We start from the raw sequence: 71,874 nt of genomic DNA, 5'->3' as shown, positions 1-71,874 counted from the left end.
CCAAACCTAAATGAGGTAAGAAATACACTAGAGAGAATGGGCAACTACAAACAGTAGTGTTGAGACAAAATGTGTTCCAGTAATAGTTGGGGCAGATTTGGTGGTAATTTCTGTATCAGTGATATAGTCTGCATTTTGTGATTAGCATAAATTTTGATTAAGTGGGCATAAATAAGGTTAGAATCAGATGAAGTGTTTGTGCTCATATGGGGGACCAGTATGAATATTTTTATCTAACTTTCTAAAATTAATAACTAACTTCCTGAATTTAGAGACTATCTTTTTCCTATTTTCCCAGGACATAGTTTAGTGCTTGACACGTCAGAGGCACTCAGCGAATTCCTTTTTTTAACTTGAATAATTTTTTTTTAAAAGATTTTATTTATTTATTTGACAGAGAGACAGTGAGAGAGGGAACACAAGCAGGGGGAGTAGGAGAAGAAGCAGGCTTCCCGCTGAGCAGGGAGCCCGATGCGGGGCTCGATCCCAGGACTCGGGGATCATGACCTGAGCCAAAGGCAGACACTTAACGACTGAGCCACCCGGGCGCCCCACTAACTGAATAAATTTTTGAAAAGCAACAGTGCATTATATTTTAGAATATGTGGAGTTTTTTGGAAAAGTGATGGTTCGATCTGGAAATAAACACATAATTTGCAGATAAACTGTTGAATGAGATAACTGATCCAGTAAGAGAATGGAAGTGAAAGCATTTTGGAAAAGTCTAGGAATGTAGGGTGGTGCTTCAAACTATTATTGAAATATTTATTAATATGTATTTGGGAACTTTTCCTTTCTCCAAATATCTTTTTTTTTTTAAAGATTTTATTTATTTATTTGACAGAGAGCACAAGTAGGCAGAGAGGCAGGCAGAGGGAGAGGGAGAAGCAGACTCTCCACTGAGCAGGGAGCCCCACGTGGGGCTTGATCCCAGGACCCTGAGATCATGACCTGAGCCGAAGGCAGCCGCTTAACTGACTGAGCCACCTTGGCGCGTCTCTCCAAACATCTTTTTGACTTAACTTAGAATTATGTGAAGATATTTCTTTTTTTTTTTTTTAAGATTTTATTTATTTGAGAGAGAGAATGAGATAGAGAGAGAGCATGAGAGGGGGGAGGGTCAGAGGGAGAAGCTGACTCCCTGCTGAGCAGGAAGCCCGATGCGGGACTCCATCCCAGGACTCCAGGATCAGGACCTGAGCCGAAGGCAGTCGCTTAACCAACTGAGCCACCCAGGCGCCCTGTGAAGATATTTCTAACACAAATAAAATAACAGTATTGGGTTCATATGTATCTCACTCTTAGTTATTTGTACACAGTAATTATACTAGTTGGATATTTACTTACTAAAACAAAGTTATGCAAGAAGGAAAGTGTGAAACGGGTCTATTATAAGAATTATGTTAAAGACGGTCCAATAAAATCTTTAGAATGGCTTTGGGAATAGTGCCCCCTTATGGTTTAGAAAATACAGAGCCTATATTTGTTTTTACCACTAAAAAATGATAAAAGTTATAAATGTTAACATTTTTAAAAAGGCTTCTGAAAAAAAAACTTAGAAGTTTATTCTTTTTGGTCTGAGAAATTGGAAAAAATTAAGAAACTTAAAGGAAAAAGAAAAAGGGTACACCTGAATTGATGTGTAGGCAGCCAGTAGTGTTCTCATAGCTGTGCATACATTATGATTTATGCCACTGGGAGAACAAGGAAGTAATCAAGAATTGGGTTAATTTCAGTCCTTTTAGAGTTCTGGGAGAGGAAAGCGTGGAGCCAGAACTCAATTTGTTCAAGTAAAGAGGTGGAACTAGTTTGGGAATAGCTTTAGTAACAGCTGGAACCTGTATTTTGTCCACGTGCAGAATTTTGGTCTAATGAAGGTTCATACATAAAATAACTTAAGGATTTTATTAGACTACAAAAAGCAAAAAAAGAAAATATATAATTAAATTCTAAACCTTTTCTTAAGGTATGGTTTGCCTCAATCACTGAATAAAGTATTACAGCACCATGCTAGGCAGAAAAAAGAATGACTAGGAAAAATATAAAATTACTTTTTTAAAAAAAGATTTTATTTATTTATTTGACAGAGAGAGAGAGAGAGCACAAATGGGGGAGCAGCAGGCGAAGGGGAGGGAGAAGCAGGCTCCCCACTGAGCAGAGAGCCCAATTCAGGGCTCACTCCCAGGACCCCAGGATCATGACCTGGGGATCATGACCTGAGCCTGTTTAAGCTTAACTGAGCCTCAGGCGCCCAGTTTTATAGGGGGTGGAGGGTGGAGGGTGGCTCCAACTATTTCTAGATTTAGAAGTGCGTCACAGAAATATGTACATAAAGACTAAATGCAGGCACCCTAGGGCAGGAATTTATCTTCTGGTTTCTGAATCTAGAATGTGGTAGATGTTTAATAAAGGTTTGAATAACTGAATGAAAAGTCTTCCTAGCCCTATAAAGTTACCAGTGATTTTCGAGGAGAAAACCCGGTTTAGTTTCAAAGCAAGGCAGCATTTTGTTTTTATTTATGGTATTGAAATTATTTTGAGATTTCAAATAGCACTAAAAGTGCATATTTTGTTTATGTTGTGGGGACAAGGAATACAAAAATTTAGGAAACTCACTAAAGACCATTTTGGTAACACTAGGACTTTTATTCCATATTAAAAAGTTTTTTTTGGTGTGATTATGAAAGCAGTATAGGCCCATTGTAGTAAATCCTAAACAAGTGCAAAGAAGAAAACAAAATTTCGTAATTCATAATTGCAACATAGAGTGATAATTCCTTTACATACATAATGCTTTGTAAATCTGCAAAAGCACCTGCCCAGTACACAGGTGTTATTAATACAGGACCAGTTGTTGAAATAATATTTTCGAACCAATTTTAAGGCAGTTCACTTGGAGCAAGGTTTTTCAAATTGCAGTTTTTCACTCATGCAGCCTTTTTCATCCGGGCTTCCGGGAGAGGAGAATTAAGCCCTCCAGAAAATGATCTGAGTGATGGTTTCATCAGTTCTTCCAAAGATGGTATATAGTACCGTTCTAAATGCTTTGGAGTGAAGTTGATTCGTTGCATACAATGGATGCCTTGGGGCATTTGGGCTTGTCTCTTGAGAACCCCAGTTGAGAAGGGCCACGAGGGTTATGAAATCAATTTAGTGGGTTACCAGCATTCAAATAAAATGAAATAGAGTAAAATAAAAAATAGACTACATTGCACTTAATAAAATTAATCTACATTTTGATATTGTCAATATATTTTAATTGAAAATCAAAATAATCTGAGATCATCATTTTTTAGAAAGCATATATGCTGAAATGGGATAGAAAAGCAAAACCTTAGATTTATACAGATATTTTAGTGAAAAGATGTATGTGATATGGAGATTGCTAAGTTATTGTAATACTAAATGGATTGGACACTGTAGAATTCCAGTATAAAAAATTTTATTTTTAGGGGCACCTGACTGGCTCAGTTGGAAGAGCATTGTGACTCTTGATCTCAGGGTTGTGGGTTTCAGCCCCACATTTGGTGTAGAGATTACTTAAATAAATAAATAAATAAACTTTAAAAATTATTTTTAAAAGTACCAGGAATTTATTAACAGGACTTTTTACCAGTTTGCTCCTTTTTCCTTCACATTGTAAAGGGAGTGATACTATACTACTGACTTCGCATGGTTTTGTTTCCATAAAGGATTTAAGATAATAGTTGCACATTATAAAAATGTGAGCCTTTGGGGCGCCTGGGTGGCTCAGTCATTAAGTGTGTGCCTTCGGCTCAGGTCATGATCCCGGGGTCCTGGGATCGAGTCCCACATCAGGCTCCCTGCTCTGCGGGAAGCCTGCTTCTCCCTCTCCCACTCTCCCTGCTTGTGTTCCCTCTCGCTGTCTCTCTCTCAGTCTGTTAATAAATAAAATCTTAAAAAAAAATGTGAGCCTTTGCTTTTCCTGTGGACATTTTTAAACACGTTAAACTTAAAATTGGCTTTGTGAGGTAGGTGGTATCTTTCAGTGCCAGGGAGCAGCGGACATTGCTCTAATTCCTGAAGATCTGTGTTTGGGCAGTTAGTGCCTATATTGTTTCAGTTTTCATTGGGTTGATTAATTCTAATAATTACAAGGAAACAAGGCACAAGACTAAGCCTTAAAATCTCTTTAAGTAGCTATTTGCTACCTTGTAACACTATTCCTGTTTCATTTGTTGAAACACTCATTCACAACATGTTTGAAGTATAGAGGAAACTTGATCCTTTAGTGAGAGATTCAGTTTCTTTCAGTAAGAGTTGTTGGCAGCTGTGTGGTAGGGTGTCTTTGTGTCCTTCTGAAATCATTTATTGGCCACTTGAATGTCTTAGTATTATAATAACACAGTAAAAAGACCCTGACAGGTATATTCACTTTATATCTAAGGAACTATTGCTTAGTCATGTGTTTTGTAAGGTTGCTAATGATTTATGTTGGGCTTGTACAAAGTAATGATTATTTAATATGCATTATATTTTACTTCTTATGTAAGCACATCATTAGGATAACCTGTTAAATTTACCAATCTGCTAGTTCTTTGTATGCTTACTGTCTCATGAACACCACAATGTAAAAATCTATATCTTTTATAGCTCTTTATAAATTCTGTTTTTAAAATTTTTTCCACATATTTAAAAAAATTTAATTCTGATTTTTGGTGAGATTTTGGAAGTCCCACCAATATCTTGAGGTATTGCCTTGATTTCTTTAGTTCATTAATATTTGTCATTCATTAAAGATAATATTAATCTGATATTGTAATTAAAAACTAGAGTGCCACATAAAAGCAAAGTTTATTATTGGAGATAAGTCTAGGAATTGTAAAGGGTTTTGATTTATTTATTTATTCCAGTACAAATTGGAATGTTTATATATGAATAGTGCTGAGTGGGTGGGATTGTTTTGTATCTAGAAAGTGGCAACTAAAGTATTGTGTTTTTTTTTTGTAAATGAAATCAAGTTCTCTAAACTATTTGTCATTGTAAGACTAATAAGCATTGTACTATCAAAATACAATAGTTCTTTATTAGGAAATCTGATTATGAAAGGATCATGTGTACATAACACAGTAAGTTGAAATTTAGAGAAACTCAAAACATTTCTTAATTTTTATTTATTTAAGATGAATTCTTCTCTACCTTTTTGGGATTATTTAAATTTTGCTTTCATAGACATTATTTGTTGTTTTATGACTTAGAGAAAGAACCGTTGAAGTGAAATAATATGTCTGAAAATTTTCCTATGTGTTTCAGATGAGGATGCCATCTGTTCATTTTGTGATAGATAATGGTGGGGAAGTTGGGCAATAAAAGCATTTTAAAATGTTTAAGACTCCAACTTAAGATACTAAGTGATCTATTTCTCTCCTTTGCCAAGTAATGTAATGTATTCTGTTTTAATTTTTAAATACACAAAGTGAATAAATTTTTCCTACATTGAAAGGTAAGATAAGAGACAGTAGATGCTCATATCTTGGTATCTAATTTTTATTCCTGATCAGTAGTAGCATTACTGCTGTGCCATTTAATTATATTGTTCTTTTTTTGAAGACCTAATTTGTATGTTGACACAATTGCAGAATAAATGAGAAAATCTGGCATGCCTTTGAATGTTCTGTTGTATAATATGTGCTTTTCTTAATTGTTTTTAACACACAGTTAGGATAAGTTGTTATAGATGTGTTTATGGCTTACCACATGTTGGATAAAATTAAATCCCATCATTTTATCATGGTTAGTGTTGTACATTTCCCCATCATTTATATTATTTAATTTGTAGATCTAATTTCTAAAAATATGCCCCAGAGACTGTTGGGCTTCTTTGGTACTTCCTGGAGTAGAAGGATATTGAGTGTGAAAGAGACTGTCTTCTCAGTTTCAGGGTAGCAGAGTAACCTGATAAAAGGCCACTCTGGGAATTAATGAGCTAAGATGTCATTCAGAATTCATTCAGCAAGTATTTATTAGTATTAGGAATACTTTATGCCAGGTGCTGGGTACTGAAAATACAAAAGTAAGGAAGTTGGTCCTTGACCTCAAGCTGCTCTGTTGAAGCAGAGGCTGGACAGCCTCTGGTTAGGGATTTTGAATGGGGAATTCAGACATTGGCTAGGAGATTGCACTAAGTGATCTTTAAGGAAGGTTTCTTTAAAATCTCTAGACTGTGATTTTGTTAGTAGGATGGTGTGATATTAGAAAATAAAGGACAGAAATTAGAGAGGGATGGGTGTTTAACATGCTAGCAATTATTTACGGTGGCATCTGAAGTTTAGAGACCTGGAAATAAAGATACGCTGAGTTTGGATCATGAATAAAAGTAAAACAAATCAAGCTGTAGAGTTTTGAAATGAATGTGATCAAAATTGAGTCACTTTTTTTTTTCTTTAAACTGAGTCAGTTCGAGTGAAGATCTTCGGGTGAAGAAGTTTAGAACTTGCTATTTTGAAGATTTGAGATTCCAGATATAATAGAAAAAACTTCTGAATATATGTCAATTTTAGTAATTTGAATTTTAAAAAATCTGGAAACAGTTGACATTTTGGGCAGTACATCCAGAATTTGTTGGATATAAAACTCATTTAAAGTGGAGCTTTATTTTCTAAACAATGAGTTTAACAAATGACTTCTAGAAAAGAAATTCTCATTTAATTCAAGCTGATGTTATATTTCACTGATTTGTTAGAGAGAGCTTATCCATGCTTATTAACACCTCTTGTCATACAGTGTTGTGGTGAAGAATGTTCTGCCTAAGTGAGTTTTCTGGATGATGAAGCTACTCTTTTCAGCAGAGTGTTTTTTAAATCTAACCTTTTTCATGAATTCTAAAATGTCTTAGTTTTCAATCTTTCTAAGTGGTAGGTATATAGTTATGGTATATATGTATATAGTATGCTATTTATACCTGGCATAAATATAGAATATAATTCAACCATGTCATGTTAACTCAGGACTTCTTAAACATCAGTTACTGTATGTGTTGTGATGAAGGTAGGGGACAATTGAGATATATTAAATTATTTGCCCTGGTCTATGATAAAGCCCTCAGATTGTCTTGCTTTTTGAATCAGGTTTTGGGTTTGCATCTTGTCATTCTCCTCTCTTTAGGCTATCAGCTGTCACCTGGCATCTGTCATTTAGTGTTGCCATTGCCAGCAATACCCTTTCTAATTTACTTGTAGAATTGAGCTATAGGTTGAGAAACTGTGGGAACAAGTGATTGGTTTATTTTATAAATAAGCATTTGATTTTGCCTCAGATTCTGAACTTCTTTAGAATATTTGATCTAGATTGTGTTTTTTTTTTTAAAGATTGTATTTATTTGAGAGAGAGCTCATGGGCACAGGGTTGGGGGAGGGGGCTGGATGAGTGGGTTGGATGAGGGGGTTGGGGGGGAGGGTTCTGGAAAGGGCAGAGGAGGGAGAAGCGGACTCCCCACTGAGCAAAAAGCCCAGTGGGGTGGGGGTTGGGGGGGAGGTATGATCCCAAGACCCTGGGATCCTGACCTCAGCCCAAGGCAGACGATTAACCAACTGAGCCACTCCCCCCTCCCCACACCTTGAGTTTGTTTTTTTAATTGTATAGAGCCTAGAGGCCCCCACTGAATACTCTTAAATCCTTTGAAAATATCATTATTTTCCCTAATCTTGTGATCTCATTAGTTTTTCAAATTCCTTGTTCATTCTTAACCAAAATGTTGATTTCTCACCAATAGAAGTTACCATATTTTTATGTTTGGCTTTTCATTGGTCTTAAATCTTCTCCTGATTGATCAGGGTTGTGTAATGTTTGCTCCAGAAGCAGTTTCCTTTTAATTTTCAACTCATTTTGTTGGGGCCGTGGGTTATCAGACTTCTCCTGAGTTTCTTCATTCTAATTGTTTTCCTCCATTAGCAGGATCCCCCCAATCAAACCATGGACACTTTACGAATTGATTTTGCTTTAATCACAACTGCTTAGCATCTGGAGATCTGTTTCTATTCCATTTTATGTAGTTTCTTGGTTCTGAACTGGAATATTGGGACATCAGGCAAAATAGTTTTCCTAATTTCTTAGTATTTAGTGGCTGTCCCCTGAGTGCTGTGTTTATGAATTACTGGATGAGGATGTCATTTCCCACACACCTTACCTAGTTGCAGAAGAGAGTGGAGACATTCAGAGGAATATCCAGCTCTCATTTTTGTCTCATCTTTCCTTTATCTCAATCTCAATTCCATCCTCTCTTACTCCACTGGGGGTTGTCCATTAACCTCCTCCTGTCTTTATTGCTCACCCAAACCTTACCTCTTTTCAGCTCCCTCCTCTACCATGTGAGTCTTATTCCCTCTGTAAGATACTCTTTTCCCAAAAGAGCAAGGTAATTACTGTGATTTGAAATGTGTGTGTGCAAAGTGGCGCTGGTTGTTGGTGATAGTGGGGAGACCATATAAAACAAACGAAAATAAGGGAGAAGTTCGTGGTCACAGGTTATTCTTTTCTTTCTCAGTTTCTGAACCTCAGTTTTTTAATCTGTAAAATGGAGGTCATAACACCTACTTAATGAAGTACTTGTTAGAATTAAGTAGGGTTTATAAAGTACTTATCAGGTATATAGATGTTCATTAAGTAGGGGCGCCTGGGTGGCTCAGATGGTTGAGTGTCTGCCTTCAACTCAGGTCATGATCTCCAGTTCCTGGGATCGAGCCCCAGGTGAGGCTCCCAGCTCAGCAGGGAGTCTGCTTTTCCTCTCCCTCTGCCTCTCTCCCGCTTGTACTCTCTCTCAAATGTATAAATAAAATCTTAAAAAAAATGTTCATTAAGTACCCAGTTACCTTCTTTTCCTTTATTCACATGTATAGTTTATGAGGAAATATGGTTTACTGATAAGTGTTAGCAAGCAAAGTAGTTTCAAGGTTAGCCTGGTGAAGGTTTTGTTTTGTTTTGTTTTGTTTTTTTGGTGTGTAAGATGTTTGTTAAGGATCAATCACCTGTTAAAGGAAGGGAGTGGAGGCGAGACTGTAGAGGGAAGGTAAAAATGTGCAATGCAGTCCCATCAGTGTTTCAGCCAAGTTAGCAGAGAGCTGTGGAGTGAATAATGCCCATTTGAGTTTACCATGTTAGGATAAAATGGCTGCTCCTTTGGACTCCTACCTCCCTCATATCACTCACCATATCAGCTGCCCACAGAAAAGCATGACTCAGCTTTGAGGCGTTTCCTCACGAGCATGTGCTGCTCAGGTACTGTGCTGAATCCTTGAGGTGGATCCTCCACAGATCTGTAGCGTTCTCTCTGGGCAGCTTCCTCTGACCTGCAGACTTGATTTGCCTTGGTCTTTCTGGATGTTCTGTCCTGTCTCCTCCACTCACGTTACTCTGTGAGGCTCTGACTGGGTTCCCTTGTCTTTCTAAGTTTTGTTTTTTCTTTTCTTTTTTTAAACACTTCACCATACTTCTTTTATTATAAATCTATCTATTCATCTGTCTGTCCACCTTTTTTCCGCTCCAGTCTTGTTGAGAAGTAATCGACATATATCACTGTATAAGTGTAAGGCATACAGCATGATAGTTTGATTTACATATATTGTGAAGTGATTACCACAGTAGGTTCAGTTAACATCCATCCTTGTAATGCAGTCTGTCTTGGTCTCTGAGGTGCAGTGGGGTGCTTCAGCCTCACCACCTCCACACTCCCATGTTAAAGGATTCTCTCAGTGGTGTCTTGTTCTTGAATAGATGTTAGTTGTTTTTCTTGTGAGGGGGTGTGAAGTCAAGAACAACCTGTGTTGCCATCTTAGTGACATCTCTCCCCTGGCAAAGTATTTATTGCTATAGAATGTTATCTAATCCACTAACAAATACCGTAGGGAAGGGGTTTATTCTAGCCGATTGTAGCAGCAAGAAGAATCCAAACTTACCAATGTTGTATATTTGCAAGGTACTATTTAAAATGGATTTTATTTTTTATTTAAAAAAGATTTTATTTATTTATGGGAGAGAGACTGAGTGAGAGCGAGTGCACAAACGGGATGAGGGGCAGAGGGAGAGGGAGAAGCAGACTCCCCACTGAGCAGGGAGCCAGATGCAGCGGGCGCTCGACTCCAGGACCCTGGGATCATGACCTGATCTGAAAGCAGACACTTAACTGACTGAACCACCCAGGCGCCCTTAAAATGGATTTTAAAAATAGATTACTTAGTATGAAATTTTATGAAATCATTTCTGGTAATCCATGTTAATATGCATACTGAAACGGTTTCTGTGATAGGATAGGTTACATAGTTGTGAGTGACTAGATTTGGTACTTTAAGGGAAAGCTGCCTTGTTACAAGAGGACTCTCAAATAATGTAACTCTTATTAGTCAGGGTTCTTCAGAGGCATACACTGGCCCTGCCAAGTTGACACATAAAATTAACCATCACATCTTCCCTCGATGAACTTTTTCCCTTCTACATTTTTCTACAGATAGATACACCATCAGGAATGGAATTACAGTCATGGTACCCTGTTATAAAGCAGGAAGGTGACCATGTTTCTCAGACACATTCATTTTTACACCCCAGGTGAGTGGGTATTGACTCATTTGTTTCTTCATTCATTCATTTGTTCATTCATTCATTCATTTATTCATCCAACATCTATATGTCAGGTACTGTTCTAGTTCCTGGGAATTCATTATTTAGTTTTAGGCTTGTTAATGAAATGAACTGTAAATTGTGTTGAATATTTGAGATAACCTTTTCTTGGTGTTTCTTTGTTCTTTCTAGGAATTCGTCATTTCCTTTTCACCCTAATTAAAAGTTGGAAGTTTTCCTTTAATTTCCTTTCTTCCCTGTAAGAGGTAAACCAACTCTTTAAATAAGAGTTTGGTATGCAACTTTGGTATTTTACAAAGAAATTTTTTGAAACTTAGAAGCTTTCATAGTAACCACGTCCTTCAAAATCCAGTTTCCTATTTTTAATAAAAATGCACCTTAGATGATAAACTTTTTATTGATTCCTAGGTTTTTATTGCTGTAGATATATATTCCCCTCAAACATGGTGATGAAGAATCTCAGTCTTATTTACATTTGCACAGTTCCCATCATTCCTGTTGTGTTTGAAGTAAATCTTTGAGCATTATTAAACCTGTCAGTTTTTTTAGCAGAATACTTTTTATTCTCAGAATTCATGTAATTAGTAAAGAGGAACAATACAGATTATTGTATAAAGAAAATAAGATGTAAGAGGAGATCATTTAGAGTTTAGGGAATGAAGTAGTACATCAGTTAAATGGTTGCATTTTTTGGCTAAAGGTTATGCAGATTATAGTTAATAATACGGTGCTTCAGTGTTTAGCTCAGATGTGTTCCGTGGGTCTTTCAGATAATTTGCTGAACAATTTTATGTGAGCTTTGAGCAAAATTGGTAGTTATCCCTTCAATCTTAGTTTTGTGCAACTTACTATTGAAATTTTATCAAATTAGGAAGTACTAAAGTATTTTAGGAAAATTGCTCTGTGGGGTTTGAAACAAGTAGGACTGACTGCCCAGTAGCAGTAGCTGGGCGGTATTCAGAGTGCTATGTAAGAAGGGCCTTGGGAGCTCCTCATTGGGCCTGTGGTAAATCAGGCCATAGCCTTGTGGTGTGGGACTGAATCAGCCTCTATAACAAAGAGTGAGGATTCCTTGCTTTCACGGAGTGGGGGGGCGTGGGGGTGGGGTGGGGTGGGGGTGGGGGCAAAAAAATAGTTCTCCAAGTAGCATATGGTCTGTGTCCTTTCTGGCATAAACCTTACCTATTCAGACTATTAAACAGCACTGAAGTGCTTCATGCTTTTAGTTCTCAGGTGGTTTTGAGGGAAGGAGATGACACTGTAGTTTTCTTTCCCAGTGAGTATCTCTTTAGTGCCTAGAAATTACTTTTTGCAAAGTAACAAAAATTACTCATAATTTTGCACTTACTGTCTAAAGTACTGAAGTTTTTTTTAAATTTTTTTATTATGTTAACCACCATACATTACATCATTAGTTTTTGATGTAGTGTTCCATGATTCGTTGTTTGTGCATAACATCCAGTGCTCCATGCAGAATGTGCCCTCTTTAGTACCCATCACCAGGCTAACCCATCCCCCCACCCCCTCCCCTCTAGAATCCTCAGTTTGTTTTTCAGAGTCCATCATCTCTCATGGTTCGTCTCCCCCTCCGACTTACTCCCCTTCATTCTTCCCCTCCTGCTATCTTCTTCTTTTTCTTTTTTCTTAACATATGTTGCATTATTTGTTTCAGAGGTACAGATCTGTGATTCAACAGTCTTGCACAATTCACAGCGCTCACCGTAGCACATACCCTACCCAATGTCTATCACCCAGCCACCCCATCCCTCCCACACCCCACCACTCCAGCAACCCTCAGTTTGTTTCCTGAGATTAAGAATTCCTCATATCAGTGAGGTCATATGATACATGTCTTTCTCTGATTGATAAATTACTGAAGTTTTAAAGAATTCTTTTCTATGATCCTTCTTTTCTTTTTTATTATTAACATATAATGTATTATTTGTTTCAGGGGTACAGGTCTGTGATTCATCAGTCTTACACAATGCACAGCGCTCCCCACAACACATACCCTTATGATCCTTATTTTCTGAGGTGTTAGGTTGTCTGTTTCGGTATAAAATTTTTTAACCATAGAAATAGATTTAACATATTTTACTTTTTACCCAAATGTAATATATGTATTATTTTGCCTTTCTTTGCTTTTAGCTACTACTTATACATGTGTGATAAAGTGGTTGCCCCAAATGTGTCGATTACTTCTGCTGTATCCCAGTCTAAAGAGGTCACAAAGACAGAGGCAAGTAGATCTATACCAAGACAGTCAGAGAAGCCTCATAGTAGTGGGAAACATCAAAAAATGGTGTCTTACCCAGATGTCTCACTGGAGGAACAGGAGAAAATGGATTTAAAAACAAGTAGAGAATTATGTAGCCGTTTAGGTAAGTATTTAGAAATTATTTTTTTAAAATCATACACTTAATAAACATGTTTATTCAGCATTTTCGTTTTTTTTTCTTTCTTTCTTTTCTTTCTTTCTTTTTCTTTCTCTCTCTTCCTCCCTCCCTCCCTCTCTTTCTTTCTTTCTCTTTCTTTCTTTCTTTCTTTCTTTCTTTCTTTCTTTCTTTCTTTCTTTCTTTCTTTCTTTCTTTCTTTCTTTTTCTTTCTTTCTTTCTCTTTTTCTTTCTTTCCTTTCTTTCCTTTCTTTCCTTTTCTTTCCTTTTCTTTCCTTTTCTTTTCTTTTCGATTTTATTTGTTTATTTGACAGAGAAAGAGAACACAAGCAGGGGGAGTGGGAGAGGGAGGGACAGGCTCTCCACTGAGCTGGAATCATAGCCTGAGCTGAAGGCAGACACTTAACCGACTGAGCCACCCAGGAGCCCTTAGTCGGCATTTTTAAAGAGGATTTTTGTTTAAGAGAGTGTTCCAGATAATTGAAGCTTTTATCTTAAAAAAATGCACCTTTCAAAACTCTGAGTGACTACTTAGAACTTCAGTTCCTATACTTTTTTTTAGAACAGTTACAGCTATAAAGGTTAATGATGTAGTTATGTAGTCTACATGGTTTCATACTGCAAGTGATTTTTGCGTGATTTTTTTTCCTTTCCTGCCCTTTTTTTGCTGTCAGTTTTCTTCAGAAGGTCCTTTCTAATTTGCTGCGAATTGAGAAACCATTTTATAATGCTAAGAAGTATGTAATGGGGTGCCTGGCTGGCTCAGTCATAGAGCATGTGACTCTTGGTCTCAGGGTTGTGAGTTTGAGCCCCACGTTGGGTATAGAAATTACTCAAAAAAAGAAAGAATGAAAGTCTTAGAAAAAAATAATGCTAAGAAGTATGTAAGAGTTGTTAGGTACAGGACTCAGGGAAACTTAGCCATGTGATAAGCAAGGATTGAAAACTCATAGCTATGGGAGCCAGGCAGATGGCATAAAAAGCAGAATGCTGGCTGGACATCTTTAAAAAAAAAACTGCCCAGTTACAATGTTTTTTAAAATACTGTGGACCAGAGGAGACATGTCTGCTCAAATGCTGCCTGTTTTATCCTGTACATAGCAGCAGAACTTTGCTTACAGCTTAAGCAAGTGTGACAATTATTTCAGCTATCTTGGAGTAGGTGAAGTGTCCATTAGTCATTTAACTGTTTTCATAGATAACTGAGATTCTTTGGGGGGTTTCTGTACTTTAATTTTGAGATTTTTAAAATTCAGCTTTCTTTGGATTCATATAAATATGGTGAACACTAATTAGTAACATACTGTTATGTCATATTGGTGTTATATTTTTTCCCCAAATTAATTCTAGTGACTTTTAAAAAATTGTTGATATAGTTCATATATTACAAAATGTACCCTTAAAGGTGTATACTTTAGTGACTTTCAGTAAATTCACAAGGTTGTTCAACAATCACAGCTATTTAATTTCAGGACATTTTCATCATCCCAAAAAGAAACCCTGTAATCCATTAGAAGTTACTCTTTATTTTCCTCTTTCCCCAGCCTCTATTTATTTTTTGTTTTTATAGATTTGCCTATTCTGGACATGTTATATAAAAGAGATCATATAATATGTGACCTTTTATTGTCTGGCTTTTCACTTGGATAATATTTTTTCAGTCCATGTTGTAGCATATTTTAATACTTGTTTTCTTTATATGGTTTAATATTCTGTTATTGTATAGATAAATATACCACATTTTGTTTATCCACTTACCAGTTGATGGACATTAAATTGTGTCCACTTTTTTTTAAAGTAGGCTCCATGCCAAATGTGGGAATTGAACTCATGACCCCAAGATTAGAAAGATTAAGAGTCACATGCCCTACTAAGTGAACCAGATGGGTGCCCCAAATTGTGTCCGCTTTTTGGCTGTGATGAATAATGCTGCTATGAACACTTATGCACAATTTTTAACATAGACATGTTTTCATTTCTCTTGGGTATATATTTAGGAGTGAAATTACTGGGTCATGTTTAATATCTCAAGGGACTGCCAGACTGTTTTTCAAAGCAGCCGTACCATTTTCCTTTCTACCAGCAGCTTATGAGGGTTCCAATTTCTGCAATCTTTGTCAACATTTGTTATTGTCTTTCTTCTGATTATAGCCATCCTAATGGTTGTAAAGTGGTATCTCATGGTTTTGATTTGCAGTTCTCCAATGACTAATGATATTGAGTGCCTTTCCATGTTTTATTGGATCTATTCAGATCCTTTGCCTATTTTTAAATTGGGTTCTCTCTTTACTATTGAGTTATAAGTGTTCTTTATATCTTCTGGATAGTAGACCCATATCAGATATATGATTTGCCATTCTATCAGTTGTCTTTTCATTTTATTGTTGGTGTTTTTTGAAGCACAAAAGTTTTATTTATTTTTTATTTTTATTTTTTAGAGAGAGCGCAAGTGGGGTGGGGAGGGGGAGAGGAAGGGAGAGAGAGAATCTTAAGTAGGCTTCACGTTCAGCACAGAGCCCAAAGTGGGGCTCAGTCTCATAACCTTGAGATCATGACCTGAGCCAAAATCAAGAGTCAGACGCTTAACAGACTGAGCCACGCAGGCATCCCAAAGCACAAAAATTTTAAATTCTGATGAAGTCCAATTTATTTTTTCTTTGATTGCTTATGTAGATGTTATGTCTAAGAAACCATTGCCTAAACCAAGGTCACAAAGATTTACATATAAGAGTTGTAGCTCTTACATTTAGGTCTCTTCAATCCATTTTGAATTAATTTTTATATACAATGTGAGGTTCAGTCTCACTCTTTGTATGTGATTACAGTTGTCCCAACACTATTTGTTGAAAAGACCATTCTCTCCTGATTGAGTTGTTTGGTACCCTTGTTAAATACCAGTTGCCCATAAAAGTATGGGTTTATTTCTGGACAAATGTTTATGACAGTGCTACACACAGCCTTGATTTCTGTAGCTTTGTAATAAGCTTTGAAATTAGGCATTGTGAGTCCTAAAAGTTTATTATTCTTTTTTAATATTATGTTTTGGCTATTTTGGATTCCTTGTGTTTTCATATGAATTTCTGCATCAGCTTGTCAATTTCTGCCACAAAGCCAGCTGGAATTTCAATAGGAATTGAAAAAAAAGATCGGTTTGGGGAATATTTATCATCTATCTTAGTCTGTTGAGGCTGCTATAACAAAAATACCCTAGACTGGGTGGCTTACACTACAAACATTTATTTTTTACAGTTCTGGAGGCTGGGAAGTCCAAAATCAAGGCACCAGCAGATTTGGTGTCTGGTAGGGGCCTGCTTCCTGGTTCATAAAGGTCTGTGTTCTCTTCAGACACATGGTGGAAGTCCTCACATGGTGAAAAAGGCAGGAGAGCTTTCTGGAGTCTCTTTTATAAGGGTATAGATCCTATCATGGAGGCTCCACCCTTATGACCTAATTATGTCCCAAAGGCCCCACCTCCTAACACCGTCACATGGGGCATTAGGATTTTAATATATGAATTTTGGGGTCACTAACATTCAATTCATGACACCATCTTAACAATATTAAATCTTCCAATCCATGAACATGGGATGCCCTTCCATTTATTTAGGTCTTTAATTTTTTTCAATGATGTTTTGTAGTATTCATTGTATAGGTCTTGTTCTACCTTTCTTAAATTTATTCTTAACTATTTCATTATTTTTTATTTCATTTGTAAATGGAATTTTTTTTTCATTTTGTTTGTGGGTTCTAGTGACTTTTTAACAGTGATGTTCATTTTTTGTTACTTCATTTTTGCCTCTCAAAGATCCATCAATCTCAAATAATTCTACAAGTAAAAAGAAACCCGAGTCTACCACTTGCAGTTTCATCAGAGACACAAGCAAGGCAGGAATGGACCATGATGCTGCAGCTTCATCTCCACTTCTTGTCAAAGATATCATCTGTGAGGATGATAAGGGAAAGATCATGGAAGAAGTAATGAGAACTTATGTAAAACAACAGGAAAAACTGAACTCAATTTTGCAGAAGAAGCAACAACTTCAGATGGTAAAATTGTTATTTAAATGATAGTCTATTATGAAAAGATACTTTTGCATATTCTCAAGAAAAGTCAAGAGAGATACTATAAATGTGTTTAAGATTTAGGGTTCTATACTTATAAGCAATTTTCTTTCAAATTTTTAGAGAAAATAGTTTTTCAAGATAATTACTTACATATAAAACTGACGTGACAGCTGAATTTCAGATGTTTTCTGTCCTATTTTTTCCTGTATAGAAGTTTTTAGCATGATGGAAACAAAATAAAAATTGTATTGTTGTTCTTCATATTACAGGAAGTTGAAATGTTGAGTAGTTCAAAAGCTATGAAGGAACTCACTGAAGAACAGCAAAATTTACAGAAAGAGCTTGAATCTTTGCAGAATGAACATGCTCATAGAATGGAAGAATTTTATATTGAACAGAAAGACTTAGAGAAAAAATTAGAGCAGGTAATGAAGCAAAAATGTACCTGTGATTCAAATTTAGAAAAAGACAAAGAGGCTGAATATGCAGCACAGGTAAGAATTACTCAGTTTGTATAATGTTGCCCTTTCAATGTGGAAATTGAAGCTGTTACCTTCTCTATTAAAATTACTTTTTGTCAAGCTCATTTCATTGGGCAAGATTTCAAAATAGATAATTCTGTTAAACACAAGTTTATGGTATATCATCCAACATGATTTTTTTAAAAAGATTTTATTTATTTATTTGACAGAGAGCACAAGCAGGGGGAGTGGTAGACAGAGGGAGAAGGAGAAGCAGGTTCCCCGCTGAGCAGGGAGCCCGATGTGGGGCTCAGTCCCAGGACCCCGGGATCATGACCTGAGCCAAAGGCAGATGCTTAACAGACTGAGCCTCCCAGGTGCCCCCCACGATGATTTTTTTTTATTTTGATTGCTTTAATAAACTTTCATTAGGTTTCTGTATTTTAGTTGCCCAAATTGCTAATCTCTAGCTCTCTGAATATCAAATGTTGTATTATCTTAATGTAGTTTATGCGCCTTCAGATCACCAAATTAACAGACATGAATTGTTGCCCACTATGTTCAAAAGCACTTGAGCAAAAATGAATAGTAGCTCGCAACTTGGGGAAGATGAACAAATAACGCGAGTAGGCTGTGTGAGAGGTATACTAAACCGTAGGGCGTAATGAAAGTGCTCTAGGTGTTAGTTCTCTTGACCCTTTTCCCCCTCTCAGTTCAATATTAAGTCAAAACTGGATGAATATTATTAGATACTCAAGAGATTGTAGTATGCATGAATTTACAAATTAGTTTATTTTGTAAAAAGTAATTTGAAAGTAGGTCTTTGCTATGATGTGAAGATTAAATGGAAAAACAAAACTGAATGAAAACTGACAGTCTTTTAAATCTCACAGTTGGCAGAACTGAGACAGAGATTGGACCATGCTGAGGCTGATAGGCAAGAACTCCAAGATGAACTTCGACAGGAACGGGAGGCAAGACAGAAGTTAGAGATGATGATAAAAGAGCTAAAGCTGCAAATTTTGAAATCATCTAAGACTGTTAAAGAATAGAAACCTTTAAAGCGATTCATCTGTGTATTCCCAACAGGGTTTATTTTTGTTTGCTTTGGTTATTGAATTCTGAGTAACTTGTCTGCATGAAGATAACTAGGCATCCTGTCCATTTGTAGATCAGAGAAAGTAAAGAGATTATATATTAGTACATAAATTTTTACATTTTCCAAATGAATGAAAATGTATGCTTCTTTGTACTTTTTTTTTCAACCAGCTTAAAAACAGTACTATATGATTTGAACTATTAGATAATCTGCCTATATTTCTAATGCAAATTTAGCAGTTGTATACTTTTTAAAAGCTGCATTGTGTGATGGATAGTTGTGGTCAGTTTTGTTAACTATATTTCAGACTCAACTTTACATACAATGGTGGCTTCATATTTCAAATATACAGAGCTACTGAAGGAGTTGAATCTCCATTTTTTTCGTTAACAGTCTCCTTTCTAAATTGATACAGTATACTCATTATTATACATAAAATTTGCTTTTATTTTGTTCATATTATAGAATGAATTTCCACCAATTCTCTTTTTTTTAGTGTCTCCTAAGAGACATTTTGTCAAAAGAGGAATTTCATTGATGAGGTTATAGCACACCCAATAGGCATAATGAGGAAGGATAACATACTTTATTATACACTGCTATTAAATACAAAAAGCAGTAGTAATTTGTTTTTTGGTTTAAATGTGGTTATATTTAGAAGTTTTTTTTATGCAACAACTTCAGAAGAGGGAATAAAATGTAATTTTTGAACTTTATGTTGTCAATAGAGGTGTGAAAATATTAATGTTCTTGAGAAAAACTGATACCATTGACGTACATCAGTTTGTATACGATTCATAATCCTCCTGTACAGTTTTTATATGTAGTTATGGGTCTCACTGAAATTTATATAATGGATTTGTTTTCCTTAATGGGTTTGTTTTTCCTTAAATTGTAAAATATTAAATACCTTGAAGGTTATTTTGGATTTTTGTATGTTTAAATGTTAAGTCTTATCAATATTTGCACGAATGGACCATTTTCAATTACTACTTAATATCAAAATCAGGAATTTACAGTCAACTGGTAGTGTATGGTAGGTTAATATAGGGAAGTTTAGTTACCTGCTACTAAAAGGTTTTTAGATAATTTTTAGAAGACAGGAATTCCATAGTTTGGGGGAGGGGCAAATCTTCTGCACTTTTTTTTGCACAGAAAAGCCTGTCATTCTTTAATGGCAAATTTCATTTTTGTTAATTATTGGCTTACAAGATATTAGGTAAAATTCTTAGTATGCATTTTTTAAAGGAAGTTTCCTGAAGCTACCATTAATTGACATTATTATTTCAGGAATTATATGTTTATGTTCTCGTGAAGGGTACTGTATGAAATTACTTGAGAGCTAAATTTATTTTTAAAATAAATCAGCTAGAGTTATGTTGTATACTATTTCCAGTGTAGACAATAGATGCTCTACTGATATAGAACTTCAGAAATCAGTAGGTTATCATTTAGCCAGTTATTTTCGTATTTCACTTAATGGTACTTACATATCCTAAAAGAATTTTTGTACTTCTCAAAGTATAGTTTCTTTACTAGAGTGTGATGTAAATGTGTATTTTCTATTTTCCATTAAATTTTACTATATTACCCTGCAATTTAATTTGTTGATTCTTGGTTTCCTCAAGGAGGTATAAATGTTAAAAATGATAGACCCTCCTAATACCTTTTATTTAGATCTGGAGAAAGAAGAATCAAAAAGACATTTTATGATAAAGTTCATTTTAGTTGTGTCACAGTTAAGCTTTTTGGGAGATAAACTCAAGCCCCTATAATTTTGTTTTTCTAATTTACTAAAAAATCATTGTGCTTATGTTACTTTGTAAATGACAAGTTTCAACCCAAAACTTCTAAAATAAATTGCTTAATCTTTAAAATATTTTATTTTAAAATTCTAAACAGTGCTTAAACCTCTTTAAATTATCATAAACTCTTGTTAGAATTGAGTAAAGAAATATTTTTTCTAGTCCTTCGCATAAGGAAAACTTGACACATAAAATTGTATAGTCTTCATTTTCCAGAAGATCCATTGATGTGCCATAGGTTTCTAACTTCCTTGAAAATAGAGCTTTTTAGTCAATTGTAAATATTATACCTATTCTAGTTAAAAGTAATTTTAAGTTAAACTGCACCACATAGGTTGAAAATAGATTTTGTAATACTTTAAAAGTGGCCTCTGCTGAAATATCCATATAAACTTATTCTTCTATTCTTTGCATGCTCATTTTGTGTGTTGGTTGCTAGCTTAAAGTTTGTTTTGGTGTTAATTTTTGTGTGCCAATTTATTAGGCAAGCAGATTTTTCCTCAGACTTTGTAATATTCTTTTTAGGAAAAATATAAAAATATTTACTTTAAAAAGCTGCATTAAAGGAACGGCCTATCAAAAGTGCTAGAGCATCTTAAGAAGGAAGAAAAGATAGAATATTAGCTTACTGGGTGATGGTGATGTTTAATTTTGATGATGATAGTTTCTGTACTTTATTTGTTGTGAGTAAAAGGTACCAAATCTATAAAGGTAGTAAATGTAAAATCTGCTGTCATTGAGGAAGCTCTAAACCAGCCTGATTTCACAAATGCAACTTGTAACACTATAAAAAGATTTGACCAACAATGTAAGTTTGGCTTGTGCTTTAGTTTTGTAGAGCATATTCTTTTGCTTGAATTTCTGTGTCCATGAGAGTCATGATGTTTTATGCTTCTTGAGCTAATTTTATAACATATTTAATATATTACCAGTTGAGATATAAAATCATTTGTACATACTGAATTAAAAACCAGTTACTAAAATAGGTGAAATAGACGAGTACAATGATATTTGCAGGTTATTGATAGGTTTTAGAAGTCATGACAGAATGACCAATTTATTTGCACATCTGTGGCTTCTGTTTGAAGGAAACTAGAATGAGAAGGAAACTCCAGTAATAGGAAACACGTTCAAGGTATTTCCCTAAAATTAATTGAAGGTTTTTGATCAGCTTCTAAAATTTTCTTCTCAGTGACTTATGTTTTGATTGCTTTGGGGAAAATCCTCATTTTCATTTGCTCTTACGCATTTAATCTGCACGACAGGACATTAAAAATCAATGTAATAAGTTGTGCTCATACTGTACATCTATTTCTGTGCTTAGAACTACTTGTTAATTTTTATTGAAGCTGTCAGCAATAAGGGACACATTACTGCTGTATTAATACATTGTGGGATTGACTAAACAGCTTAAATTTTTTTCTAGTATAGGATACTGAAGCATATCCATTATTGGAAGAAATTTGTATGGGTATTCTATATTACATCTTGTTTAAAGGACAGTTTTTTGTTTGTTTTGTTTTGTTTTTGTAAAATCTTTCCATTTTAGATGGCTTCTGAAACTGTAATGCAATCTGGAGCTTGTTTCTTTAGTAATAGAATTAAATGTCTTATATAGTGCTACTGTTTTTGAATTAGAAAGTGATCAAATGTAAAAACTGAAATTTAAAAATTAAGCCCAGAAAACAAAATAGTATATTAAGTTAGTTGAATGTAAAAGAAATTTATGATTTTTTTCTTCAATATAGATACCTCACTTGAAAATAAAGCACAGCATACTTAAAGTAGTTCTAGTAAAAAAGTCCTGCTAAAAGAGTTGCTTAATCTAGGACAACTTTGGGGGAATTATAGTTTGGGAGAAATAAAATATACTTGCTTTTAACCATCCTGTTAGAAGTATTTGCTTATCCTGATAATTTTAAGCCAACACAGTAGTCTTTTAAATTATTTCTGAATTTCTAACCTGTGAAGGCAGTGAAATATCTGTTCTGCAACTGTTGAAACAAGTTGTTGACTACATTGACCATAATTCAATTTAAAATTTTGCCAATGATGTACAGTTTTATGGTTAAAATTGCTGTGGTTGGTTGCATCACATGACACACAAAACTGTCCTCTACCTCACGTGAAATAAATATTTTATATGGTTTTACTATAAAACAAGACTCATCTATCTGGTCACTTAGTTTACAAATTTTGAATTATATTTATTGAAACATGACATACTGTGCTCTCAGCTTATACCTCAATCGTATTTTGTGCTGTTTTCCATTTTCATGCCTTGTAAATAACTTGTATAGATTGTGGATTAAATTCAGAATAAAAACTTTTAATGCCAATGAAACTCATTTGAAGCCCTTTTAGTATCCTGTGTGAACTCAAGTTTCTTGTCCCTTAAGAATGACATTTTCTCCTTTTGTTCCTTTAAAGTCTCTTAGTCATTACGCACTAAATGATTAACTTGAGGAATCTTTTTTTAAATGACAAAATAAGAAATTTCATGCAATATTTCAGGTACAGAACATACCAGCATTTTGTGATTATTTTCTTTCATGATATATGGTCTCTTGCTTTCACTTTTTTGTTTTTTTTAAGACTTTATTTATTTGAGAGAGAGCACATGAAAGGAGGGAGGGTCAGAGGGAGAAGCAGACTCCTGGCTGAGCAGGGAGCCCGATGCGGGACTTGATCCTGGGACTCCAGGATCATGACCTGAGCCGAAGGCAGTTGCTTAACCAACCGAGCCACCCTTTCCCTTACTCCTTTACTCCCACCTCTGGCATTATTATTTATTACAACGTAACAAATTACTCCCAATTTAGCTGCTTAAAATAACAGATACCTCACACAGTATCTGAGGGTCAGAAACCCAAAGGCAGGTTAGCTGAGAGTGATGGCTCAGGAGCTCTTACAAGTGTGCAGTTACTATGTTATTTAGGGCTGAAGTCATTTGGAAGCTTGACAGCAGGAGGATCTGCTTTCAAGTTCATTCACATGGCTGTTGACAGGTGCTTACTTCCCTCCTCTATGGAGCTCTCCACAATATGGTAGATGGCTTCCCCCAAATGAATGATCCAAAAGAGAGAGAGAATGATGGCAGTTTCTTTTGTTACTTACTCTTGAGTCACAAGTCCAGCCTATATGCAGTTGGAGGGTATTACACAAGGGTATGGAATACTGGGAGGAAGGGATTATTGAGGGCCATCCTAGAGTCTGATTACCATATCCTCCCAATTTTTTTATGGCAAAATATACATAACATAAAACTTAACATTTTAATTATTTTTAAGAGTAATTCAGTGGCATTAGCTACATTTACAGTGTTCTACCATTACCACTGTGTTCAGAACATTTTCATTATCCCAGACAGAAATTCTGTGCCTATTAAACAATAACTTCCTTTTCCCACCACTCCCAGCTCTTGATGCCCTCTATTCTATGTCTGTCTCTATGAATTTACCTATTGTAGGTATCTTGTATTAAGTGGAATCATAAAATACTTGTCCTTTTGTGTTTGATTTCCTTCATTCCTTCACTTAGCAAAATGTTTTCAAGATACATCTGTGTTGTGGCATATATTGGAATTTCCCTTTTATGGCTGAATATTTTATTGTAAATATATGTGTGTATATATACATGCATATCCTACTCTGTTAATGCATTCATCTGATGATGGACATTTGGGTTGTTTCCACATTTTAGCTATTGTGAATAATGCTGCTATGAATATTGGCTTACAAGAATCTGATTAAGTTCCTGCTTTTGAGCCTTTGGGTATACACCCATAAGTGGAATTGCTGGATCATTGGGTAATTCTACAGTTAGATTTTTGAGGAACCACCAAACTTTCCCAGTGGCTGCATCATTTTGCATTCCCAGCAGGAATGCACAAGGGTTCTAATTTTTTCATATTTTCACCAACACTTGTTATTTTCCATTTTACTGATAATAGCCATCCAAATGGATATAGAGTGTTATTTCACTGTGGTTTGATTTGCATTTCCCTAGTGGCTTAGATGTTAAGCATCTTTTCATGTGTTTATTGGCCATTTGTATATGTTTGGAGAAATGTCCACTTAGGTCCTTTGTCCATTTTTGAATTGGATCATTTGTTTTTGTTGTTGAGCTATAGGAGTTCTTTATATATTCTGGATATTAATCTTTTATCAGATATATGATTTGCAAATATGTTCTCCCATTCTGTAGGTGACCTTTTCACTTCTAATGTCCTTTGATGCACAAAAGTTTTAAATTCTGGTGAAGTCCAGTTTACTTATTTTTTCTTTCATTGTCTGTACTTTTGGTATCCTATCCAAGAAATCATTGCTAAATCCAGTGTCATAAAACTTTCCCCCTATGTTTTCTTCTAAGAATTTTATGGTTTTTAGCTCTTACATTTAGGTCTTTGATCCACTTTGAGTTACTTTTGTAAATGATGTAAGGTTAAGGGGTCCAATTTCTTTTTTTTTTTTTTGTACATGAGTATCCAGTTCCCAGCATCATCTGTTGAAAACTGTCCTTCCTGTTGAATGTTTTTGACACCTTTGTCCAAAATCACTGACCATATATGAGAAGGTTTTTCTTTGGGCTTTTATTCCATTGGTCTATGTATCTCTCCTTATGCCAGTACCACACTGTTTTGATTACGGTAGCTTTGTAGCAAGTTTTGAAATGGGTCTCCCATATTTGTTCTTTTTCAAGATTGTTTTGGCTATTTGAGGTCCCTTGATATTCCATATGAATTTTAGGATGGGTTTTTCTATTTTTACAAAAACACCATTGGAATTTTGATAGGGATTTCACCAAGTCTGGATCGATTTGGATGGTATTGTCATCTTAATGATATTAGGTCTTCCAGTCTATGACCATGGAATAGCTTTGCATTTATTTATGTCTTTAATTTCAACAATGTTTTGTAGTTTTCAACGTACAAGACTTTCCCCTCAGATTTATTCTTATATATTAGTTTCCTTTTGATGCATTGTAAATGGGATTTTCTTAATTTCCATTCAGATTGTTCATTGCTAATGTGTAGAAAATGCAGTTAATTTTTGTGTGTTGATTTTGTATCTGGAACTTTGCTGAATTTATTTATTAGCTCTAACAATTTTATAGTGCGTGGAATTTTTAGGGTTTTCTACGTGTAAGATCACATCATCACAAACAGGTAATTTTGCTTCTTCCTTTTTAATTTGGATGACTTTATTTCTTTTTCTTGCCCAATTGCTCTAGCTAGAACCTCCAATACTATGCTGAATAGAAGTAGTGAAAGCAGGAATCCTTGTTTAGTTCTTGATCTTAGAGGGAAAGCTTTCAATCTTTCATCATTGTGTATGATGTCAGTTGTGGATTTTTTCCTTTCCTTTCCTTTTTTTTTTTTTTAGTTGTGGATTTTTCAGATATGACCTACTTATGTTGAAGAAATTCCATCTATATCTAGGTTATTGAGTGTTTTTATAATGACAAGGTGTTGAATTTTGTCAAATGCTTTTTCTGCAGCACCTGAGATGATCATGTGGTTTTTTTCCCCCCTTCTATTACTGTGATGTATTACGTTGCTTGGTTTTTGTATGTTGAACTATCTTTTGCATTCCAAGAATAAATCCTATTGCTCATGGTGAATAATTCTTTTAATACGCTGTTTGTTTATTTATTTATTTATTTATTTATGTGAAATATACTTGATGTACAACATGTAAATTTAAGGTGTACACCATGTTAATTTGATGCATTTATATATTTTTCAGTTTGCTAGGATTTTGTTGAGGGTTTTTGCATCAATGCTCATAAAGGATATTGGTCTGTAGTTTTTGTTTTTGTTTTCTTTTTCTGTAGTGTATTTGGTCCTGGTATTAGGATAATCCTAGCTTCATAGAATGAGTTAGGAAATATTCTCTGTGCTTTGAATTTTTGGAAGAGTTTGAGAAAGACTGGTGTTAATTCTTCTTTCAGTGTTTGGTAGAACTCACCAGTGAAGCCCTGGGCTTTTCTTTCTTGGGAGGTTTTTGATTAGTGATTTAATCTCCTTACTAGTTATAGGTTTATTCAAATTTTCTATTTCTTCATGAGTTGTTTTTGGTAGATTGTGTGTTTCTAGGAATTTGTTCTTTTCATCTAGGTTGTCTTATTTGATGGCATATAATTGTTCATAGTATTCTTTTAAAATCCTTTGTATTTTTGTAAAATAAGTAGAAATGTTCCTATTTTCATTTTTGATTTTAGGAATTTGAGTTGTCCTTTTCCTTAGTCAATCTAGCTAAAGGTTTGTCAATTTTGTTGATCTTTTCAAAGAACTAACTTTTGATTTTGTTGATTTTCTCTTCTCTATTTATTTCCACTCTAATCTTTATTATTTCCTTCTACTAGCTTTGAGTTTAGTGTGCTCTTCTTTTTTTAGTTACTCAGGATTTATAGTTTGGTTATTGATTTTAGATCTTTCTTTTTGTTTCGATGGATGTTTTTACAGCTATAAATTTCTGTCTTAGAATAGAAATTTAATTAGCATCCCATAAGTTCTGGTATGCAGTGTTGTGTTTTTATTTTCATTTATCTCAAGGTATTTTCTAATTTCCCTTGTGATTTCTTCTTTGACTCCTTGTTTGCATGTTTGCTTTTTTAGAGAGAGAGAGAACCTAAGCGGGGTGAAGGGAAGGAGAGGGAGAGAGAGAATCTTAAGCAGGCTGTATGCTCAGTGTAAAGCCCATCATGGGGCCCTATATCACAACCCTGAGATCAGACCTGAGCCAAAATCAAAAGTTGGTCTCTCCACCAACTGGCCACCCAGGCACCCCTCCTTGGTTGTTTAAGATTGAGTTGTTTAATTTCCAGTTTGTGTATTTTCCTGTTTTTCTTCTGTTATTGATTTGTAGTTTCATTCCATTGTGATTAGAAAAGATACTTTGTATGATTTCAATCATTAAATTTATTAAGACTTGTTTTATGGCTTAACCTATGTTCTCTCATGGAGAATTCCATATGTACTTGAGAAGAATGTGTACTCTGATGTTAACTGAGTGGAATGTTCTGTATGTATCTGTTAGGTCTAATTAGTTTCTTGTGTTGTTCAAGACCTCTATTTCCTTATTGATTTTCTGTCTGGTTGTTTTATCCATTATTATTATTATTATTAAGATTTTATTTATTTGACAGAGAGACACAGCGAGAGAGGGAACACAAGCAGGGGGTGGGAGAGGGAGAAGCAGGCTTCCTGCAGAGCAGGGAACCTGATGAGAGGCTCGATCCCAGGAGCCTGGGATCATGACCTGAGCTGAAGGCAGACGCTCAATGACTGAACCATCCAGGCACCCCTGTTTTTTTTTTTTTTTAAAGATTTTATTTATTTGAGAGAGAGAGAGCATGAGCAGGGGGAGGGGCAGAAGAAGAGGGAGAAGTAGATTCCCTGCTGAGCAGGGAGCCCAATGAGGGGCTCAATCCCAGGACCCTGGGATCATGACATGAGCCAAAGCAGATGCTTAACAGACTGAGCCACCAGGTGCCCCTGAAGTGTTTTTTTTAATTAAAGTATGTACATTGTTCTTTCTAGACATAATGGAATTCTACACTTAATTGACTATAGTATAGTGTAAATATAACTTTTATATGCATTGGAAAACCAAAAAAAATTCATTTGACTCACTTTATTGTGATATTTGCTTCTCTGGGGTGATCTGGAACTGAACCCACATATCTCTGAGGTATTCCTGTATCTTTTTCCATCCTTTCACTTTCAATCTGTGTTTATAGTTTTAAAAAAGTGTCTTGTACACAGCATATAGTTGGATCTTAAATAAAAAAAAATCCGTTCTGCCAATCTCAGTTTAATCCATTTATATTCAAAGTAATTACCGATTAAAAAAAGGCCTTACTATTTGCCATTTGCTATTTGTTTCCTTCTTCTTCCTTTTTTTTTTTTTTTTTTGCTATTTGTTTGCTGTAAGTCCTATGGCTTTTTTCTTTTTTTGTCCCTTATTTCCTCCATTACTACCTTAATTTGTGTTTAGTTGAGTTTTTTGTAATGACATATTTTGATTCCTTTTTCATTTTTGGGGGGTGTATATTCTATAAACATTTTCTTTGTGGTTACCATGAAGCCTATGTTTAACATCCTAAACTTACAACACTCTAATTTGAATTGATACCAACTTAACTTCAATTGCATATAAAATTTCTGCTCTTATGACACTACATTCCCCCTGCTTTATTATTATTGATGTTACAAATTACATCTTTATATATGTGTGCTTAATAATGTAGATTTATTATTTTTTAATGCAGTTGGTTTTTAAATCATGTGGAACTCAGACTGTAACCACAAACCAAAATTACAATAATACTGGCTTTTATATTTGTCCGAGTATTCACCTTTATTGGAGATCTTTATTTCTTAAAGCTTCAAGTTACCATTGAGTGTCCTTTTGTTTCAATCTGAAGGATTCTCTCTAGTATTTCTTGTAGGACTGGTCTAGTGGAAATGAACTTCCTCAGTTTTTGTTTGTCTGGGAACGTCTTCATTTCTCTCTCATTTTGGAAGGACAGTTTTGCCAAATAGAAATTTCTTGGTTGACTTTTCCACACTATTTTGCAAAGACTGTTCCTTATTGTGTGTGGTCACCAAAGTATCTGTTCCTTCTAGTTCAAAACAGCTAATGTTTTGAAAGATTTCCTTGAATGCCAGTAGCTAAACAGACAAAACAACAAGAACTCACAAAAAATATAAAAAGAAAAACAGAAAAGCAAACAAAGAAGTACAAATATTTCTCCCAATTGTTGCAATTTGACTCCATGTTGGAGCACTCCTTCAACACTTAGCCTAGGAGTCAGCCCAAACTGAAAGTTTAAGCCTTCTGGGGTCTTTTCTGGGCATGCATCTTGCCAGCATGTGTGTGGCTTTCTAAATTACAGAGCTGCTTTTGAATGTTCTAATTTCCCAAAGAATATCATCCTAGCTTCTCCTTCAGTCCTTAGATAGTCTGTTGATCATTTCTACCTTGTTATCTCTTGTCCCAGGCATCTTTGAATTTGTAGTTCACCTTGCATTGTTTATAAGCAGTCCCCACTGCTTTTTCCACTTAAGTTCCAAGTTAGGCAAATTGAAGATGAGAATCTTTGTCAGTAGTTCAAGTATTCCCAGACAAGTCAGAACAGATGTACACAATGATTTTCTTTTGTTAAAAGATTTTTACTAATTTATTTGAGAAAGAGAGAGTGTACAAGTGGGCAGAGGGGCAGAGGGAGAGAGAGAAATAGACTGCAGAGCAGGGATCCCAATGCGGAGCTCAATCCCGGGACCCTGGGATCATGACCTGAGCCAAAGGCAGACGCTTAACTGACTGAGCCACCCAGGCGCCCCAGATGTACACAGTGATTTTCAAATAAGGTTTGCTCTGCTCCCTCTTGCTCAAGGGAGGGATCTGGAAACTGGGCTGGTGCTTCAAGATTAAGACTGCGGCTACACTGGGGAGGGGAAGAAAAAGGGCAAACAAAACATCCCCAAACATTCCTATCGTTTTAGAAGATGTTTTTTTTTTTTTTTGATTGGGTGTTTGCTTTGTTGCTATAAACTTTTGACGATTTTCCAGAGCACTGACAAAGTGCCTTTTTTTTTTTTTTTTAATGTTTCTGTGGGAGAATGAGAGCTTAGAGCTACCAGGTTCATTGTTTGGCTTACCACTGTCCTATTTAGCCACAGACTTTTTTTTTTTAAGATTTTATTTATTTATTTGACAGAGAGAGACACAGCGAGAGAGAGAACACAAGCAGGGGGAGTGGGAGAGGGAGAAGCAGGCTTCCCACGGAGCAGGGCCGATGCAGGGCTCAATCCCAGGACCCTGGGATCATGACCTGAGTCGAAGGCAGACGCTTAACGACTGAGCCACCCAGGTGCCCCGGTAATTTATGTTTTGATATAAGCATACACAAGGTGCTTTGGGAAACCTTCAGAACTTTATAGGAAAAGGCAGGGAAAGTCCTGTCATAGGAAGTTCTTGGGCTAATTTTGGGTGACTGGAAAATAGCTGGGTGGAAAAAGGTCCTTTCCTACAGGGTGAAGGGCAGGTGTAAAGCATAGGGAATGAGACAGTGTGGCATTCTTCTATGAGGAACTGCCAGAAAGTTCATTATGACTGGTATGGAGGTTGCTTGTGGTGGGGGCCTGTACAGAGGAGGGGAGAGGTTGCTGAGAGGGTTGTTCACAAAGGGTCTGTGTGGTCTTGCATCCTAAAGGGTTCGGACTATGTTCTGAAGGTGAAAAGGACTGCCAGGGAGGGAGTGACATAATTATCAGGATGGTCACATAGTGTATAGGGACATGAGTACTCTTTATAGACCCTTATAATAATGGACATTTAAAAATATTGAAAGCATTTTAAATGAAAAAAATTAAAAAACTTTCTCATTTTATTATTATTATTTTTTAAAGATTTTATTTATTTAATTGACAGAGAGAGACACAGTGAGAGAGGGAACACAAGCAGGGGTAGAGGGAGAGGGAGAAGCAGGCTTCCCTGCGGAGCAGGGAGCCCTATAGGGGGCTCCATCCCAGGATGTTGGGATCATGACCTGAGCCGAAGGCAGTCGCTTAACCAACTGAGCCACCCAAGCATCCCACTTTTTCTCATTTTAAAATCAACTCATACTCATTATGGAAAATTGGAAAATGCCTAAAGAACAAGAGTGAGGGAAGGAACCCTCAGTCTCACTACCTAAAGGAACTGCTTGTTATCATTTCAGCATTGATTTTCCACATATATTTGTATGTATTTAAAAACCAATCTCCAACTATCCAGATATTTCTAAATGAAATTTAACAATTTGCATTTTGAAATTCATATTTTATAATATATTTCTCTCTCTCTTTTTTTTTAAGTAAGCTCTATGTTCAATACAGGACTTGCACTCATGACCCCAGGATCAAGAGTCCCATGCTACTGACTGCACTAGCCAGGCATCCCAACATATTTGCTTCTTAGCTGAACACTTAATTGAAATGTAAACTGAAAAACTGGGGGCGCCTGGGTGGATAAGTTGATTAAGTCTCTGCTTTCGGCTCAGTTCATGACCCCAGGATCCTTGGATTAAACCCCTCGTGGGGCTCCCTGCTCAGTGGGGAGTCTGCTTATTTGTCCCTCTCCCTCTGCGTCCCCATTCCCCTGCCCGCTCATGTTCTCTCTCTCTCTCAAATAAATAAATAAAATACTTAAAAAAAAACTAATTGAATACTTTCATAATGATTTTCTTAGGAAGACTTCTAGAAGCTGGATCGAAGAATATACATATTTAAATCCTTTAGCTATATATTGCTAAATTACTTTTATAAAAGGATGTATCATATGTTTTATTAGTATTTGTAATGTTCATTCTTTGTGTTATTTTTATCGAATCACTTTTATATAGTGTTAATGAGAGACTATGAGAGCCCTCCAGTGGCCAAGCTAATTTCTGCAAAAATATTACCAACAGTAGAATTAAAAAGGAATTGTATCTAGTTGTTAAATCTTAATGGCAAAAAGAGAGAAGTGCTAGAAATATCTTGGCTGTTAAAAAGGCCTTCTCCTTTAGTTAGAGAAGAGATGCAATTTGCTTTCCTTTCAAATTCTTGTTCGTCTGCTACCAGATTATGAAATGTTTTTGAATTTCACTGCTATGTAATATGAAGATAATGTTGGTTTCAAATAGATTTAAAACCAACTGATTAACTACTTATAAAAGCTAATATTTATTGAGTTCTTATATGTGTCAGGCACTGCTCCAAGCACTTTACATATAGTAATTCTCATGGTTATTGTAAAATAATTACTATTTTAAATACTATTTTACTGGCAAAAAATAGAATATTATTAGTTACTAAACAGAATAACTTAACAGAGAGGTTAAATAACTTGCCCAACTAGTTAAATAACTAGTAAGTGATGGAGCTAGGATTCCAACCCAGTGCTCTTAACCACCTGCTCTAATGTCTCCCTTGGATCTTGGTGTCCGGGAATGTTCTCATTCAGGATAATTCATAAAGTAGAATCTTTATGTAACAAACACATGAATAAACAAAAGAAAACAATCAGTACAATTGAGATGTAGACTTCTTTTCTAGTCATTCTTTATGGAACAGTATAGTGTTGATAACATAATTTATGATCTTATATCACGTATTGAATGAATAACAAGAGGACACGATAGTTTTGATTATTTTGTAATTCATACATTTTTCAGTGCAAGACTTACAGTTTGAGAGATTGCTCTGTATTTTGATGTCCTAGGTGGGTAAATGGAAACACCTGCTCTTAATTTCGAAGAGAATTTAATGGTGTGGCCTTTGAGTTAATTGTTTTATTTTCCTTTTAGTACTTACATACTTCACTACTACTCTACTTTCATAAAATGTGATCTCTGGTTTGAATTAAAAGTAGGGACTTCTACCGGTCTTTGGGACGTATGATCTTAGAGGTTGAATGAGACCTATCCCATCCAATGTATTCTGAAACTTCTGGTAGAGAAGCAGATGAACAGCTGTTTGAAGGCAGAGGAGAGAAAACATTCTGGAAAGGACTCAGACCTAACAATCCAGGTACAACTTTTCATTATTTTGCTTTATCTCCGAGTGGAAGGAGGGGAAATTTTTAATAAATTGGCTTCTGCAGGAATGGTTTTTTAATTGCATCAAGAAGGCCAAGAAATGGGACCCCGAAAAGGCAGTTTTTTTCCCCAGTAGTTGAAGTCGAAATTCTAGATGGAAGTCATTCGTGAAAGCTCTGCTCTGCTCTCGGTGGAGATACCTTGATGGAGCCAGTATCTCTAGGTTGTCAGAGACTCTCCTGCTTGAGACCTGAGCAGCACACATTCCTTATTGGAGAAGGCTCTTCTTTACAAGGACAGTGGGTGGGTACTGAGACCACAGAGGGCCTTCCCTCTGCCTCTTGCCTGCTCTCAGACCAGTTCTAATCCCTACCTCCTGATTCCTTCTTCTTCAGATTCCCAGCTGTTCTGGGCTAAGTATTTGTGTCCTCCAACAATCACTGGCTAAACCTCATCTTTTGGAGGTGATTAGGTCATGAGAGTGTAGGCCTCATAAGTGGGATTAGTGCCTTATAAAAGTGACCCCAGAGAACTCCCTTGACCCTTCTATCATGTAAGGACACAGCCAAAAGACTCCTGTCTATTAACCAAAAAGAGGATTCTCACCAGACACAGAATCTATCGTTGGTGCCTGGATCTTGTACTTCTAGCCTCCAGAACTGAGAAATGTTGCTCTTGTCTATAAACCAGTCTATGGTATTCTGTTCTAGCAGCCCGGACAGACAAAGACAGCATCCTAGTGAAACTTAGAGGCTTGCAAATGCAGTCTCTCTTTTTTGGGGGAACATTTCAATTCAGCTCCATTCCACAGATATGTACAGAGTGCCTTTATAACTGTCAGATGCTGGGCCACACTCAGATTTCAGTGATCAACAAGATAGACAAAACCCCCAAATTCACAGGGCATTTCATTTAATGTCAATGTTTGGATACATTTGTTTATACTATGAATTTGTACTACAGTATTTCTAAAAATGTGTGTGTATTTGCAATTTTGTGTTACTACTAGAGGAGTTTATCCTTTACAAGGGGGTCTTACTAAAAGTATTTAATTTTCAAATGAATAATTTCACCTAAGTGGTATCGTATATGTCCTAAGTTTTCACATTTGGTTTTCTAAAGAAATGAGTGTTTCCTAATATGCGAGGAAAACTTTTTTCCAACATGAGTCTTAAACTTACAACCCTGAGATCAAGAGTTGCATGCTCTACCAGCTGAGCCACCCAGACATCTCTATGAGGAAAGCTTTTTACAAAGAAGCGGACACTCCATCTGGGTCTAATGATCACACATTGGAATGTGGGAAGTTGTTAATTATGTTTCTCGCAGTCATAGGCCCCTTTACACAGAAAATGTTTTTACCAACCATGCAATGAGAAAATACAACCACTAGTAGTCGCTGCAAGCCCACTCCTTTGGCCCAAGTTTTGCTTTCTATGTGGGCTTTTTGCGGCTTGTCAGCAAACCCACTTTCCAATGCCGTGTGCATTAGTGCTCTAACTGAATGACAAGTTATGACTGATTGGTTTAGATGGTAATTGTAGAAGAACAGTTAATCAGGCCACCTTCTTTGTTTAGTACACCTGTGGGGCTTAGGTCTCACACTCTCCTTCACATATTTTTGAATAAGATTTTTTTTTTTAAGTTTTTATTTATTTATTTGAGAGAGAGAGAGCACACACAAGCAGGGGGATGGCAGAGGGAGCGGGAGAAGCAGACTCTCCCCTGAGCGGGGAGCTGGATGCAGGGCTCCATCTCAGGACCCTGGGATCATGACCTAAGCTGAAGGCAAATGCTTAACCGACTGAGCCACCCAGGCGCCCCTATTTTTGAGTAAGATTAAGGAAGGAAAGACCCTTCTTACACTTTCAATAATAGAAAGAATATTGGACTTAGGGTCAGAAGACGTGGAATCAGATTTCAGCTTTATCTTACTAGTTCTGTGATATACTGTAGAAATGTGAAGAGATGGCAAGGCAGTTTTCCGAGAGAAAATTAATTGGAAAGACCTTGTCTGGGAGTACTGGGGACCCACTGTTGACAATGATCTGGGGTGACTGGACCCTGAGAAACTGACTTTCGCAACAAAAAGGGTACCTGGGTGTGTGGGAGACGAGGAATGTCAGTTAAGTTACACTATATGGGAAGTCATTTTCTAATCACAAGGAAGGCTTGGGGAGAAGAATCACCACAGCCAAGGAATGTGGATGATTTTAGGAAAAGTCCCTCAGCTAAAAGCTTCAGGAACTTCCCCACGATACAGAGAGCCTTGGAGTCTGTGGGCCACTAAACCTTCTCCTGTGCTGCTTCCATGCTGCCCCACTTCCTTTCCAAGGGACATGCTCTCTCTTTGTTTGGAGCTAATTTATTCAAACAGGTTATGCTTTGCTGGTCTTCCTCCAGTGACCTTTTGTACATCTGTGTTGTGATTGTTTAGACATTCATCTCAGGATTTCTCTTCTGTTAATAGATAATGATAATTATAGCCTAATTATTTTAGCTTTAGTCTTTATCAAAAGCAATTCATATTTTCAATTGATCTATTTTGCCTATGAATATATTAACAGTAGCTAACATTTATGAGTGCCCATTTATAATATATATGTGTATGTACACATAAATTATCTATCTATCTATCTATCTATCTATCTATCTATCATCTATCTATCATCTATCATCTAACTTTGTATAAGTCCTCTCACTTGACCCTCACAGTAACCCAGTGGGGCATCTGCTATTCTCACTTTATAGATGGAGAACCTGAAAGTTACGTAGGTTAAGGGACAACCCAAGCAATAAAGTTGGAATATAAACTCAGGAGGTTCTAGTCCAAGTTCTTAACAACTGACAGCTCTTTCTACCATTTAGGGTCTGAGTTCTGAAATCTGGCTTTACAAATACCTGTGTGTGTCACCTGTGGGTGACCTGAGCATTGTTGAATTCTGATTGGTCGAATCTTTATTGTTCAAATGTCAAATGCTAATGGAGTCACAAGAGTGCAGATTTCACAGTTGCTTTCTCAGTGAATTGATGTTGCATGGGTTTTATAGTTTATATTGTACTTAATACAAAATCTCTCTCTTTTTAAAAACTGTTATGAGGAAATATCTGAAAACATCGCCCCCAAACACAATGGCTCCCTCAAAAAAAGGACATATTCCTATACAGTAGTTTCTATAAATCGGATTGTATGAATGCAGGGAGAACATAAGAGTGCAGAAGCAAGGGCTCTGGATCATTTTTCAGGTTTATTGAGCATGTACTTTGTACCAGACATTGTTTTAAGTTCTATATGTGTATTAACTCACATGATAATCAAGCAGCCCATGGGGTAGGCACTATTTTCATCCCCATTTTACACAAGAAAACTGAGGCCCGGAGAGATGAAGCAACTTGGTGTCACAGCTAGTAAGTGGTAGAGGCCAGATTTGAAGCCAGGTACCTCAGCCTGTATTGCTATCCTCTGTGCTCTCTGGGGCAATTGTGGGCTCTCCTGCTTGACATTCTGTCATCTATTTGTCAGCCTTTTCTCTTTGTGCACTTGATTTCCTTGGGGTTTCCTCAAGGCTAGTCTTCCCTAGAAGATACCGAGATTTGCCCTAACACCCAGCATAGATATGGGAAAGCTTAGTAGCTGTGATTTACAATCCAGATCTTAGATTTAGAGTATTGAATAGGAAGTTTTGTGTTTGCTGAAACTGTCCTCATCTTTAAATCTCATGATTGTTGATAGAGGGCTAGAATAAGATAAACCAAATTTATCAAAGGGGATTGAAACTGTTTAATGTAAACATAGCCCAAGGAGGACTTCTCTGCATGATAAAAAAGGGCATACAATGGGTCTTATTTGAATGCACGGAGAGAAGGAAGCTTAATGATGATGGTGATGATAGGTACACACCTAGAGCGCTCACTCTAGGCTAGGCCGAGCTCCCGGTGGAGCGCAGATACTAACCTACTGTCAGAGCAGTCAGCCTAGCTTTCAATGTGTCAAAACGGGGAACTTGAGCCTTTTAGGGATTTTCAGAAAGTGATAATCAGGAGAGGTTCCCAGGAATGGTTTACGAGGGAAGGTGAGATGGGCCCACCGACTCTCCCCCTTCCCAGCTGAGTGACGTTGGGCAATTTAACCTCTCATGCTGTTTCCTCACGCGAATTACGCGCAAACAATTGTTCCTATCACAGAGGGTTATTAGGAGAATGAGGTGATACATAATGCATGCACATAGAACATGACAGTACAGCTGGATAAATGTGAGTTGCTATTGTTATTGACACCGTTATTATGGCCATGGCCACCTCTGATGATTGTCACCCACAGGAAAGGATCATTTTCTTTCCGCTGGTAACTACGGAATGCTGGGTGCTTCGCCTCTGTTCCTCAGGCAGTTCTCAGCTCCTCTGTTGTTACTGTCCTGGGCGGTAGAGGAACTGTACCGGGCACCCTTGGGAGGACCACGGTCCCTGCTCTCAGCTGGGAAGAAAGAACGAATGGGGAGAAGGAGGAGGGATGGAGCAAAGAGGAGACCCAGAGGCAGAGATGTGAGACGGGCAGCAAGAAGAGAAATAATTTGCAGCAAAACAGAACTCGCGCCTGACGCTTTCCATTTCTTGGACCTGGAACGAATTATTTTACTTTCCAACCTGGACCGCGCGACACGGGGCTGAGCGCCGAGGCATCGCCCCCCTCCCTAACCCGCTCCCCCCCACACCCCACCCCGGGCCCCGCCCAGCGATTGGCCGGCTCGCCCCGGGCCGTTGCCGATTGGCGCTCGCCGGCCGAGTCTACGGAGTTTAAAGAGGGGGGCGGGGGCGCACTGCCCAGCCGCGCCGCTGTCCCTGCCGTGCGCCCGTCGTGCCGTCGGAGCTGGGCTCGCAGCCTTTCCTGGCCTGCCGCCGCCTCCAGCGTCCCACGTCCGGCCGTCGCGGGTCAGCGCCTCGCGAGCGCGCGCAAGAGACGACCGGGGCAGGCGCCGTCCAGTCCCGGGCGCGGGCGCGGGCGCGGGCACAGCTAGTGAGGGGCGAGGCCCGGGGACGCCAGGGTGGCGGACACGATGGTGGCCACGTGCCTGCAGGTAGTGGGCTTCGTCACGAGCTTCGTGGGTTGGATCGGCATTATCGTCACTACGTCCACCAATGACTGGGTGGTGACCTGCGGCTACACCATCCCCACCTGCCGCAAGCTGGACGAACTGGGCTCCAAGGGTCTGTGGGCTGACTGCGTCATGGCCACGGGGCTGTACCACTGCAAGCCCCTGGTGGACATCCTCATCCTGCCCGGTAAGGACCCCACCTCTGAGTGGCTGCTGCAAACCCTGATCTTCGGGGCAGACTGGGGATGGGCGCATTAGATGGCGGTCACAGAAACACTCAAGACCTTAGGGCACATATTTGACACCTTCAGTCCCACCTTTTTGTAAAGGTTAGTTCTGGCCAAGTCAGGGCCCTCCCAGCTCCGCTAGGTCTGCTCTCGTAGGCTGGGGGGGTGGGGGGGTTGTCTTACTTTCCCCATCCCTTGCCCCCGCAGTGGGGGCGTCCGTCCGCCCCCTCCCTGACTCTGCACCTCTCGGGTCCGATAGGGAAGCGGTGTCGCCCCCCCCCCCCCCCCCGCCGAGGGCACGCTCACCCTGTGAGAAGGTGAGCCACCGTGGGTTGCCCGCTCCCCTCCAGCTGTGTCTGAGAGGGGAGAGGAGAGAATTGTCTAGCTCCTCCGACGCCAGGCGGGGGGGCGGGGGGGCATCTTCACTTACTTCCCTATTGAACAATTCTGGGCAACAGTTTCAATTCAGATGAAAACCTCGAGCCAGTTGGGTGATTGGCTACATCGCAGGCTCCCCTTCGGGTTTTTGCTCTTTCTCTCTGTCCTGCCAGCGGGTTTAGCCTATACACGATTGCCTTCTGTCCCGCTAGCCTCTGATGATGGTGCAAATTTAGTTATTTATTTATAAAGATTTTATTTATTTATTTTGAGAGAGATACAGGGAGTGGGAGAGAGCACGAGCAGGGGGAGGGGCAGAGGGAGAAGCAGATTCCCCACTGAGCAGGGGGCCTGTCCAGGGGCTTGATCCCAGGACCTTGAGATCATGACCCCAGCCCACTGAGCCACCCAGGTGCCCTGAGGTACACATTTAAAAGCCTATCCTGGTTTCTTTCATCAGCGGAGTAACTGGGCCCCAAGGCCAGTCTGGGAGCCTTTGGCTTTGTGCCACCCCTGGGAGATCCTTTAGCTCTCCTGGAAACTCTGCTCCTCCCCTTTAAGCTTTCCCACAAGTGTAGCTGTAATCAATCCCCCCTTCCTCCTTGCTGCCCTGGTATTTGATGCTTATCACTATCAGGACACATTTTGACTTTTTTGCTCATCGTGAGTGAAGTTTTTCTACCACATTTTAAATTCCTCCAAGATAGAGATGGCGTCCTACTCTCTTTGCATCTTCTGCACCAGGCATTGCCACTGAAGCACAGCTAGTGCACACAATGCATGTCAGTCCTGCCAAGCACTATCCTCTTCTCCATTTTTTAAAAATTAAAAAAAAAGTTTTCTTATTTAATTTATCTCTACACTCAACGTGGGGCTTGAACTCACAACCCCGAGATCAATTGTCACTCACTCTATTGACTGAGCCAGACAGGCAACCCCTTCTACTCCGTTTTGAACTTCCAGAATGACAGAAGTCCCGGGAACCCAGATCTGCGCTCACCTTCACTTAATGGCAGCCTTGGGTAGACCTGGTCAGACTCTGGGATCCAGTGCTCATCATCTGGATAATTCAGGACAATTCACTAATCTCTGTGAATCCCAGTTGTCTTCCTTTAAAAAATTAAAATCAAACCAACCACCTCTCTTTCAGAGTTGTCTTGGGGGATTAAATGAGATGAGAAATGTAAACCTCCTTTGATGTAGTAGAGGCTTCATAAGTTGCTTCTGTAATTTTTTATTAAAAGCTGGGCATGGTATTTGTAGGAATCTGACCATAGCATAAAATCACTCTTTCTTTCTTTCCCCTGAAGTTAAATTTCCTGAGCATTCAGAGCCTAGTGGTTTATTTTCAGAGAACAGACCATCCTACAGTTGGAGTACATTTTAGGGAGGGCCTAATCCTTCCTGCTCTCCCCCTCCCTCGCAATTGGGTGGGCCCAGGAACAGAACTCCGTCTCCATCTTTTGATTTTTCAGGCATGGCCTTGGCCTTGAGCACGTAGACAGCCTGCACCATGAATTTCAGAACCTCAGTTGTTAGTTGACTGCTTCTGCTGTGTCCACCTTGGCCTTCCTACAAGCCGCAGGGGCACTGGGCTTCAGCCAGATGTCCTGCCTCAGAATCCTGTGGCTCTTCCCTGGGGGAATCTTCAAGTCAACAGACAGTTGATTGATTGTTCAGCTTTCATTTTGAAGAAGCTGGGATGGGCAATGGCTGGAAAAGTACCCTTGAAGAGTCTGAATTCTGGCAAACTAGATCTTGCTAAGAGAGTGTTGCAATTGGGTCTTGGTGCACAGGACAGGCTGACCAGATTTGGTATGACAGTCTTGGTGTGTGAGGCAGAAATTGGGGCTCATTTTTGGCTTTGTCTCTAACTCTGCCTCCCCCAGGCCACTAGCTCTAATTCCATCTGAGTGGAAAAGGGAGAGTAATAAATACACCCCTCTCCTTCGTTTTTGGAGGAGGGAGAATGTTTTAATGAGAAACAACACATTTAAGTCTGCCATATTCTGCCAGTATCTTGTTAGTTTTATCTTACATAAACATTGCACATATTGTAATCTTTCTTTTTTTTAAAGATTTTATTTGTTTATTCATGAGAGACAGAGAGAGAGAGAAAGAGAGAGGCAGAGGGAGAAGCAGGCTCCCCGCTGAGCAGGGAGCCTGACATGGGACTCGATCCCAGTGCCCTGGGATAATGACCTGAGCCAAAGGCAGACGCTTAACCATCTGAGCCACCCAGGCGCCCTGTAATCTGTTTCTTAATGAAATTGTTACCTGGCATTTTATTTGACAGCGTAAAGTTCATTTGGTTTTGCTCCACTCTTATTATTCAACTTCTTATTCCTTCATTCATAATTGCGTATCATCTGCTGAAGACCAAGGCAGGATTCCTCTAGGAATCCTTGGGACTGGAGACATGCCCCCCCTTTTTTTTTTGTAAAGATTTTATTTATTTGTCAGGTAGAGAGAGAGTGAGAGAACAAGAGCACAAGCAGTGGGAGCGGCAGGCAGAGGGAGAAGCAGGCTCCCCACTGAGCAAGGAGCCTGATGCGGGGCTCGATCCCAGGACCCTGGGATCATGACCTGAGCCGAAGGCAGATGCTTAACCGACTGAGCCACCCAGGCACAGAGATGCCTTTTAAGCGATACCAGACCTTAGTGGAAGCACACCCAGGAGACTGGGTGAGGCAGGAAATAGTGCCTGACTGTCAGTAGGGGTCAGGATTCATGAGCACAGCAGCCTCTGCGGAAATATCAAGAGAGGAAGCCCGAGTCTTAGTTTAGTCCAATTAGGACCACACACTATATACAATGGGAATTAAAAGCACAACGGTTAGGGACAAAATTGCCACGTACACCTGGAGATAAAATGATTGCCCTGACACAGAGTAATAATACCAGGAATAATAGCTAATCTTTTTGGAATACTTAGTATGTGCCAGGCACTGTTCTAAGCACTGCATGAGTTAACTAAGTTAATCTTAGTTGATCTTTTAGAGAGATACAGGCACTATTACCATTTTTATGTTACCGACGAGGACGGTGCTAAGACATAGCAGTTTAGTGACTTGCCCACGATCACCCAGGCAGAGTGTATCAGCAGCAGGCTGGGATCAGCACAGACCATCACAGAAGACATCCGGGAGGGTTTGAGTTTTAATCTGACTCTTTCATAAGGCAATGTAATGGTGTAATTGGGCTCCTGGCCCATTCATCCTGGGAGCTTAGAAAGGTGGTCTAAACCAGAGATGTCCACCCAGTCTCTCCAGCCTCCAACCTCCTTTGTTTGCCAGGGAGTCACTTTAAAATCTGAACATGTGAAGTGATCTTCGACAGCATTTACCATATTGTGAGTCCTGGAATAGGGCCAGAGGAAGGCGGATGGTGCTGGATTCCCTTGAGCCAGGGTTCAGGCCCCAAGGGGACCCATGGTCTAACGCCCCTGTCTGTTCTCTTGTGTCCAGGCTATGTCCAGGCCTGCCGAGCCCTGATGATAGCAGCCTCAGTCCTGGGGCTGCCCGCCATTCTCCTGCTGCTGACGGTTCTCCCCTGCATTCGAATGGGCCAGGAGCCTGGTGTGGCCAAGTACAGGCGGGCCCAGCTGGCTGGCGTTCTGCTCATTCTGCTGGGTAAGACAGCTTTCTATAGAGCACTCCATCTTTGAGTGAACCTGATGAATCTCAGGTCTTGCTGCTGCTTCCTTGAGTTCAGGAGGCATGTGAAAGGCAGTCAGGCATACCCACCCGGGAAGAGCCCCCCCATAATGTGTATCTCTTTATGTTTCATGGGTAGTTGATGCAGAGGGATAAGTAATGTCTGCGGGGGTCACTGGACATGAAAAAAAAAAACGTTAAAAAGCAAAAGGAAAAAAGTGGGTATACTTAAGAGAGAGACCAGGGGACAGGAGAGAGTAACACAGTGGCTCTCCACTCAGGCTTCGCAGTGGAATCTCTTTCTTGGGAATACCTCTCTCCAGACCCCAGCATTTGGAATTACTGGGCATCAGGCCAAGCAAAGATATTTTTTGGAAGCTGCCAGGTGATTCTTTTTTTTTTTAGATTTTTTAAAAAATTTATTCATTAGAGAGAGAGAAAGAGCACACAAGCAGGGGTAGAGGCAGAGGGAGAGGGAGAAGCAGACTCTCCACTGAGCTGGGAGCCCGACGTGGGGCCCGATTCCAGGACCTGGTGATCATAACCTGAGCCGAAGGCTTAACCATCTGAGCCACCCAGGCGCCCCATTCCAGATGATTCTTATGTGTAGCTACAATTGAGAACTTCATTTAATGTATAAAGAAAGAGTAGAGAAAGAGGAGGGCAAGAGAAAAGTAAGATGTTGAGTGTGGTAGATCACTAGTGATGATGCAGTTATTTTTTTTTATTTATTATATTTTTAAGTAATCTCTACACCTAATGTGGGACTCAAACTCATAACCCCGAGACCAAGGGTCACATGCTCCACCGACTGAGCCAGCCAGGTATCCCTTAATCTTTTATTCAGTAAGGATTCATGGAGCATCTGCTGAGTGCCAGGCATCATGATTGGCACTGGGGACACTGGGGGAAGAAGGCGGTCTCTGCTTTGAGTGTACTTGGACATCTCGATAGAGTGTGGCATGTGCTCATTTAAAAAAGTGCACAGGGTGTGCACACGCATAGGAAGGAGCCTAAGCCAGGCTGGAGGAGTTTCCCAGAGCAGAGGACCCCAGTGATGAGTGTTGAGCGTGGAAGAGAAGGTAGTCAGATCATGGGTTGGAGGGGGGTGGGGGAATAGCCCAGGCCAAGGAAATGGCACGTGCTTGTTCAGTTTTCCTAGTTTCTCCTGCACACAGACGGCTTGATTTAACAACCTAGGGTGGATCCTTCTAGCTCTGCTCTCTTCAGTGATTTCATTTCTCTCTACTTTTTTTCTTGAATGCTAATTCCACTAGCGCATTCTAAATCCTAATAGGAGCCATGAATTTTAAGAGCAGCTCTTGTTGCAAAGTGCACTGATATGTTGGTGAGCAGCAACTGGTCTGCCTATGGGTTAGACATCGAGTCCGGTTCTCCTGAGACAAGGAATTCCCATCCCCAAACTGGTATCAGACTATATGTTGAAGGGGAAGGGTCAGGGTTCTATGCGGGTCAGTGCCACTTAGTAATGGTCACCTGCAGTGACATCGGTGAGGTAAGGGGACATGAGGAGTAGGGGTGCCGTTTCGCAAAGGGATGGAGGTTTTCAGGGACTTGTGAAGCCACAGAGAATTCAGAGGAGGGGCTTGTGTAGGTGTGTGTGGGGTTGGGTAATGGGAGTGAAAAGACCAGAGGGCCACCCGTCATTTCCGGAGAAGAATCTGGGCATGGACATTTTGGTTCCAGGCACAAAGAATCTATGTGGGAGTGCCACATGGAACACAGGCTCAGTATCAGGTGATCCATCGAACTCACAGGGTCCTCTGTTACATTGCTTTTTGGAGATCAGATCTTTACATTCAAATTCCCTTTCCAACAGTTAGACCAAAGCTCTACAGGTAAATTGGTGTGCGGAATCCAGGTGGAAACCCTTCTCATCCTAGGCGGTTGCCATTGTTACCTGCCTCCCATTCTTACAGAAGCCCCAGAAGGCTCTCTCTGTCTCCGAGGATGCCAGACCCAACGGGTGAATCTGTTGTGTTAGGTGTTCATTTTTAGAAATTCTGGCCTTCCATATGAGAGTCATAGGATATCCACTAAGAGAATACATTAAAACAAAACAAAACAAAAACCTCAAACCCTGTGGGGAAAAAAGATATAAAGCAGTATATATAGACAAATTGGTATTTAAAAAAATCCTAAAAATGGGCGCCTGGGTGGCTCAGATGGTTAAGCGTCTGCCTTCGGCTCAGGTCATGATCCCAGGGTCCTGGGATCGAGTCCCGCATCGGGCTCCCTGCTCCTTGGGAGCCTGCTTCTCCCTCTGCCTCTCTCTCTCTCTCTCTCTGTCTCTCATGAATAAATAAAATCTTTAAAAAAAAAAAATCCTAAAAACAAGTGAATCGTCCAGGTGAGTTGTTTGAAACTTCGTAGCTGAATTAAAGCTTTTCTTTATCTTTGTTGAGTGGGTTGGTTGGAATATGTGGACAGAGTCCTAGAGAGGAATGGGAGGCGGGGCCGGTAGTGGTGGGAGTCCCTCAGTCCCCGGTTACTTGCCTGGAGTGAAAACCTGGAGGCGCGTTGAGGGATTGGACTCTTCCAGAGCTGCTGCAGCCTTCTGGCCACTTGTTTATTAGGTTGGAGTGAGGATGCCACCCCTTGCCCTCTTGTAGCTTTGAATTTCCAGAGTTAACCTGCTGCCTCTTTGATGGCTCCTGTCAGGTTTATTTCTCAGTGGGTCACCGCTTGCCTTCAGGTTGGATGTTGTTTTGACTGGACTGAGCTCGCTCTGGAAATGCAATGCTCATTGTCTCAATTGTGGCACCTGCTGGTCCCCTCTGGGTCTTCTCTGAAGCCCAGTGCCTCGGTTCCCCTGTTGTCAGTGGGTGGGAGGAGCTAGAGAGAAGACTCCCTTTGTGTTGCTCGGGATTGGCTTCTGACGCTCTCCCTGGAGAAGCCAGTGCTGGGCTCCTGTTGGATCCTGGGGGTCACCAGGGATGCCCCAGCTGAGGTGTGGTGGCTGACCAAAGGGGACCAGGCAGCACTGGGGTTTTGGGGCCTGGGAACTGGAAACAATACTGAAGCTAATCTGGGTATGGAAACTGTAAGCACTATTAATTAAAGTCAGTTCTTCCTGACCCTGAAAATTTTTATTTTTCCAAAAGCTTAAAAAAAATTATGTCTGTTGTACAACAGCTTTATCTTCTCAATAGTCTTAAGTTTAATGGTGTGAGGATTTGGTCCTGCTTTGGGGGGGAAGGAATGGGAGCCTGATGTAGCCGACTTCTCAGATCTAGGATGGATCCCAGTAAATCTCATCTGTGGCTTTTCAAGAGCCCCTACCAAGGCAGGAGGTGCCTATGCCTTGAGCTGCCTTATCTTATCACTGGGCGTCAGACCAACTGTACTGAATCTTGGATCTGCCACTTTCCGGCTGTGTGAATTAGGGCAGTTACTTAATGTCTCTGACCCTTTACTTGAAATGAGGCAATAATGCTTATATCTGAGGTTGGTAAGAATATTGAAAAGGAGGTATGCAAGTTATTTAGCCTGGTGTCTGGCACATAGTAAGTGCTCCACAAATGGTTGCTGTTATCATTGCTGTTATTGGTTAGAGGAAATAGAGAGCTAACCCAGAGGGCAGTTGGGTATTCTTTTGATCATATCTCATTCCTGTGGGGTAATCTCCACACATGGCACTGGTCAAGAGAGTCAGTGAGCTGTTCCTGGAAATGCTAGGTTGCATCCTGGCCTAATGGAGATATTTCCATTGTTTACATTGTAAAAACCAGAGTGTAGATCACAAATAGTTGGAGTTTTTTGCCTATTCCATTATAAGAAGTCACATCAAACTACCCAGCTAAAAACGGTCAGGCTTAGTTCTGATTTGATCTCATTCTCACCTCATTGTAACTTAGAAAGTACTTGATTTGGGTGTTTCTTGGAGAGAACGGGGTAGGGAATGGTAGGAGAGGAAGTGTATATTCCTTCCTAAGTGGGATCCTGTCGTTTTCTCTCCTCTTTTTGAAAAAATATGGCCCCAGGAATTGTATTTGTATTAGAAAAAAAGTTGTTTTAACTTGGAACTTACAGGTTAATAATGGAATTGTAGTAAAATAAAGGGTGTGTGCTACTGTGGGAGAGATTGAGCTTGTCATGCACACAGAATCAGATGTCCTAGGAGAGGTCACCCTTGGGTGTGGAGTAAACAGTGATACCCTTAATCCTGGGGTCTTAAGAGAATAGATGGAAAAAGTCTTTCTCTAAACTCATTAGCTTTATACAAACAAGCCCATGATGTAAATCAAATTTCATATGGGTAGTGGAATGGTTGTGGTACCTTTAGTATGGTTGTGACTTAAAATGACAGTTATCAGTAAAATTGGAAGAATTAACTGCTTTTTATGAGGTCTCTCGCATCTCTAAGTTCTGTGATTAGAAAAAAAATTAACAAATAACCACGGGACTGGCTTTTAAAAAAGGTTATGGGGAAAAAAAGGATAATGAATTATGAAATAGAAATAAAAGGAAAAAATGTTGAAAGCAGGCCAGGAAAATAATGTAGTCAAATGTTCCATTGGCTTGATGATTGTTTTAAATATTAGATCTTCATAAAAGTCATTGTGTAAGAAGAGTATGTCCTTTGGCAGCTATGTTTTCTTAAGTCAAAATTTAGAGAATCACAAATTAAAAAAAAAGAAAATAAAATTTTTCTAGATTCAAATTTGTAAGGACACAACAAATGAATTTCTAACGAGCTCCAACAGCTCGTTAGAAATCTCATTACTTGTTGCCTTGAGTTAATTGGTACAAAGCTAAAGTTAGTTGCTATTTCGATCATATGTTATAATAGCATCAGTTATAGAAGGCAGCAATAAGTGCATTGTCAAATGTTTAAATGGAGGGAGATTTAAAAAATAGTTTTTATTGTGGAAAATTTCATACATACCCAAAAGTAGAAGTAGTAGTATAACCCAAGCTCATTCTCGATAATGATGAACTCATAGCCAACCTATTTCATCTATGTACTTCTTTTCTTCCAGTCCCCAGAATTTTTTTGAAGCAAAGCTCAGATATAACATCAAGGAAGATTTTTTTCCAGTATTACGTCTGTCATTCAGAGTAATTTATGTGATTTTAATGGAAATCTTGCTTTGTGCTAGAAATAATGCTCTTAAAAGTACTGTCAGTTCTTAGTTCTGAAAGTGACAAAGCCTGAAAACAGTGGTATTCATTGGAAGAAGGAAGAAATGTCAGAGTCTTGTGCTCTTCTGCCTTTTTGGGCCTCTGTCAGTCTTTCCGTCTCTCTCTAAATTGTTGCCTTCAAAGTCAAACACACGTTTACTAATTTTATTTAACTTCATCACATTTATTTAACTATGTTACTATGTGTCATCTAATCCCTAAAGAAATTAAAAGCTGCAAGTACCTTTCATTGCTCTAAAATTGCCTTTCCAACTATTTTCTGTGTTTGGCTACATCAGGATCATTGTTAACTTTTAATAAGGCTGTATTCTGTCTACTAATGAACACATTGTATTACATTATTTGAAACTTACCAAAAGAGGCAAACAATTTTATTCCCTGAAGAGCAGGGATTTCTATTTGTGAGAGCACCAAGTCTGGAGAAATCTGTATCTACACAGTGAAGCCTTCTTCCCTGCTCTCCTCCACCTCCTCCTTCTTTTCTTCTTCTTCTTCTTTTTTTTTTTTAGCTAAGTATGCCCCCAATTTTCACTTTCTGCTCCCTTCCAAATGACAGATTCCTTGCCCCCCCTTGTAAAATTAACTATTTCACCTTTGGAAGGTAGAAGAGGAGAAATAGATTGAAAAATCTGAGTGTTAAAATTCTTCTGTTAGAGACTTACTTTAAAAATACATTCTGATGACATGAAAAGAAAAGCAACGAAAATTCTCTTTTTCTTCATTTTTCTTTACCTATGGGTAACTGTGACTCTTTTAGAAAAGCATTTTCTTTATTTTCTCCAAGTAATTGGGAGAACCATTATAAACTCTGTGTGTGTGTGTGTGTGTGTGTGTGTGTCTGCAAATAGAAATAAATCTAGCAGGCCTTCTATGTCATGAAGAAAGTCAAATGTTATTGCTATTGTTTTATTAACATTTCACATCTTTTAGTTAAGTAATAGTTTAACTTGCATTTTAACTTTACTGTTGAAAACATCCCCCTTTCCCTTCAAACCACGCTGACATTGAGTAAATTCTTCTTTTTTGGTTTCTAAACATTCTTCATTCTGAGTTCATTTGAAGGTCACTATTTCCAGCGAACCTCTCATTTCCCTTCATGTTGTGTGGCGGACTGTCATCTTTTAGTGGTTTTGATGTGGCTCATCTTTGAGAGCCACAGGAATTCACCCAGAGTTCATTTATCTACTAGGAAATAATGTGACCCTGCTGGCACTCATTTGCCTTGTTTTGCATGGATTATAAAAGAAGGAAATCTTTAATGAGGTAAATCATGAGCTTGTAACTTTAAATGTGTTAAAGTTACATTACAGTTTTATGATTTGGGAAGTCAGTTTTGATGTGTTTGAAGTGGAAAGTAGACTTGAAATGAGACTGTCTCTCATCCATCCATCCATCCACCCATCCATTCATCCAGTCCTCTAGGTTCATTATGTAGGAGTTTAGACATTTTCCTGATGTTTCCTTTTTCTAGTGAATTACATTGGAATAAAATCTAACAAAATCCCTAAAACAATCGAAATCAAGGCTGATGATTATTTTTGGAATATTGAGCCTGATTCTTTCCCCACGTGAAGATACTCGTATTATTTTGTTTAGAAAGAGGGGAAGAACTAGGCAATTTCTTATTTTATTTTATATATATAAAGTATCTATAAAATATACATCTTTATTTTATAAAATCTACACCAAATCTGCATTTGAGTTAGGTTTACATGAAGTGTGGGGAACACTTGTGCATGTATATGTGTTGTATGTAAAAATACGAAGCAATTGAAAAATATAACTTAATTTGAACCATAAGCTGTTTTGAAACCAGGCTAATTGTTTATGGGAAAGATCGGTTGAATTGAACCAAATCAGTTGTCTGGGAAATCAAATTTTTTTTTTCCCTATGGAATTCAGCTATTCCCTACCCACCTTTTCCTTCTATTGAAGCTTGGGCATTTGGAAACCCTTGCTACGTTGCTGTTTTGCTCAAGCAGAATGAGTGCCCACTTTGGGGGTCTAGGGGTGTGTAGCTGGATTGTGTATCGATATGAAGAATCTAGAGCAGTTCTCCCTGGCTGAAACACTCTAGAAGAGTTTCTGTTTCTTGTCCTGACACAGGAAAAGACTTTTTCTTCTCCTCTTTCTTTGTGTCTTGCTGAGGGTATGACTCTGACAGTAGCCAAGCCGTTCTTGGTGAGGGCTGCATTTGGAATGTGTGGCTGGAGGAGGAGAGAAAAAGCCTTTTCTCCTGTGTCTCAGGCGTTCGAGGCCCTGGGCTGGAAAGGGAAGATTCCATTGACACTGGTCTTGAGAACACTACTCACAGAAGGACAACATAACTCATACAAACATATTACAGAGGCTGCCGTGATTGTTCTTACTCTTTAAGAAAAAATGAAGCTATTAACATATGGATAGATTTTAGCTTCTTAGATAGTCTATAAAAACTCCTGAAATATGTGAGTAGTTCACAATTAATGGAGTGAATTTAGGCTGTTAGAAAGCCAATTTGAGAGACTCAAAACCCCCAAATTAACTTTCTTCCCTCTGACTTCTACTAGGGATCTGTGCTTTTTTATATAATAGGAATCACATCTATTTAAGTGTATGGGGTAGGCTTAGTCTGTTGTTAACAAGAGCCTGTTACAAGCTACACAAAGGCAGTGAGGGGGCTAAAGAGGTCTTTCAAAGTGGGTGAGACTTAAATCTTTTCTTCAGTTTAGAACTAATGTATGAGGCTGTTAGATTTGAGTACTTATGTTTGAGGAAAAATTATGTGTCTTCTCTGTGGGCATAGAGGTTAAGTCAGAAAATAACTTCGTGTGAATAGAAATCAGAAACGCTTGCTGAGTTGAAAGTGACAAGGATACTCCAGGTAGCAAACATCGCAGTGCCCTGCCTTGAATTTGTTGAAAGCTTTATGGCTAATGATGGGCAACCTCATTATTATTATTTTCTTGATCTGCCAACTTTAGTGTGTCATCCCAATTTAAAGCTTCGAGTAAAATTTCTTTCCTGCTTGTAGCTGTGAGAAATCAGATGATACCAAAGGAAGCTGTGGAGTTACTTTGTCTGGAGTTGTGTTGTTCAGCGCATTAGCCACTGGCCACCTGGGGTTATTTAAATTTTAATTAATTAATATTCAAAACACCGTTTTTTGATCTCCCTAGCCTCATGAGAAACATTTAAAAGCCCCCGTCGCTTGTGACTACCCTACTTGACAATGCTGGTGTAGAGGTTTAAAATTTTTTGTAAAGTTTTCATAGGCTCCTGCCTGTCCTTGTTTTGCTACTCTGCTTAGGAGGAGGGGAAGAACTAAATGATACAGAAGCTATTTCTTATCCTACTCTTTAAAATCTAAGCCAAGTCTGAAAGTTAGACTGGTTGGTGGAAGACCATAAAATTCCGCCATTGTGACTCATCACCACAGATATCATCACCATACAATCTTTGCATGAGTAAATTCTTTCACTCCAAGTATCATTTGTTTGTGTGATTGTGAACAGTGTAACACGAACTCAGACTCGTGGCCAATACTTGACTGATGTCTGGCAACATCCACCACAGCAAGAGAATTCTCAGAGCTTCTTCAAGGTCTTTGTAATGGGAATTGACCAAATTGAAAAAATAGAGTGGAAAAATCAAGTGGGCATCATTTCATTTCTCATTTCCGAATACATCAGGCCATCTAGTCATTGAGCTGGTATACACTGAGCACACGCTATGTGCCTCACAGTGAGTTAAACCCCGGCTTTACAGACGTAAGTAGGACATGGCCCCTTCCTTCAAGGAACTGAGTTTGGAATGGGAAATAGGCATGTAAGGAGGTAATTATAACACAGTTAGGTAAGCATAATCATAGAATTATAAGTAAAGATATGTAAAGTGAAGATACGTAAGTAAACACAAATACCTCTTTTTTGGCTTCAATGATTCATTTCTGGGCTTTTACTTTGGAGTTCTTTGGTGTCTGGCACCTGCTGGAAAAATAGGGACCTAGTAGTTTGACGCATCCCCTGTCCCCGCAGCTCTCCCCTGTCTCCGCAGCTCTCCGTGCCTGGTCACAGCTCTCCCCTGTCCCCACAGCTCTCTGCACCCGGTCACAGCTCTCCCCTGTCTCCACAGCTCTCTGTGCCATCGTCGCAACCATCTGGTTCCCCGTGTGCGCCCACCGCGAGACCACCATTGTCAGCTTTGGCTACTCCCTGTATGCGGGCTGGATCGGTGCTGTGCTGTGCCTCGTGGGTGGCTGTGTCATCATCTGCTGCGCCGGAGATGCCCAGTCGTTTGGTGAAAACCGTTTCTACTACTCTTCGGGCTCCAGCTCGCCCACTCATGCCAAGAGTGCCCATGTATAAGAGAGCTGCTGGCCTGCCCACCGACGTGCTGCAGATTCTGCGCCCGTGGCCCTGGGTTTGCTTGCCACAGGCAGCGGGAACCCGCTCCAATGCCAGGCTCCAAAGCCAAAGTTCTAGAAAAGCATCCTGTCTGGCATTTTTTAGTCTTAATACCCCTCTCCCTGTTCGTTGCCTTAAAAGGAATCTTTAGCTCAGAAAATGCCCACACACTTTTCTCATGGTTTTGCCCATTATTAGCTCTTTTCTTGGGCATTCCTTTGTTGTTCACCAGTATATATATGTATATGCATATGTATATGTATATATATTTTCCTCTCTCTCTTTAAATTTTAAATATCTTGCAAAACATTGCTGAGTTGGGTGTGGGGAAAGAAATAAAAGACACCTTTCAAACTGTTACAGATGACAATGGGAGCCTCATAAAGATGCCTCTCTGTTCACTCCCTCCTCTTCGGCTCCAAGGTCATTTAGTTTTAAGTGATAGAAAAAAACAGAACTGGGGACATGAGGTGGGGAGGGAGGGGATTGTGGAATTTTCCCTCCATGGGAAACTTTCCCTTTTGTAAATCGAGGGCAAGGGGTGGGGATATTTTTTAGTTTGTGATTTTACATTTATCTGTACATACTTTTTCAAGATTGATCATTTTTATAACCATGGTTTTCCTGAAATTCTCAATTCATCAGTATGAAGGAAATGAACCAAATAGGCCTTAATTATATGATAAATAACAGTCCAAGTGAATATAACTCTAACTGACATGCCACAAAATATTTTTGATTTCCAGATTTGTATGATACAGTTTTTAATCCTACACTTGCATATGCTTCAACTTAACACATTTTTAAAGCTTTTCCCCCCCTTTCTCTATTTTCATTTTGTTAGCCATCTTGAAGTGGTATTGTTTAACATAAATCATGCTGTTGAATTTGGCTTTACAGGTGTAAACACTGATGCTGTATCAGTATTTGAGACCCCAAACTCTCCAAACATTGATGGTGCATTTTGTCCTTTAAGTGAAACCTGTGCAATAAAATAACAGACTGTGTGCAAAAGTGGCCTCGGTAGTCTGTCGTGTCCAGAGGTGCCATCCATGGATTTTCACCATTCTCATTAATTTCTACTAGTAATTGATAGGGAACCTGGTCGTGACTCAGGAACAAGGCATTCTGCCTGCCCTGAGTGATGAAAACACTCTGTTTCATTCACTGTACCATAGTGGTTCTGCGTGGTCATAAAAGTGAAACCAGTGGAGTGACGTTATAGCAACTTTGAGTCATACATAAATGGGCAGAAGTCAGAAACCAAGTCCCTAGCATTACACAGATAAACGTTTTTGTCTACTTTGAACACTTAGGAAAGAAACTGGCTAGGTATAAAGGGAAGTATAAAACAAACCCCCTATATTGGATATTTTGGTGATAATATCTAAATGTAGTGTCCTCAAACATATGCACATAGATGTTTGGAAATTTTGGACAAAGATAGACACATCGAGTTGATTCTTGTTTGTTTTCTATTCCAGAAACTCTGTCAAGTTATGAATCTGCTCTAAAAAACACAGATTACAATCTACGTTGGCAGTGTTTTTCCAAAAATACTAATTCTGTTAGCTGATAATATAATAGGCAAACATTTCCTCTTTGGAAATATCCATTTGGGCTAGTCATTTTGGTAGATATTTGTGTACATTAGGAGATTATAACTATTTCTAAATTACTTGTGCAGAAGAGACAGTCTTCACGTTGACCAAAATATTTGCTTAGTTATGATAATATTTTATAAGGATACAAGTCATGTAATTGTACTAGAGGACTCTGTCTAATAAAAACTTGTCAGGGTCTAATGACTGTGGGCTTGAAAGGAGCAAAAGGCATCCAGGGGGTGTGGACAAGTAAGGCCCCACATACCCTCTCTTTAGCACTGCTGGCTTGAATCTCAAGTGTTTCAAGTGGTTCTCCTCTTTTCCTAAGGATGTATGTACTCACTCAGCCACCCCCTTCCCTGAGGCTGCTGCTCGCTTTCCCACCTGAGGGAGCACGCTACATGAGCCCACTTTTCCCTGCAGTGAGAGAAGACACACCCCAAATCTCTCCTAGTTGGTCGTTGCCTGCCTAGTTAGGAAATCCCATTTGTAGGTCATAACTACAGGATTGGGTTTTATTATCATTGCTAGGGAGGGAAGGAGGGAGGGTAGCTGTTCCTCCAGAACAGCACTGTCCAGAGGAATATAATATAGCCACATAGGTTATTTAGAATTTTCTAGAAGCCACATTAAAAAGCTAACAATGAGCAAGTGAAATTAATTTTAATATATTCCGTTTAATCCAATATATCCAGAATATTGCCATTTCAATACATAATCTATTACTAACGGGATCTTTTATGTCCTTCTTTTTGTATTTCGTTTTTTGGATTCCAGTGTGTATTTTCCACTTACAGCACGTCTCCATTTGTACTAGTCACACCTTCTGGACTCAGTGGCCACATGGGCTAGTGGCTATTGGATTGGACAGCACAGCTATAGAACACCAGGGTCTGTTCCGGCAGTCATCAAGAGGGATTCAGTCTTGATGATTTTGTCTGCTCTCAGTAGAGTTCCATTGGAACGGGGCAATGCAGTGACAATAATTGTCACCCAGGGGAAAACAGTGACACTCCCCCCCCCCCATCACAAGTGAAATAGCAGACCTAAAGTGCTCTACCTGAATCGCAGGGAGAAGGGAATTCACACTCTCAGGACATGTTTGTGTCAGGAACTTCACACATTTAACCCTCCCCACAGTCCCTAGTGTATAGGGAGGAAAATGAGATGTAGAGAGTTCAAGTTATTTGTCAAGTTCAGATAGTCCCTAGAGAGGAGTAAAATTGGATTTAAGTCTATCTAATTCTGAAGCCCTCGTACTCTCATATATGAATCACTGCTAGGAAGTCAGGTAAAATGTAGATTCGTTCTCCTCACCCCTAGATACCCCTCAGTCGTTCTGGGCTGGTACCCAGGAATCTGCATTTTGATCACACACCCGTTGATTCTGATGAGATCGTCCTCATGCCCCACTTTGAACAACAGTGAAGGGAAGGGCCTCTTTCTCATGCCTTTCTGTTGCGCAGCTAACCACCCCCATCCCGCTTTTTTTTTTTAAGATTTTATTTATTTATTTGACAGACAGTGAGAGAGGGAACACAAGCAGGGGGAGTGGCAGGAAGAGGGAGAGGGAGAAGCAGGCTTCCCGCTGAGCAAGGAGCCCGATGTGGGGCTCAGTCCCAGGACTCTGGGATCATGACCTGAGCCGAAGGCAGACGCTTAACGACTGGGCTACCCAGGCACCCCTCTGCTTTGATGGTCCTTGGAGGAGAGATGACTTTGGGACTTACATCCAGCTTTCTCCCTTTTTGGCCTTTTCTGAAGAGACCACACGCAAGGAGATCTTTGGGTTGAAATAAACCAGTTCTATTCATGCTTTCCAAGAATTTGATAGCCACCAAATTAGAGAAAGAATGTTTCAAGGAAATCTCTGCATCTAGGGATGCTGGTTACAACAACAGCAACGAAAAGGAGAAGATTGTGTACTTAACGAATACAAGTTACATATTTGTGCTGAATTGGTAGTTTGGAATAACAATAGAACAAGGTTTGGTTGTATCTTGCCCTGCATGAGTGGTTTTTTTTTTTTTTAATTTCAAATCTGCCCGTCAGTGTTTCTCTATACAATGTACACAATGTGAACTGCAACATCTTAAATGTTTGGCAGGACATTCATGCTCATGACATCACATGCTGGGAGGACAGGGAGGCCACTGTAGGGCTGGCCCTGGGGAGAGGCCGATCAGTGCTGCCATTGAGATGTGCCCACAAAAGAGTGTGTGACAGCCAGATGTGCAGCTTAATGGAGACTGACCCAGAATTGTAGGGGGAACATTGGCACATGCTGCTTAATGGCTTGAATAGCAGCTCTTGAGGAATCTTATGTTCCTCTCCCTCACGCAGAATCTCAGAGCTCAGGCTTTGTGGCCCTGTGGCCGGGGGAGGGAATGGAGATGGAGGGACTTGTCACTGCTCCATGCCCCATTGTTGAAATGAAAAACGTGGAAATGTTAAGCCATTTCTAGAGGATTTTGGATTTTGGAAGGTAAGAATTGCTTATGCTCTACATCAGAATTAACTTCCAAATAGTAAAGGGCACCCAGTTGTCATGGCCTAGGGCTTTCTTGATTTAAGACAGTTTTTTTCTCTTGTATTGCGTTATGTAGAGCTGTGCTTTTCCAACTGTAATGTGCATGCAGATCACGGGAGTGTAGAGTGTGGGGAGTCTTGTTAAAATGCAGATTCTGAGCCAGCAGATCTGGGGTGGGGCCTGGGATTCTGCATTTCTAACAAGATTTCAGGAGATGCTGATGCTGTCGGTGTAGACTCCCACCTGGAATAATATATACTCATTAAAGAACATTTGAACACTTTAGAAAGATGAAATAAGAAAATAAAAAATTACCCATCATTTCATCATTAGAGCAATTTCTTATATATGGTCATTGTTTTATGGTAAAACAAAAACCTCTAACATACTATACATATGGTTTGTAATCTATTTTAAGAAAAACTTAAAATGTCCAGAGAACATTTTCCTGTATCATTAAATGCTTTTCTAAAACAGAAATCTTAATATCTCCACAATCTTCCATTGTTTGGATGTACCATAATTTACTCAAGGAGTTCCCAAGAATATTTTGGTTATTTTGGTTCCTTTCTAACTCTTCAAAGCAATTTTGCCACAAACATCCTTATAGGTAAGTCTTGCACATACACATAATGATCCCTTTAAGATCAATTCCTAGAAAGGAATTGCTGGGTCACATATTCCACAGTGTTTTAGGAACAGTTTATTTTTTTGATAAAGGGGTGCCTCGCTTCCTCCAACTCTTACAATAGGTGCAATGTATCAATTTAATATGCTGTTTTAGAAGAATTATTTGAAATATTTTACATTTCAGCTTTGTGCAGTGACAGTATCATAGCCAATGAGGTTTATCCAAGGCACAATTATTGCTAATTGAAATATTTTACATTTCAGTTATGTTGAGATGGAATTATACAAAGAAATCCTTGTAATAAATAGTCAATGGAAAAATTCCAGATCATGATAGGAGAAAAGGTGTGAGAGAGGAGCTTGCTCTGCATTACAATTCTGCTTTAGTTGACTCTGGTCTATAGGGGGTCCAAATGTGAGCATTTATCTCCAGGAGACCTTGTGTAGGGATCACTCTGATGCCTTGGTTAGGAGTGGGAAGCTCCGGGAGCATGGCTAGCTGAATCATTATTCTTTGTTTTATTTGCTGGCCCCCTCCCCCCAATATCTATTAAGCATGAGACAAAAAACAAAGCATGATAAAAATGAATTCCTTGTCCTTGCCCCAAACTTTCTAAATGTTAATCCTGTGCATATGCTGAAAGAGAATTGACCTGGGTTCTCTTGCTGACTGCTTTTATTTAAGTTATGTTTCAACAAAGGGTCAGAAAAAATGCACATAAAGCAGCTTCTAGAGACATGAAAAGGCCCAGGACTCTTGGATGAAGGCAGCCAGGGACCTTTGGGTGTTTCCCTTGGTCCTGCTTTGGCTTCCATGAGCAGAACAGAACTGTTTCAGCACACAGTTAGGAGGCCTCCCTTGCCCTGTCCAACCCAGGGACTGACCTGGGGTGCTGTTCTTTTCTTCAGTTCTGGGCTATGCCAAACCCTTCCCCCCTTTCACGTTGGTCTTTCCTGAACCAGAACACAGCTCATATTTGCCTCCATCACAGACTGTCTAAGCAGGGGTCTCAAACCATTCCATTCATTATTTCTGAAGTATGGCATGGGGGTCACCAGCAAAAGACTCATTCAGTAAATGTAGATTCGCGGGTTCTATCCCAGACCTATAGAGAAAATGTCTGGGGTGGAGCCTGGGACTCTGCATTTTGTTTTTAACATTTATTATTTTTTTTAATTTTATTTATTTATTTATTTATTTATTTATTATTTTTTAAGAGATTTTTAATTTATTTGACACAGAGGGACACAGTGAGAGAGGGAACACAAGCAGGGGGAGTGGGAGAGGGAGAAGCAGATTCCCTGCTGAGCAGGGAGCCTGATGCGGGGCTTGATCCCAGGACCCTGGGATCATGACCTGAGCTGAAGTCAGACGCTTAACGATGAGCCACCCAGGCGCCCCTATTTTATTTATTTTTAAAAATTTTTTAAAAAGATTTTATTTATTTGGAGGGGGAGGAGAAGAGGGAGAGGGAGAGGGTCAAGCAGACTCTGCATTGAGCATGGAGCCCAACGTGGGGCTTGATCCTAGGACCTTGAGATCGTGACCTGAGCTGAAACCAGGAGTCAGACGCTTACCTGACTGAGCCACCCAGGTGCCCCTTAAGTTTATTTTTAAGTTATCTCTACACCCAACGTGGGGCTTGAACTTACAACCCTGAAATCAAGAGTCGCATGCTCTACTGACTGAGCCAGCCAGATGCCCCCTGGGAATCTGCATTTTAAATGACTCCACAGGTGATTCTAACATACCCCAAAGTTTGAGAACCATTGAACAAGCTTCAGTGAATGTAGGTACTAGAAAGATATCTGGTCAGATGAAGAAACCAGAAGCCAGAAAGATTGGTGATTTACCCAAGCCATAGTCTAAGGAGTCATTTCTCATTTCCTAGGACTGTAAAACAAAGGGGTTGTGGTTTAGGGGAACTGCTCCTTTTTTTTTTTTTAAGATTTACTTGAGAGCACACGGGTGTGTTGGGGGAGCAGCAGAGGGAGAGAATCTTCAGGCAGACTCCCTGCTGAGTGCAGGGCCCCGAAACGGGGCTCGGTCTCATGACACTGAGATCATGACCTAACCCGAAATCAAGAGTCAGATGCTTAACTGCCTGAGCCACCCAGGTGCCCCAGAACTGTTCCTTCTTTGAACTAGCCATTCCATCAGAATGAGGTCTTCCCTTGTCTTACCTGACCCCTCCTCCCTGGTCTTGGAGCAAGCACCTGACTCAGGCTCAGTCAGTCAGGGTACCTCCCTGGCCTGAGCGGACAGGGATGGCCCTTTCCAAACCGGAGCCCATCCTTTACTAGAGCTGTGGGTCAGAGTGCATTCCTCTCTGACAGCCAGAGTGGGAAGACGTGAGACTGTTAAGTTCTCAGAGCTGTGCTTCCAGCCTCGTGGAAAAAGTGAACCTGGGAAAATGAGGCCAAATGTTGGAGGGAAGTAGCGATAGAAGAACAGAGAGCGTAAGGGGGCCTGGTTCCATCGTTTCTGACACCAGCTTTACAAATACTCTTTGGTTATACAAGCCCATACCTCCATTCACCCATTTATTTTTCTTAATTGAATTCTGTCAGTTGCAACCAAAAGAATTCTGACGAGGCAGAGGCTGTGGTTATGGGCACAGTTCCCACAATGCCCATGCTAATTTTCGCCTCTTCCTCTGGGCCTTGTGCCTTCTCTTTTGCGAGCTGTGTGGTCTGCATGGGACTCCTTTGCCACAGTCAAAGGTCCAGAAGATGGATGCGTGACCCAAGTCAGGGCAATCAAGTTTTCAGTTCTCTCCTGGAATTTTTCAAACTGAAATTAAAAGGGGTTCTTTCTTCCCCAGCTAGGAGAGTTTCCAGTGTCCATAGCATCCATCAACTTTGTGAAGCACCTTGTCTGGGGGAGTGGAGAGAAAGAACAGAAGTGGGAGATGGGGAGCAGAGAGCCCGGCAACATTCAGGTGTTGGTTCTAGGTGACCTGGGAGCCACCACCATCGTTTTTGGGTAAAGCTAATCTGAGCTGGGGTGCCATCATTTGTAATAAAAAGAAGTCCTCTCTAATACAGGGCCCCGTGGTTTGACTTAGACCTGGAGCCTGAGGCCGTCTCCTGTTTGGGCTGCTGCTTGTGGTAGGTTTATGCAGGGTGGATGGCTGGGGTTTCGTCACGAGGGTTTATACTAACTGAAACCCACAGACACCCTCCTCCCAGCCACCACCATTCTCCCCCACACACCCCTCCTCCCATGCCAGCTGCTAAGTCATGGTTCAGGGAAACGGAAACCACCTTAGGATGACAAACAGATTTTAATACAGGGACTTGGTTGTAGATATGGAACAGCTGAAAAGCCAAACGGGATGATGAGGTAACACAAGAGTTGGTAGGAGAAGGAAGCCACTGGCAGGGGATGGAGAAGCCATGGGAGGAGGCCATGTGACCAGAACCCAGAAGCTGGGGCCATCTTGTTAGGGCTGGGACCACGGTGGGTAGTAAGGGCTGAGAGAGAGGGAGGGGCTGTCCTGCGGGATCTGGGACCACGGAGGAGACTCAGCCCCTGCTCAAGACGCCACCAAAGCAGAGTGAAAGAAGGAGAAATACTCTGGTTTTGCCCTTCTTCCTACCCTCTAGTCTTCTGACAGTGCCTGTCTTTGGCAGAACTTGACAGAAGTCAGCAGAGGTCAAAGGACCTGGGAAATGTACGCAGAGAGTGAGAGAAGGGCAGGAAATGGTTCTCAGAGCACATGGGCATTTGAGTCTGAACATGGTGGAGCAGGTCCAAGGTTTAGGGAGCCTCAAAGTCTGGAAACTGCTGAGGGCAAAGAGGGTGCAGGGGGAGGGTGGGTTAGCACTTTCTGAGAGGTTGCCTGAAAGTACCTCACAAATAAGTACTTCCAGGTTTGCTTAAGATATTGATTCAGAACAGATCCCAGAATCTACCTTCCCCACTGGAACCAGTTATGCTCTTGATAGCGTTCAGGATGTCCTACAGTTCTCTTCAGGTTCAGAGACAAAATTGCTTCTCTTACTGTGTTCCCTAGAACCAAAACCAGAACTTGGATTTTGGACCACTTCCTTTCCCATTGACGCTACACTGGCTGTACCCCCCGGTGGGGGGGCCCTTCCACTTGTCCGTTCTCACTGTCTCCTATTGCCTCAAGACTACATCATCTTCTTCCTGGATGACCCCTCCCTCTCTTCCTTCTATCCACCTTCTGCTTCACATCTATACACAAATCTCAACAACATGTGTTTCTCTGGCTTGACATTCTTTGATGTGTTCCCTTCGCCCATTGGATAAAGTGCAGATGCCTTAGCTTAGCATGCAAGGCTTCACAATATGCCCCTAGGATACTTGGCTTTTATTAAAAAGATTTAGATGAAGGTCTTTGGTTATGAGTAAGAGACACAGACTCTGGAAAGATGAAACAAACAAACAAAAAAGGATGGGGTGGAGAAAAGGACTTTTGGGGAACAAGACTTAATTTTTTAGGAAAACCAAACTTCAAGAAGGGCAAGTGCAAGGACAGTTTCACAAGGGCTCTATTGCTAGGATGAAGGAACTCCAAGTATGTTTAGTTTTTTTTTTTGTCCGTCAGCTTAAGATTCAAATACCAGGAAGGGAACATCTGATTGGACTACAAGGGTTATGTGCCTGCTCCTGAGCCCATCGTGGAAGCTAGGGAAATTGGGGCAGGCCTGGGTCATATGCTCTGTGTAAGTTCCTTTTTCTGTTGGGTGAGAAAGAGCATGGTTTCCCCGAAGGAAGTTAAGGTGCTTTTACCAGAAAAAGGCACATCGATACTGAAAGGATCCAAAATAATATATATCCATCACACTCACCAATATCCAAAAGTTTAATTCAATTATGAAACTTCTTCTACATTGGCCTGCCCTGCCTTATTACCCCTGTGATCTCATCTAGAAAATCTTTTGGAAGGAATCAATCACCACTAAACAAGGGACTTTTTATAGGAACAATCTCCTGGAGGATTAATTATTACAAATCTTAAACTTGTTCCCTAGGGCTATTTATATTTTCAGAAAACTATAAAGCTATTATTAATTAAAATATCTCCCTCAGTTTTGCTCAGAATAGAACAGAATTCTGAACAAGTTGGCCTTCAGGGTAGGATGCTAGCTACATAATTCACATGTTTTAAGATCTGGGCTTCTGTAGAGCTTATTGACATTAAGATTTGAAATCTTGCTTATTATTTAAAAAAATTTACAAGCTCTTAGAATTTTGATCATTTAAAATAGGTTTTAAGTATATTACTTATTTAATCATACATTGATTCAGTTAATTAGTTAATTACTTAAGCATTTAATGAGCATTCGCTATATGCCAGCCATGCATTAGCCACCAGATATAAAAAATAAGCACAGAGACAGTCCCAGTCCTCAGATAACTCACTGGCTAGGGGCACAGTCTGGTACATCATGAATAAGGATGTTGTTAGCTTCTTATTGTTGTTGTCTTTAATCTACTTTGGAAACTGACACCCTGCCTGAAAGAGGAAAATAAAATGCCAACAGAAGCACACTAGTGCAAGTTAAAGATAAGAGTTTACAGAATATCTGATATATAAGGGCATATTGACTGGGTTTTCTCTCAAACTTGCACCTCTTTTTATGGGTGCTGAAAGTCAGCCAATCCCTAACTACATCAAGTCTATTGATTTAATTATGAGCAGAACGTCGAGGAATTGGCAGAAAGTGCCTTCCCCAGGCCTCTGCACGATGTCCTGTTGAGACCTTCTGTAGACGAGCACACTGTTTCTTCTTAGGGCTAGAATTTGGTAGAAGGTGTTACTCTTTACTTGTCTGGCTGATTTAAAAACTTCTTCTCCAGGTATTGGGACTCAGTTTGCGTTGTGATAGATACCACAGAAATAGCTGCATTACGGACATGGCCATAAAGAGTGTGACCAGGCACCACGGGCAGAGTAAAGTGGAGATATTGATCTCCATGCTGGAAACTGTAGGTGGTCTGAGGGTGCTTAGCTGTTACCCCTCCCAAAATATGAAGAATAGTGTTTCTTTTCATAGTCGATTAAAAAACAATAAAAACAAAAATCCAGGCATGTATTGCGTAACTCATACAAGCAATATGCTACCATACGAGTCACTTCATGAAATCCATCTCACCAACTGTGAAAGTCTGGCAAGCCATCATCTTGGCCCAGTATGGTGGTCCTTCCTCACAGAGCCCTCAGGGACCCCGGCGCCTTCCAGCACACTGCCTCCTCCGTCCTATTGGTGGCCCTTGAGCTCCTGGTCCCAGATGTCAGCATCTACACTGCAGGTGGAAAAAGGATCAAAGAAAAGGGGCAGAGGCCCATGCCCACTGCGTCCCAGGAGAGTTCCCTGAAGCTGCCATAGGAACCTGACTGTAGTAAGTCACATGGCCACATCTAGCTGTAGGAGACGCTGGGAAATAGAATATTCCTCAGGGCTGGCTACGTCATTTGCAGTGCCCAGTGTAAAATGAAAATGTGGAGCTCTTTTTAGAAAAAGCAGGAAAAAGTGTTAAAACTAAACATAAAGCTTTTTCCTTTTTCTGTGGGCTCTCTTTTGATTTTCATGATGGTTTTTGTTTTTGTTATTTAATGTTGTTTAAAATTGTAAATTACTAGTATGAATTTTAGTATTCTTTTTTTTAAAGATTATTTATTAGAGAGAGAGAGAGAGAGCACAAGCAGGGGGAAGGGCAGAGGGAGAGGGAGAAGCAGGCTTCCCGCTGAGCAGGGAGCCTGATGTGAGGCTTCTACCCAGGACCCCGGGATCATGACCTGAACTGAAGGCAGACGCTTAACTGACTGAGCCACTCAGGGACCCCTTACTATTCTTTATATTGTGCAATATCTGTTTTAAAGGCGAATATAAGAACGTTTTACTTTTGGGGCACCTGGGTGGCTTAGTTGGTTAAGTGTCTGCCTTCAGCTCAGGTCCTGATCCCAGGGTCCTGGGATGAAGCCCTATATTGGATTCCCCACTCAGTGGGGAGCCTGCTTCTCCCTCTGCCTCTGCCCTACCCCACTAATGTTCTCTCTCTCTCAAATAAATAAATAAATAAAAATTAAAAAAAGAACATTTCGCCCTTATGCAGAAACTTTAAAATTCCACAATTTATATTTGGTAGCTCATATACCATATTAGTATTTAATTCTTATTAGAACTATGGAAACATTGCACAAAGCTAACTCAATTGTCTTTTATTTTACTTCTTGATATGCTCACAGTTTACCAACACTCTCTACCTTTGGTTTCCTGATGAGTAAGGAAGGCCTGAAATGGGAAGGAATAGTAATTACATTGCCCTATTTTCCCCCTTCCTTCTCTGTCATCATTTTCAGTGTAAAGTGGTTAGGGAATTAACACAAGGATATGATAGGGTTCTGTTTTTTATTAAGTTTGCAAGAATAAAATGGATTTTGAAGGAAACCTATGTCATATCTTTTAACAATTCTATGAGCAGGGTATCTGTCTTAGTTCAGACTGTTGTAACAAAAATACCACAGACTCAGTGGCTTAAATAATAAACACAAATTTCCTACAGTTCTGGAGGCTGGGAAGTCTAAGGTCAAGGTGCCAGTAGATCTAGAGTCTGGTGGACCCTTCCTGGTTTGTGGATGGTTGCTTTCTTGCTGTATCCTCACGGGGTAGGAAGAGAGAGCAAGCAAGCTCGCTTGCTCTAGACTTACTTTCTTCTTTTCCTTTTTGCAACTGATTTTTTTTTTTTATTAAGTTCAACTAGCCATCATATAGTACATCATTAGTTTTTGATGTAGTGTTCAAGATTCATTAGTTGCATATAACACCCAGTGCTCATCACACCACGTGTCCTCCTTAATACCCATCACCCGGCTACCCCATCCCCCCACTCCCTTCCTTCAGTAACCCTCAGTTTGTTTCCCAGAGTCCAGAGTCTCTCATGGTTTGTTCTTGCTCTTCTTCCTTTTAATATTTATTTATTTATTTTTGAGAGAGAGAGTGAGGGGAGGGGCAGAGGGTAAGAATCTTTAGGCAGACTCCCCGTTGAGTGGGGAGCCCCATGTAGGGTCAGTCTCATGACCCCTGAGATCATGACCTGAGCTGAAACCAAGAGTCGGTTGCTCAACTGACTGAGGCACCCTGGCGCCCCTAGATTTTCCTTCTTCTTATAGAAACACAAATCCCATCATGGGGCTCCACTGTCATGAACTCATCTAAACCTATTACCTCTGAAAGGTGCCCCGTTCAAACATCATCATGTTGGGGGATTAGGGCTTCAACATATGAATTTTGGGGGCACACAAACATTCAGTCTATTCAACAATCAGTATCATCCCCTTTCTCCCATGTGAAGAAACTGGGGCTTAGGGAGATGAAGTAATGAGCCAAGGCTATAGAGCTAGTAAGTGTCAAGGTTTGAACCCAGGTGTTCTAAGGCTAAGGCCAGTTCTCATACTGCTACAGCATACTTGGGGGTTATGGGACGGAATTAAATTATGTTTAGCCAAATGGGCAGAAGACATGAACAGACATTTTTCCAAAGAAGACATCCAAATGGCCAACAGGCACATGAAAAAGTGCTCAACATTGCTCGGCATCAGGGAAATCCAAATCAAAACCTCAATGAGATACCACCTCACACCAGTCAGAATGGCTAAAATTAACAAGTCAGGGAACGACAGATGTTGGCGGGGATGTGGAGAAAGGGGAACCCTCCTACACTGTTGGTGGGAATGCAAGCTGGTGCAACCACTCTGGAAAACAGTATGGAGGTTCCTCAAACAGTTGAAATTAGAGCTACCATTCGATCCAGCAATTGCACTACTGGGTATTTACCCCAAAGATACAAATGTAGGGACCCGAAGGGGTACATGCACCCCAATGTTGATAGCAGCAATGTCCACAATAGCCAAACTGTGGAAAGAGCCAAGATGTCCATCGACAGATGAATGGATAAAGAAGAAGTGGTATATATACACAATGGAATATTATGCAGCCATCAAAAGGAATGAGATCTTGCCATTTGCAACGACGTGGAGGGAACTGGAGGGTGTTATGCTGAGTGAAATAAGTCAATCAGAGAAAGACATGTATCATATGACCTCACTGATATGAGGAATTCTTAATCTCAGGAACAAACTGAGGGTTGCTGGAGTGGTTGGGGGTGGGAGGGATGGGGTGGCTGGGTGATAGACACTGGGGAGGGTATGTGCTACGGTGAGCGCTGTGAATTGTGTAAGACTGTTGAATCACAGATCTGAAAAAAATAACGCAACATATTTTAAGAAAAAAGAAAAAGAAGATAGCAGGAGAGGAAGAATGAAGGGAGTAAGTCAGAGGGGGGACGAACCAGGAGAGATGATGGACTCTGAAAACAAACTGAGGGTTCTAGAGGGGAGGAGGGTAGGGGGATGGGTTAGCCTGGTGATGGGTATTAAAGAGGGCACGTTCTGCATGGAGCACTGGGTGTTATGAACAAACAATGAATCATGGAACACTACACCAAAACAAATTATGTAATATATGGTGATTAACATAACAATAAAAAATTTAAAAAATTATGTTTAGCCAAATAGAGCAGAATTAAAATGTCAAAAATAGGCATCTTTCTCATACGACGTTAAAAAGAAGTATAAATTTTACTTAAAATAGTAACAGAGTGCACCATACATGTTTTGTTTATTTAATTCTTTCAACAATTCTATGAGTTAGGGGCTCTCATATGCCCATTTTACAGATGAGAAAACAGAGGCATGGAGCGGTTAAGTAAATTGCCTCAGGCTCCATAGCCAAGACTCTAATCTTTGTAGTCTGACTGTAAAGACTGAAGTATTAAGCACTACTCTAGCCCTCAAGTGGCATTTACCTCCTAAGAAAGCAGAGTGAATTACTATGGAAGGCCATTTACTGAAACTACAGATTCAGAATTAGCCCAAGATTCTTTAACATAAATACTCTCTTTACTAAAAATGTTAGTTTTGGAATAAAGTTAAACTCTGGACCTATTTTCAAAGCAAATATTCTTAGAAAGGGATTGTTTATCTGTAGTCAGTTTGAAAATAAAGGGAACTCAAGCTTCTCTGTGGTGGAAGGGCTGCCGAATATTTATATCTCTGGAAAGAGGAGAGGTAGACTCATATTCTCCACCGCGCCACACATGGATTTTCAGGAAATAAGGGGAATTAGCTACCAAAGGGAGTAAACTCTCTTGTAGGCTTTGAAGTCCTAATGAATGACAGATCATAATCTGTACGTAAAAGGTGAAGTCACACGGGAGCGCCCTTTGCTAGGTATGGGTCGCTCTGGTCAGCACTGGTTAGCGGGGGGATGGGGCAGATGGGGGAGTGTGGAGGTGGGAGAAGGGATATGGAGTGTTCAGACTGTGGGTTTGGTTTGCAGACAAATACCAAAATGAGTGAGTACACTCTGTTTTTAGCAAAGAAATCATTGGGCTGGAAAGCCCTCAAAATATCAATCACTCAATAAGACCTCCTTGGGAAAACAGTAAGATTTTTGTACAGAGCCCTTTTGAAGTTAACCCATTTGGGCTCAAAATTTGAAAATAAAAGAAGAGAGCAGTCTAGGTCAGGAGGTCATTCTGAGCTACTTTCAATCCAGCAAGACCCCTGAAAGGAAAGTAGGGCCTCGCTTTTGTTAAAAAAAATGTTGGCGTTAGGATGGCAGAGAGGGCCAGGGTCCTGATTCTTCCGTCTTGTACTTCCCCTCCTAGCCCAGGGAAGGGTGGGGCGATGCCAAGACCAAGAGGTTCCTCTGTGTGTTCGGATTTGGAAGGTATTTCTGATGTCATGACAAGAACAAAAGAGTCTGGCTCTGTGTCAGGCAGGAGTAGCTGCACGCTCCCGAAGGAGAGGAGTAGGGTTTGTGTCCTCCTTTGGGGTCCACCTCCAAACCCTGGAGTTTTCCCTGAGCAAACCTAACTTTCACTGGAGAGCTTTCTCCACCAATGTGTTGGAACCCTCCTTGAACCCATTTCCGCCTCAGCTAGCACAGTCACTTAGAGTTAATGTGGTCCATATGTTTGCCCCGCATGGGGAGAGTAGTGATCATTTGTCCTCAGATTGTCCTCCTGTAAGCGGCTTGCTTTGTCTCATCCACACAGTAGTTCGGTGGCCCCCACCTCGTTTGCTCACCGCACCTCATAGCTCCGTAAACTGATCTCAGCACCTGAGAAGGGGCAGCTTTTGAGAGGTGCATTTTGCACAAGAAGGTTAGTAAACATTCTGCAGCAGTTAAAGTAACTTAGTAACAAGTGAATTAACTTCAAATGCATCCATGTGCTAATCTGTTAAGTGGAAACAAAAGGTTCCCAGAATTTGAGAGAAGAAAATGAAATATGTTTCAATCTCATTTTGAAAGCACTATATTGCTTTATAATGGTAAGTGATAAAAATGCCTCTAATTTCCCTCTGTGCTCTTTTCACTAACTGGCTGGGCATTTTCTGGGGACAGGAGAATTTCATCATATTCATGAATTCAAATTAGCTGTTCTCAGGAAAGATACTAGAATGTGCCTTTGTTGGGTCAAGTGAATTTCATGATTATATCTTGAGAGTTTGCCAGAAAAATGCCACTACTCTTCAATATTTAATTCCTCTCTAGTACATTTTCATAGCTGGATATATAATGCCACATGATTATCTTTTACTTGGTGGTGTAGCTTAAATTCTAGGACAGCAAAATTTTTAGAGACGATTTCTGTCCCTTTGATTATTACAAAATAAACAGAGCATGGTTTACCTAGGAGCCCCAGCCCTTTGTGTATTTCTTCACATTTTGTGTATAGGATTCATGGGCACATTTTATATCCTGTATTAAATCTTATAAGAAGATTTTCATTCCGCAAAATTTATTAACTACCGTCTCTGTTTCTAGATGTACATGTTTATGTACTCATCTCCCCAGATGAATAATTGTATTAAGGTATTATATACAGTATAAAATGTACACAAAAATATTAAAAGAATGGGAAAAAGGAAATAACATTTTAATTTTATTCATATTATTTATTAATGATGCCAACTCTTTTTCTTCTTTTTAAATTAGTAATAATTTATGACAGCAATCAGTTTGAACCTACTTCATTATTTAATACTGGATAAAAATATTCAAAAGTCTGATTCTTAGGTCAGTTAATTTTACTGTTTGATTTTAATAGCTGCTTTGGCTGAAAAATATACCTCATATGAGGACACAGAATAATATAGGAAAAGTATATCATTGACTGTCTTCCTCAATAATTATACTCGTGTCAACCTCCTGCATCAATTTTGCAAAGATTCATATTAAAAGTTGGCAGTTTTCCTTCTTCCTTGATGCATTTCAGTTGTTTTTTCAAACTAATGAGATAGGTTGTGTTTCTATATTTCTAAGAGAGTGTTTGAAAACCCATAGAGGTTCTTCATTTGTAAGATTTCTGAAACAGATTTAAAAATTTTAAGTTATCTCTATGTACAGTAAGACATATTATTTTCAGTAATAAAATCACATACATGTTCAAATAGTCGCTCCCAGTGTACTAATTTCCTTCAAAAGCAATTGTTCTTCGTGAGTTGTTATAGGATCACACAGTAACAATGTTTATTTTGTTTTTATTTGTTTTTTATTTTTTGAAAAATATTTTATTTATTTGAGAGAGGGAGAGCGAGAGAACACAATGGTGGGGAGGACAGAGGGAGAGGGAGAAGCAGACTCCCACTGAGCAGGGAGCCCGATGCGGGGCTCGAACCCAGGACCCTGGGATCATGACCTGAGCCGGAGGCAGATGTTTAACTGACTGAGCCACCCAGGTACCCCTGTTTATTTTGTTTTGTTTTAAAGATTTTATTTATTCACGGGCGCCTGGGTGGCTCAGTCGTTAAGCATCTGCCTTCAGCTCAGGTCATGTCCCAGCCCCACAATGGGCTCCCTGCTCAGTGGGGAGCCTGTCTCTCCCTCTCTCTCTGCCGCTCCCCTTGCTTGCTCTCTCTCTGTGAGATAAATAAATAAAATCTTTAAAAAAAAGATTTTATTTATTCATTTGAGAGAGTGAGTGTGCGCGAGAGAACACAGCAGGGAGGGGCAGAGGAAGAGGGAGAAGAGACCCCCTGCTGAGCAGGGAGCCCCACATGGGGCTCAATCCTGGGACTCCAGGATCATGACCTGAGCCAAAGGCAGACGCCCAACCGACTGAGCCACCCAGGTACGCTGAATTTTGTTTTTACATTCTTGTTAGATAGCAAACTTTTGTACTTTTGGGTTCATTGTTTTCATGCTGCAATTGACTATTTTATGGTTTCTTTGTAGGAATCTTTTTAAATGACTAGCTCTTTTTGTGGGATCAGTTAAATAAAAACAGATAATGCAATCTATAAATTCACCTCAATGGGTATTTGTAATATACAAAATATCATAGCTTGAAATGGTGAGGGTGGTGAGGGTGGTATTGTGTACCCCTCTTCGGTGAAGAGGATCCTCTGTCCTAGAAGCTCTTAGGGACCCAGATGACCATCAGAGGGTCAACATAATCCATAGTAAGCCATCTAATGCAATATAACACAAATAAAATTAAGCCTTATATTCCACACATTGAATATCTTATTTTTGCATGTTAATACACATTATAATCATACTGAATATAAGGCTTAATTTTATTCTTATTTTTTCGATTAAAAATTTTGGAAAAACAGTTCTAACATTTTCATTTTTATATTTTTTGGATGCTTCTGTTCTATAGCAGGAAAGAGACATATAAACAAATAACTGTATTCAACATGTAAAATGCTATATACATTAAGAAAAAAAGAATGCTACAGGAATGTGTGGTTGGGGAGGAGTGGGTAAGGCAGGGGTTAAACTCCAGAAGTTCAGAGGGGATACACTTGAGAGGAGCCCGAAGGATGAGGGGGAGTTTGCCGAGTGGACAAGGGGGTCAAGGACATTCAGAAAGACACAAGAGGGTAAGAGAATGTGCCTAGAACACATTCAGGAGTCTGTTAGGGTCAGAATATAGGACTCTTGGGGGAGGGTTGGACGTGAGACCTGAGATAGGGATGGGGTATAGCCTGGGAGGGGCTGCATTCTATTGGCAAATGCGAGCCAGTGGAGATTTTAAGTAGAGGAATGACCTTAGAGGAAGATACATTTCATTTATAATTCATGATCAGTATGGACATTTTGAAAATAATTATATTTTTGGCAGGTGTGGATGAAATTCTGTTTGATCGAGTTTGACAAATAATTATTGATCATTTTCTGCGTGACAGGCAGTAGCCCCAATGCAACAAAAAATTATAGTGGCACACATTTTACCTGGTTAAAGGATTAAACTGAATATTTACAGTTACATACACAAATGATTTGCTTTTGTCCTTCAAAATTATGATGTCTTTTAATATTCTTGACATCTGGAACCAGTTAGCACTAGTATTGAATTCTTAACAATGTATTTGTGAGCCAAGTATCCAAGCTAATGAACTCTACTTGAATATGGCTCCCCTCTGCTGAAGAAATAGAAGCATCCTCAATTTATACGTGCCAGTGCAGAGAGAGCATTGCCTATGGCATGGCATTAAGAGGGTAGCTTCTATTATTTGTGTCATTGGGGGAAGCTGTCAGGGTCCTTTCTTGCCTTGCCATTTAGGACATGGTAAATATTTGGAAAAGCCCTCATAGGAAATAAAAGTTATTTCTGCAAATAAAAGTAAAATATTTTTTAAAGAACATTTGGGAAAAAACAGAGGAAGTATAAAAAAGAAAATACAAAATTACCCCAAATCAGACTTCTCAGAGGTAACAATGGTTAGCACTTCATATAATCTCTTAAATCTTTTGCTATGCATGTATAAAATACATATGAAGACATAGTACATAAAACCATTGCATCCTACTTTTAAAATTTAACAATTAATGAAGATTCTCATGTCATGAAACATTCTGAAGACATTTTTAGTTGGCTGTACAGTACTGAGTTCTACAGTTACACCCTAATTTATTTAAACAACTTCCTGTTTGGGACATTAGGTTGACTTTGACTTTTAGGTATTTTCCTCTTGTAATTATAGAGATATTCTTTGGCATAAACCTTTGACTGTATCTCTGATGATTTATTTTCTTAGGATCAATTTCTAAAAAATTGAGTTAAAGGATCTCAAATCTGTGAGAGAGGTGAACTATCAAATATTTAAATAGAGCGATTGAAATTGTTCTCCACTTTGGCAAAAGTGTAAAGAGGGCCTCCGGAGGGTGAAGGAA

At 39.6% G+C, this 71,874-nt stretch overlaps 2 protein-coding genes and 1 pseudogene across 4 annotated transcripts in view; all 3 read left to right on the top strand.

Moving 5' to 3' along the window:
• SKIL (SKI like proto-oncogene) overlaps positions 1–22,745 on the top strand; it is a 30,254-nt gene extending 7,509 nt beyond the window's left edge. For both annotated transcript variants that reach the window (XM_028101144.2, XM_028101145.2), the window contains exons 3-7: positions 10,460–10,557; positions 12,739–12,971; positions 16,789–17,030; positions 17,318–17,542; positions 18,403–22,745. In XM_028101144.2, the coding sequence (XP_027956945.1) occupies positions 10,460–10,557; positions 12,739–12,971; positions 16,789–17,030; positions 17,318–17,542; positions 18,403–18,561 (957 nt within the window). In that variant the 3' untranslated portion in view covers positions 18,562–22,745. The remainder of the gene's footprint in view (positions 1–10,459; positions 10,558–12,738; positions 12,972–16,788; positions 17,031–17,317; positions 17,543–18,402) is intronic.
• Positions 22,746–38,034: 15,289 nt separating this feature from the next.
• Positions 38,035–51,846, top strand: CLDN11 (claudin 11). Of its 2 annotated transcripts, XM_088019556.1 has the most exons (5): positions 38,035–38,260; positions 42,146–42,310; positions 43,414–43,416; positions 48,828–48,913; positions 51,595–51,846. In XM_088019556.1, exons 1-5 carry the CDS (start codon positions 38,035–38,037, stop codon positions 51,844–51,846), a joined length of 732 nt encoding a protein of 243 aa, XP_087875682.1. The 2 variants fall into 2 exon arrangements, with proteins under 2 accessions (XP_087875682.1, XP_027956594.1); XM_028100793.2 differs by lacking the exons at positions 43,414–43,416; positions 48,828–48,913 and having other exon boundaries at positions 51,614–51,846.
• A 4,985-nt stretch (positions 51,847–56,831) lies between these two features.
• On the top strand, positions 56,832–56,964 carry LOC114207190 (U4 spliceosomal RNA; annotated as a pseudogene).
• The last annotated feature ends 14,910 nt before the right edge of the window (positions 56,965–71,874 follow it).

This window comes from Eumetopias jubatus, unplaced genomic scaffold (genome assembly GCF_037043125.1).
Source record: "Eumetopias jubatus isolate StellerSeaLion01/CBP00866 unplaced genomic scaffold, mEumJub1_p1.0 scaffold_1, whole genome shotgun sequence".
Taxonomy (NCBI): domain Eukaryota; kingdom Metazoa; phylum Chordata; class Mammalia; order Carnivora; family Otariidae; genus Eumetopias; species Eumetopias jubatus.
This window is presented reverse-complemented; position numbering and strand designations above follow the sequence as displayed.

What these genes read in the sequence shown, in the direction of transcription:
- CLDN11 (XM_088019556.1), top strand. Translation starts at nt 38,035, where the DNA reads ATGGTGGCCACGTGCCTGCAGGTAGTGGGCTTCGTCACGAGCTTCGTG. An exon ending in GGACATCCTCATCCTGCCCG is followed by an intron (nt 38,261 to 42,145) that starts GTAAGGACCCCA and finishes TCTTGTGTCCAG; the next exon opens with GCTATGTCCAGGCCTGCCGA. An exon ending in TCCACCCATCCATTCATCCA is followed by an intron (nt 48,914 to 51,594) that starts GTCCTCTAGGTT and finishes ACCCGGTCACAG; the next exon opens with CTCTCCCCTGTCTCCACAGC.